The sequence below is a fragment of the Pinus tabuliformis genome, chromosome 3_2 (assembly GCF_031772625.1).
Source record: "Pinus tabuliformis cultivar Carrire ecotype Pingquan chromosome 3_2, CPIR1, whole genome shotgun sequence".
Taxonomy (NCBI): domain Eukaryota; kingdom Viridiplantae; phylum Streptophyta; class Pinopsida; order Pinales; family Pinaceae; genus Pinus; species Pinus tabuliformis.
The window spans coordinates 344,193,008-344,265,096 of NC_142302.1; the positions used below are offsets into that span (position 1 = coordinate 344,193,008).

General features: G+C 38.7%; 1 protein-coding gene across 1 annotated transcript; it reads right to left on the reverse strand.

The window, feature by feature from the left end:
• Positions 1 to 6,930: 6,930 nt before the first annotated feature.
• Positions 6,931 to 12,993, reverse strand: LOC149180892 (phospho-2-dehydro-3-deoxyheptonate aldolase 1, chloroplastic-like). Its single transcript, XM_089416356.1, is given in 7 exon segments — positions 6,931 to 7,211; positions 7,213 to 7,392; positions 7,752 to 7,997; positions 8,290 to 8,566; positions 10,902 to 10,949; positions 10,951 to 11,159; positions 12,343 to 12,993. Coding segments are annotated over 7 exon segments (1,500 nt in total). The 5' UTR covers positions 12,859 to 12,993; the 3' UTR covers positions 6,931 to 7,187.
• Positions 12,994 to 72,089: the final 59,096 nt, after the last annotated feature.

The following is a 72,089-nucleotide window of genomic DNA, read 5'->3' on the forward strand; positions in this document are numbered from 1 at the left end:
GGGACTCTTGCATCGTAGCTCTCTCTACCTCTCCATCTGCATCCGTACCTACCCACTTAGCCAGTTCTACTACTCCTTGTTGGGGCTCCCATAGCAAGGTCTAATCAAAGAGGTTGGGTACCTCAAGGATCCTGCCCTTATTTTAGCCTTCTTAGGACTATCACTTCACATCACCCCACCTCACACCTGGAGGTATGGCTGCATGTGATCCCTCTGCCCACTTAGCTCGAAATTTCCCCCTACTGGAGGTCTCTGCATGAGTGGATGCCTCCACTCGGTCTCCTCTCAGCTTCTCTAGTTGTGGCTGCTCCACAACTTCCTGAAGCTGCTTCTCCAATTGTGGCTCCTCCACAATTGTCTGAGACTTCTTCTGTGGCTGCATGTTGAGAGGTAATTTACTCTCCCTCTCAACCACCAAGTATCTAACCTTTGCCTTGCTCCTCAAGGCTTTGCATGCATCTTGTACCTCAAGTGCATACAGGTTCTTGGCTAGCACACCAATCTGTTTCATCTTTCCCGTCATCACGAAATTTTCTAGAAAAAGAGTTGATTTTAAATCAGTGATATCTCCCTCATCTGAACTCCGATCTAGCCAATTTTTTTTTTGAATTTGGGTTTTTTTCGCGAGGAATCCAGCTCTGCTATTTCAGATCTGCCCTGAAAACTCACGGCCCAAAAAAAAAATTTACTTTGATTTCTCTTCTTCGTATGCCGTTCATAGCTCTGATCACCTTTGCTCTGATACCATGTAGAATTTCTCACTGTAGATCAACAGATTATGCAATATACTAAAGCAAAATACTAGATCTACTTCTACAACAAACTTTGCGGAAGCTTAATCTATTTTGAGCAAGATCAAATAGAACACATATAACTGAGAATGAGAAAGCAATCACACATGAACACAGAAGAATACTCTGGGGAAAGCCTTAGCTAAAAACCCCGATCTCTGTAATATCATACAAGTAAAAATATGTCTGGATTACACAAAGCTTTAGCTCACAAGCTATCCAGCTCTCAGTACAATCCCTCACTGTTGCTCATAGACAGTCAAAGGCTTCTCACAAACCTTCTCCTCTACCCTCCAAGCCTCCTATTTCCTTGTGCAGTTTCTCCTCGATCCTCAAGATGCCACCTGTGTGTAATAATCCCTCACACACTACCCTGACCTCTGAAATAACTGCACAAACCTGAAGGAGGTCAATTCCTTCTACATGGATGAGTTTCCTTTATAGGAAAATTCCTCCAACTGATAGTACATTGTCCCTTCCTTTAATCTCAACTGGGTCTTTCTCTAAACTGACATGCATGAGTTATTTATGAGAGAATATTCAGTTATCTGGAGAACACTAGTTGCATGCATGCATGCATTAACTGACTGAACTCACAATTAGTTCCTCCAACTGTTTGGAACTAATTTAACTGGACTTAACTCAGTTAACTGAGCTAACTAAATACAACTCAAAGTACAACTCATCCTGATCTCCTTAATCAAGGGATAACTTCATCAATCAAAGGGGAAACTATTGCATGTCTTCACATAGACTTCATGTTTGATTTTCTACAACTAATTAACTCAAGATGAATTAATTAATTATTTTTCAAACAGCTGCTAAGACCAAATTTGAATTTTAATTCAGGGACTAATTAAAATTGGAATCTATCCCGAAATGCTATTTATAGCAATGTTATTTTTATCATTTCTATTTTTCTCTATTTCCAACAGAGTTGGAGTATATCCTAAAATGCTATTTATAGTAACGATATTTTTAACATTTCTATTTTTAGCATTTCTTGTTGCTATTTTCAACACATGTGACACAGGATCAAAAATGTATGTGATGTGATGAGTGGTAGCATGCCAAACCAATGGAATAGGTAGATAAGGGAGCCCATATATTTGATGCAAGTGCCCAGTATGGGATGGGCTCACAATAGTGTTACTAGTCTCAAACCTTTCAATTAAATGTTGTAAAAAGAGCCATCTTGGTATAAAATGTTTCTAAAATAAAGTTTCCAAAGGTGAAATAATACGAAAATGGGTATAAGTACTTAAGGGGTGCATAATGTAGTTTTCAAGTATGATTCCAATGGTGATCAAAGAAGTTTTGATATTAAGTTTAGGTAATAGTGAAAAGGGTGTGCTCTTTAAACTCTAAGGAGGCTCAATGAATCAAAAACGGTTGAAGAGAACTTTCCAAGTGTCTCAACTAACAATGATGAAACTCACTTAGTAAGGAAAATGAGGTACAATAGAGAAATTATAGAGGCATGTCCATGGTGGTGAAATGCAAGGGATGACCACTATTCATCTTAGGTGCCATCACAATCCTACAAAATTCACTTGGTAGAAAACATGTGCTTGGTTACTAGGTTATCTCTTCATATATTGTGGAAAAGGGATTTTCGGCTTTCAACGGTGAAGAGGTGACATGTAGCTTGAAAGCATTGTGATCTTCCATTAAAACATTGACCTTAACTTAAGCATTATCATGGTGCTTGTACTAATAAAGCACATTAGCTAGAAAGGATTTCAAGTTCCCTAGGACAAGGTCTACATTTTGATGAGAGACAATCATGGTTTGTTGTTTGGATGCATAACTCTGTGGTCCTAACTTAAATTGATTTTGGTTCTCATGAGAGGATTTAATTAATTGGATTAATTTGTTGTTTTTTTAAATATTGGTTTGGAGGCATGAACTACGTGTGTTGTCTTTTAAAGAGTCCCATGGGAACTACTTCAATGTCTGAACCATTTATGTGAAAACACACTTATAACCTGATGTGGAGGGTCTCTAGGTTCTTTGTTATGTGCATAAATGATGTGATAAACTAAAAATGACAATACAAAAAGGTAAAATGTCGAATTAAAATTCTCCCCAAGAGGAATTAAATGAAAGCAACAAATACTTGAATGAAAGATTTATTTATTTAACAATAAGTTCCTTAATTTTGAGCAATTAAGTGAATTGAAAATAATGTTAAAGTAGTCATTGAACCATGGAAAACATAACATGCTACATTAACCTTGAAACAAATCAAAATATTGCTAAAAACCCAAATTTGTGTGTATCACATGGGGTACAAACACAACAGTTGCACAATCTCACAATGGAGACACATCTCTCGTGCCTAAATCTGAACCATAGAGGTTTGAAGAGAGTTCTACACCATTGTGCTAAAAAGGGGAAAACAAGTATATGTATTCATGGGAATATTATAAGATTCAATTTTTGAAAATATAGACCGCATAGCTCTATGTTAGGCTAGGGGCGGCAAATGTGAACCAATGTTTTAAAACTAGGTCGATTTGACACAGACTCGACCTAGTTGACCGAGCCATACCCCTACCCGAACTGACTAGGTCAATTATCCAGTTCGATGACCAGTGATCGAGTTGGTCACCAACTCCGATTTGATAATGGACTAGTCGAGCCCGACTTAAACCGGTCAGCCTCAACAGTGGGAAAGAAAGGCGGGTTGGGCAGACTTGAAATCAATTTTTTTTGTGTTTAAAATATTTCCTAGCCCCTCTACCCCTCTCCCATGCCTATAAAGGTGACCCAACCCCCTCATATTTCCTCACAGCTATCTCATTGCATTTTGTGTGAGCATTTGTGAGGAGTTTTTGCGCAGTTGGAGTTGGTTTTTGGAGCGGCATTGAGGAGGTTTGACTCTGATCCAGAGTCTAAGCCAGATGATGTTGCCTTGTCTAGCAATAGTGAATATTGATCACTAGATAGTATTTAGTATTAGTGACTTGTAGTCCTACGGTTTTATTGTTTTGTTGTAGAGGCCATTTAGAGCCTCCTTGGTTATGTGTTTTTGTTTTGATCTATTTATATTACATGTATTGGACAGTGCACTGGGTTCCATTTTGATATAAAAGATATATTCATGAGCATACTTTGATCATATGTTGTCTTCTCCTTATTATTCTAATGCTTTTAGTTTGGAAACATGAACGAAAATCTTTAAAAATATGTTTTTTCATCAAATAAAAAAATATTTAATGTAATTTTTACAAAGACTGAGTCATTGGAATCAACTAGTCTGAGTCATACCGAGTCGCAGTTAATCCTCGGTCGGTTCCGAGTCCGAGTCTGAGTTCTAAAACTATGATGTGAACCTATAAACAACTAAAGAATTAGAAATATCCCTAGGAACAACCAGAAACAAAATTAATGGATCAAAACCCCAATATGGTTGCCATTTTATCGTGTCATTTTGTGTATGTGCATGTGTGGGTGCACACACGAAAAATCACTCTTTGTTGATTATTAGGCACTAAGGCAAACAAATATGAATGGAAAATAAAACAATTTAACATTGTGAACCCTTATGCATGTGTACTAACTAACAGACCATTCAAAACAGGCTACGGGTAGAACAAAATAGTTCTTTATTAAGCCAATTAACTAATATCAAGGAGTGGCTTGCAAACACAATTTTCAATCCTTCTCCTTGTAACAGTCCATTATTTGCTCCAATGTGCTCCCTCTACTGAAGTAACTGTTAGGTAGCACTTCCCCTTACATAATCAACACTTTGAAGAGGAATTTGAGTAGCATGAGGCCAAGGGAAAGACAAGAAATCTAAGTGGAACCATGGAACTTCACACTCATTTACATAATTTGGGCAACATAAAGTTAGCACAACAAAAAATTGCAAAATGCATGGAAGATGCTTGTATTTATAGGCCAAACCTAAGCTTGAAGGTGAACCAATGCTAATGAAAATGTCCAAGATTCAAATATGGGCACCCGTTTGATTGAATAAACTAAAAGAAGGTCAAACACACTTCTATTAGATGTGGAAGGTCCATTGGTATGGTATTGCAATCACCAATCCAAATTCTAAAGTGATCTCTTGTGTTAATGGGATGTGGCATTGCTCAAAATACTATAAACATCATGCAGGGATCAAGACAGTTCTCACATCAATCACATAACCAGTAAAGGGAAAGTCGTGTGACCCCCTTAATGGTCAACCTCTCTGATAATCAACCTGAAGTTTGACTTGGATTTAGGGTATGCAATATGTGTAAATTGCATGTTTTTAAAGTATTAGGTGTTGCTAATGCTAATTTGGATGGCCTTTCATGAAAATCACTTGGTTGTCACAAGTGAACATAAATGGTGTGATAACAAATATCTAAAGCTATTTACGAGCAGTAAGCATCTCACTTTGTTACGCCTTCCCACAAAAAAATGTTATCATGGCCCCTATAGTAACTATCTTAAGCTCCTTGCTAGCATTCGATCTCACATTATGATTTGCATCTTCCAAAAGAATGATATCATATGCAAAAAGTTGGTGTAACAGATAAAGATTTGCATCTAAAGCTTTCAATATTGCAACTTTCATAAGCCAGCGTAAAAGTAATGCCAACCTCTAACGTAAATATAAATGATAAGATAATCAGCAAAATTGACCCACCCCTTTAGACGTACTAGAAATATAGGTGGGTTGATCATTTACCAAAATAGAAGCATTTAATGGTTCAAATGATATTGGAGGGCTAGGATGTTGTGCCAATGTATCCCTTTAACCTTAAGAATTGCCATTACTGAGTCCTGTTTTAACTTGCCATAAAATTTTGTAGCCACCATAATGCCATCTATAATTTGTTTACATATAATCTGCTTACGGAGAACAAAACATGTTCGGATTTTAAAGATCAATTCTCCCATGAAACTAGCAATACAATTAGTCAAGACATTGGCAATAATCTTCTAACAATCATTGCATAAACTGATCTCCAATCTTAATGTTTATATTACATAACAAGATTGATCTCTAATTCTTAATCAATTTGACTTTAAAAATGTAAACCATAAATTTCCAACAATGTCTTTGGAGAAAAACCATAAATTTCAAATTAATTAAGAAACAAATTAATATTTTCCTATACATTTCAAATTACTTAAAAAACATGTTAATCATTCTTATTTTTTCTGCCGGATATCCTTTGAAATCATCGTCCTTTTTATTTTCCACATAATGCTATTATGAAACCAAGTACATATTGTTATGTGGAAAAATCCTGAAAGAGATTCCAACCCCTCATCAAAAATTAACCATTTGATTGGATCCAAAGAAATTTCAAAAAAATATTCAAAACAATAACAGTAAAAAGCTATCTCCCTTCCAATGATTGTCTGTCTTGGGACGACCAGCACTCTCCTCATAATAAAAATATAATCTCTCTTCTGCAATGATCCCTAACCATCAGAATTATATCCTTGTGTCATTTCACACAACGAACTCCTGAGATGAGGTATCGTACTGTTCAACAATCTAACCTATACTCTACACCACAACGGTAGAGACGTCGAAACTTGGTGTCAATATCACAAGGACATGCTGAAACACTATATAGAAAGCAATTACACCCACCAAAACATTGTAAAATCGTAACTCTGTAAAACAAGCAAATTGAAAATAACATTTGTGTGCAAAAACAAAAATTCAAAATTTAGCTCCTTGAAGCCAATGGTTGAGTTGGATTTAATTTTCAGAAGCAACCATTAGTTTAGATAACAAAATTAAAGCATTGATCTGATATGTAGAAACTGTGCTAACATAAAACACTTGACCTATTCAAATTGTCCTGCCATTATATTTATTTTTAATGCACTTAGACATGGCATTCATAAATTAGTTATCTTATTACAGTATACAGAAGAAGAAGCACAATTTTCATGAGAAACTTGTGATGTGTGTGTGTATTTTAATCTATAATCAATCTGATAAAATTCTATGTTGTAGAATTTTCATACAATATTTGTGAGGGAATTTTCAATTTTATCAGGAAAACGATATCATGAGTAGCATAGAGACCTACTTTTTCCTTTTTAAAATGCACATTAATCATCATCTCCATGTTATCTCCCCGGAACATCTCAAATCACAACCAAAAAAAAAATCTTCAAATTAAACTGCCTTTGATATTTTATTTTCAAACTATAGTAAGCAATACACAAGCCAATTCCAATATTGACATACAGCCATAACCATAGTAATAGTCCAAGATACTGATAAGAGAAAAGACCCTTTCTCTCAGTAAAACCCATATTTCCTCCTTATTTCATTATATGACACCCTTTAGAAGGAAACAAGTCCTTTGAATTGAGAACCCAACCCTGAGAGGTCAGAACCCAATCTTCTCTTCCTCAGCCTCTCTGCTATGATGAAAGCCAATTCAAGAGCCTGGGAGGCATTCAAACGTGGATCACAATGTGTGTGGTAGCGATCACTGAGATCATCCAAGGTCACAGTCCTAGATCCACCAATGCATTCGGTCACATTTTGTCCTGTCATCTCCAAATGCACTCCACCGGGGTGGCTCCCTTCTTGGTCATGAACATCAAAGAAAGCACGTACTTCCGCCTATAAACAACATAATGAATGTTCAGATGACTAGACAGATAACAATAACTGCGACTATTTTCTAAATTATGATGATTTTATTCCCTTACAATGCATTCATTTGCCTTGCATAACTCTCCCAAATACACAACATCGTATATATGTTGCTCCCCTGTATGCCCCCTTAGTAGATCCTTATATTGGGATTTCTTTCTGCACTAATACTCTCTTATACTAACACAAGATTGTGAAATCACAACAATTCCCCCTGAGCCAAAAGCCAGCAGAACCAAGTCCTTGTAATGATGCAAGATGCTATAGAAACGGATTTACACCAACCAAAATGCAAATAATTATTTACAGGGGTCTAGATTACTTACTCTTATTGCATCAAAGGGCCGAGTCTTAAGGCCACATGGAGCTTTGATAGTGTTACCATGCATGGGATCACTAACCCAAGTGACAATAAGCCCTGCACGGCGCACTGCTCTGATGAGGTGAGGTAGCTTTACCCTAAGCTTTTCTGCCCCCATGCGAACCACTACAGTGAGCCTACCAGGTTTGTTCTCCGGATTCAAAATCTCTACCAGCTTCACCAACTCCCCTGGATCCATCTTGTCACTCACCTTCACATATTCAAAACAATTGATTAGTAACATGTATGGAATTATGTCCACAAAGTTTTATGCATTGTGAGCCCTCTTTGCTTGTGGTTGTTGTATATGTGATGTGCATAATAATTGCAAGTCTTACTAATATAATGGCATATCCCATAGTTGAGATTTAGTTCCACAATAACACTTCCTTGCTTTTCATAACTTAGTGAGTGACAATGTTCCAACGCCTCAAACAGCAGTAAGGTGAGGTGCACGAATGAAAAAGAAACACATATACAGAAAAACAATGGGAAATGAATACCTTAACACCGATGGGATTAGCCACCCCACGAAGGAACTCCACGTGAGAACCATCTAACTGGCGTGTTCTCTCACCGATCCAAAGCATGTGAGCTGAGCAGTCATAGAACTTTCCAGAGGTCGAATCCTGTCTAGTGAGTGCTTCTTCATAGGGGAGTAGGAGGCACTCATGAGAAGTGTAGAATTCAGTTGTAGTCATAATCGGGTGATCTACAGTCAATCCTGCGGCTGACATGAATCCCAGAGCCTCATCCACACGGTGTGCAAGTTCTCTATACCTGCAAGTGTTATGATACGACTGTTAATTAATGTAGTATATTGTTAAGAGAGTTTGCTATCTCAGCTCCCAACTTGACTAGGTATCTTTTGCTACAATAAAATCCAAAGGAAGACTAATAATTTGCAGATTTGGGTGTCTTCTAAATGTTGCTCAAGATGTATTTTATGACAATTATTTGAACATATTTAATTTACTTCATGAAAGTTGTGTTGCTTTAAACGAATCAAAGATGTCAGCCAGTGCAAAGGGCTCCTTGGTCAAAATTTATTTGTAGTTCTAATTCTTGCCTAAATTTGCCAGCAAAATGCACTGAAATTTCAAATACATCGATCAAATGCTTGGTAGTAGGGGGCAATTTAATAATTACCATCATTTGCAAACCTCCCAAACCAATGTGGGAACTTGGATCATAGTTATCAGAACCAGACTGGTCATTGAACTGGTAGACTCCCCCCAAGACCAGGAATCGGTCAAAAACGTATGGAAACAAGTAAAAAAACCGGGACCAAAATACCTAAAATATTCAGATTTTAAAGAAAAACACATATTCATGTCCATCCATATGAATCCAAACCATTTATACACAAATAAGCAAAATTTATCATTTATATATATAGCATGTAAGGGTGCACATAACCAAAATAGCACCAAGTGCAATCCATCTCTAAACCGAAAATACATCAGCAAACAAGCTCCACATGGCCTCTAGCATCCAAAAAAATTATGCTACGACAAATACCTACATACCATCAAAATCATTGCCTATATGGGGATCTTCATTATCAATATCACCCTCTAAGCGTTAAAATAAGATAGAAAAATCATAGCATGTCAAGTCAAGATTTTGTTTGAGTGATGGGTATTTTTTTTAGTAGGCTCATGATAAAGGAGTTCAACAACCAATGCTACTAACATCAAGGTACATAGAGGATTTGGTGCTCTTGAATAAATGTTAGTTCCATACCCTTGTATATGAGAAAATCCAATGTAGCGTTACAATTCCCCAAATCCTGAAATCCTGGCAAACTGTTAAGACCGCTGGATTTTGACTGAGATCTAAAATTCTAACTTATCCATATGAAATCCAATGAGGTCAAAACCACTCTCAAACATCCTGAGTCATGTCACGGTAATGTTTAAAATTTAAGTAAAATGATCACTTTTTTCAAGTCACCGGTTCGAATCAGTTTTTGCCTCAAAATGGTCGGACCGGTCTGAACCAGCCGGCCCGGTTCGGTCCTTCTAACACTGACTTGGATACCTAACAAACATGGAGTTATGTTTAAGTAGCTTCACAATATCGAAAATCAGAAATCGTGTCCAGAAAGCATTACTCTCAGAGTAATCATATTTTTAAGTCAACTACGCAGTTCCCATTACAAAATTTGGTATTGGGAAATTCTGGTAGAGTTGAATGTTTCACGAGCTTAGTTTTCAGCCTATTTTTACTTTTAGACAAACTACTTCCTAAAATTTGGAAGATGGGCAGGAAACTGTTAGACTCCAGCCTCACATATCCATTATTTCTGAGGTTAGGATTGGAGCTTATTCAAAAATGTTCAGGTCAATGATTTACTTTTTCTTGAGGGCTTCAGAGTGTTGGATATCAATTCAAAATTTTCAAGCAGGATCACTTTGCTTTCCAGCCAACACTGGACTTTTCAGATGTCTGCAAATTTTGGATATAAGCCTGCTAAAAGCGACAGTATGACAATTATCACCAAACTGTATCCAAAATCTCACATATCATATCTGCTTTGAGGCTGGCCATTAAAAGATGTACAATGAAAGTCAATACTAAATATTTCCAGATTTCATATTTTAGAGATTTGATTCACAGTTCACAAATGGTTAAGCTTGAAGTGTTTGATGTGCAAGGCCATGGTTTTCAGCACTTGGATGGACACTTTGTTTATCATAGTGGAAAGCTTGTTGGAGCTTAAGATATATTTCAACCCCAGAGATATATACAATAATGGGGAATATATCCTTGGGGATGAAACAGATCTAAGCTCCAACAAGCCTTCCAATATAGTAAACAAAGTGTCCATCCAAGAGCTGAAAACCATGGCCTTGAACATCAAATACCTTGGATATCTAAAGATTCTCAATAAAATTTAGCTTAAAACGCCGTAACTTTTCTCCATGGTTTTCTCCATTACCATCTGAATCACTAATCCTAAGTCTCTATATGTTGTAATAAACGCAAGAGATCAGATAATATACCAACTAAAATGAAATTCTAAATTGAACCAAAGGATTGAAACCATAGATAATAAGCTAGTAACAATAAGTCCAAAGGCTTAATGAGTTAAACAAAAAGTAGTAAATACCTATCACCCTGTTCACTATGCTCTGTGAAATCCAAATTCCATTGGTTAACCTCCTGTTGCAAAAGCACGGAGTAAATTCAGTGTCGCCGCTGACTGGCAGTAAGCTCTGATCATTCTTTCTGGATCAGGAACACGGGATTTCTCATCAAAGGTGTCCCCATTAATGTTATCTCCCCTGTAACTAGGAAGCTTTACTCCATTAACCTCCTCAAATGACTCAGATCGGGGCTTTGCAAACTGTCCAGCCATTCTGCCTACCTGATAACCATAGAAACAGGAATGTATCAAAGAAAAGAAGGGGCAAGAAGAAATACATTTAACAGAAAAGTAGAAAAGGCCCATTCTAAAAATTTGAAAGGAACTGAGATCTTTGCAGTAGTTGATCTTAAATTCCCAGTAGTTGATCTTAAAGTCCAAAGATGTGGAAATATGACGAATGCATTGGGGAAAAGCCTATATCAAGAATTGAATTTAAACAATAAAATTATCAACAGAAAAATGTAAGAATAAAACTTTTTTCCATAGACAACCTGAAGCAGACGAGAAATCTTAGAAGAATTCGGGAACTTCATCCAGAGAGGACTCGAATTGTTAACTATTAATCTGGTCCATGTTAACAGATACTTCATTATTCAAACATCTTAGTTAACAATAGAAAAAAAGTAGCAAGATAGTACAAAATAAGCCAGAAGAAGATCCTGTCAGGCTTGTAAACCAGCTCTGTTGTAAAACTTCAGCCAACCAGTGTGAACTGAAACTCCAATATTCTACGAACACTTCACGCAAAGTTTTCGGTTGGAAGAAAAAAATGAACATTAGCAAGACGAGGACCCACTGGTATAATCTACACTGCAAGGAAAGTAGATCATGCCTGTAGATGCATGGAATGAACAGATATCCAAGGTATGCAATCTAAATGTAATTAAGGAGGAAAAGCATACAATCCTCGATTGTAGTAGATACAGTGATATGAGGGAAGGACAGCAACTAGTTTCTCTACCAAACTTTTGCAACTGATGAGATCAAGAAAACTGAAAAAAATCACAATAGACAGATCCTAAACCAAACACATCTTCTGCTATGAAACTCAGAACACCTATATGGTATAGGAGAGTAACAAAACACAAGCACACTAAACATAGAGTTATTTTTTATTCCTGTGGTTGGCAAGCTCAAGATCAAAACAAATAAGAAACACAAACACACATGCCAATATAAAACTATGCTACCAGCTTCAGAGAAACCATCTAGGAACAACAAGTTGGCATATCCTATTCCTATGATCATGCCATATAAAACACACACAGATGAAAGCGTACCAACCAAAAAATATGCTACCAGAGTCAGAGGGATCATCTAAAAACACCAACTTGGCCTATCATATTACTGTGTTCATACCCCACCTACACATATAGTGAAATTGAATTGTACATGCACATACCTTGACAACCGGCATTTGACCACCAAACATGAGGACAGCACCCATCTGCAGGAGGATCCTGAAAGTGTCCCTGATGTTGTTGGCATTGAACTCCTTGAAGCTCTCTGCACAGTCTCCTCCCTGAAGAAGGAAGGCCTTGCCAAGGGCCGCTTCTGCAAGCCTGTCTTGCAAGTGCCTTGCCTCTCCGGCAAACACAAGTGGGGGGAATGCCTCTAAGGTCTTGATCACCGATTCAAGTTCTTCCTTGTTGGGGTACTCTGGCAGCTGCAATGCCTTCTTTGACTTCCAGCTTTCTATGCTCCACCCACCCGATATACTCGCAGATTCGCTGATCTTCGCTGGCTCGGTACGCACTGCCCTCACCACCATTGCATCAGAAGCCAATCTCCTATTCTGGTGCTTTGTGGGCATTGCATATAATTTGACCAAGGAGGCTGAGGATGCCGAGAATTCCTTGTGACAGAACCCATTGTGGGTTACAAGTGAGGAGCCTGCTAAGCCTGCAAGAGTCTCCATGTTGCTTGCAAGATCTTATTACAAACGAAAAAAGGCACAATAGGAAGGAGAAAGGAGGAAGCGCTTCTTGTTGTTTAGGAGCTCAGTTATTGTGGAATGCCCTCCTACAAACAAGAATCCCCTCCTACAAACATTGAGAACGGTGAGTATTTATGGGCAGAGAACCTACAAAGTCGCATGTCTTTACCCCTTGAACAAAATTATGTGTATACATACATATCTACAATGTACAAATTGGTATATACAATGAGTATATAATCTACATTGAGTATATAACCTACCAATCTGGAAATTGATTATGTACGAGCAATATAATTGTAGAATGAAGATTTGGGTTATACAAATATTATATATGAAGTTTATGCAAATTAATGTATATTTGTGTATACATCATGAGTAGATATATACATAGAAATGCAGATGGTGTTGACAACAAAGTGGTGTGGGTGTTGTTGGTAGCAGTTGGGAATGGTGAGTGGGGTAGTTGGGAGGAGGACATGATCACCCTACCCACCTTATGGTCAGACAGGAAGGAAAGAAAGGCCCAGAACCCATTCTTCTCCCTTCCCTGATAATACTGTGGGCTAAGAATTCGGGCTCTAATGTTAGTGTTAGGTGGGTAAATTACATAACAATAAAGGTCACAGTCGTGTACGGCTGCTAGGGTCGAATGAAAGGTTCCACGGTCAAAAACGTAATGGTGTGGGTATATTCGTTGGATCTCCTCGGCACCACATTCTTTGTTGACTGTGCAGAGACGAAAATGTAGGCCGCTCTTCTCTTGAATTTTCTTTTCTCGGGTGTTTCATCATGATGGAATCAACCAGGAATCCGTTATGGGTAATTTATCCGTCAAATACGGTTTAAAATTTTATAAAATCTCGATTACTGATTTAGTAGTTTGTAAACATTTAAATTAATAAATTCCTTTTAAAATGGAGTAATTTAATTATTTTACTTTAATCTTAAAATTAATGAATATACGATTATAATAAATTTAAAAAATAAAATAATTAGATAAAGACGTTTCCACTTTGCCGAAAGTTTTGAGAAAAACAAATTTATTTCCGTAACATGTTTAAAATGGTATATTGATGGAGAGATTCAAACATTTATATTTAATAAATTTGGTTTTAAGGTTTTTGTAGGTTTGTTGAAAATTTTAAATCATTTTGATTTTTTACTTGTTGATTTGCAAACATTTAAATTTAATGGGATTTTTCCAAAGCTTTTCACTTTTACACTAAATTTATTTTTAAAGGTTTCTTTTATGGTAATTAACTAGTTATTTTTGTTTTGAAAATGTTGTTAAAATAGTGTTTTTTTTGGAATAGAATTTTTAAAAATTTTATGTTGATTGGCATTTTTATTTTGAAATAGAGTTTTTAAAAAATTTAATTGGTTGGTATTTTTATTTTGGAATAAAGCTTTCAAAATTTATATATGCATAGAGGTGTTTATTTTAAAATAGAATTTCCAAAAATTTTACGGTACATTTATTTTAGAATAAAAGGTGACAAAATTTTTAGTCCAATAAATGTGTTTATTTTGGAATAAAGCTTTTAGAAATTTCAAGCAGATAAGCATATCTATTTTATGATAAGGTCTTTCATGTGGATTATCTGGACTTATATATTTTATATGTGGACTCTTATGCTTTTTATTTTCTCATGGACCAATTTTTGATGGTCCAGTTTTGATGGACAGAGTCTCCATCGATACACATGTAGAATGTATCTAGATCATTATATTTTCTTAATATAATCCATCATGATTTTCTCTCTGAAAAAAATCTATTTTATGATAAAGTTTTCAAAATTTTAATTTGATTATTAATAATTATTAGATAGATAATAAGGATTTAAGTTCCATAAAATATTATAAAATATTCATAATAATATTCACAAATCAAAGATTGAGATATATCTTAAAAGTAGTTATCTTGTTTTTATCCTTTTAATTAAATTGGTTAATTAAAAAGAAATTGTCATATGAACATGTTTCACATGAAAATAAGTTATTGGTTTTTGAGCATGTGGTATTAATATGCCATGGTATTATAACAAAATCTATTTTCATGTGAATAAATTTCTAAAGTTAAAACTTTGGTTACATATTTTTCTAAATTTATATATGTTTTACTTATATATTAATTTTTTTATAATTATTATTAATAATTAAAATTTAATTTATTTTTATAAAGTTTTTAGTCTTGGTAATGTAAATTGTTTTGGTTTTATTTTTTCTTCTTTAAAATACATTTTTGAATGCATAAATGGATTCAACGCCCTAAAATACCCTTGAGCCATTGGAATTCTATAGATTAAATAGCTTAAACTCAAGTTTTCAAAAAAACTGATCCACTGGATCTTGGATAGACAATGATCATTGTTATGTTAAGGCACTCCTTGATGTGAATTCAAGGTTTCAATTCTGCTCCCCTATCGAGGGTGATATATTGGACATGTTGAAGATGTAGTAAACATGTCACGTTATCTATTAGTTAGACTACACTCTATTTTAATATCTATGTACTAATTTGTATAGGTGTAGTCTAACCTATAAACAAAATAGTTTTTTCCACTTGTTATATAATTCCAAGCTAGAATGTGATTTTTGTTGTTTAAAATACATTTTTGGATGCATAAATGGATTCAACACCTTCAACACTTTTTGGACCACTTGAATTCTACAAATTAAACAACTTAAACTCATTTTTTTAAAATCTTTGTCCCATTTTGGTTCAAATTAACCAGAAAGAATATAGTGAAAATAAATCATTTCATTTATAAGTTAGACTATACCATTTTTATATATAAAATATTTTTAAAATGTATATTTTTTTAATAAAATAATTTAATTATTAAAAAAAATTGATTTTTTTACTTAATAATTTACAAATATTAAATTTCATAAATCTATTTTAAAATTATTTGTGTCCATAGATATTTATATGGTTGAAACAGAATAACTAAACAAAAGAGTAGTCTACTAAAATCACAAAAAAATACTAGAAATTCTTTGGAAAAAAACAACAAGAAGAAGCGAACAAACAAAAATTTCATTAAAAAAAAATCATAACGGCATAACTTTAATCTCTAACCTGTTTAACCTGAATAAACACGTGTTAAACAAAAAAAATTAATACGTAGTTTATCTCCCGAAAAGATCGTGAAAAAAAAAAAAAAAAAAATTTTAAGATGCTTAATTTTCGGGGCATGTATATTGAAAGGTTGTTTGTCCTTTTAACAAAGTAATTTAATTACTAAGGTTTTTGAATTTATATATAATTAATTTAATTAAAATTAATGAATATATATTTTAAAAAATAAATATTTTATTTATTTTTAATAAAATTTTGTTTAAAAAAATGAATGTAAAAATAAATTAAGTTTGGCAATTTATTCTATTATATATTTATGAAAAAAAATCCATCAATTTTAATTTTAATTATAACAATTTATGAATATTTAATTTAATAGATTTAATAATGTATGAGTATAAATTAGATAATAATATTTATTAAATATAGAATAATGATGAATGAATATAATGTTAAGGAATTTTTTATATGATGATAATGGATTAAAAAATTGCATATAATGGTATTATCTAATCTAGGAATTTTTTTTTCAAGGATTTAAATATTATGCTTATTTATAATATTATAGGTTTGAAAAGTCATACATATAGAATGTAGAGGCATATTTAATAAAAAAAATATGTAGTTTTATGAGAAAATTCTTCGGCATTTGTGGATGATTTGCTCTTCTATTTAACTTGTAGCCAGATTCTGGTTCTTCAACTTGTCCTGACAACGATGAATCACACTCGTTGGTTCGAAACGCGTTGACAAAAGCATACCAACGTGATTTACGCTGAAGAATCTTCTCATAAAACTTGATATGGATCACAGAAGCCTAAATTCATCAAAAAAATATGTAATTTACTAATCTTCTCATAAAACTTGATATGGATCACAAAAGCCTAAATTCAACAAAAAAATATGTAATTTATTATTAAAATTACTAAAGTTTTGGCAAATATGATCCATTTAATTATATATATATATATATATAGATGTAAAAAATAGATGAATATTTTTTTTCAAAAAGTGCCCAAATATAACCAATCAATCCCTAAAATTTTCCCAATCCAACTTTTGAAAAAAAAATAATAATCAAAATAAACCTATAACATTTCAACTTTTATTTGATATTTTAACTTTTTTAATACTTTATATTGACATAAAATTTTGACTAACATATACCTCACTATCATATTAAAAAACAATAATAAAAATAAATGAAAAGATGGCACGGAGAGCAGCGGAGGAGGATCGCGCGCAGCCCTAGCTACTGCTGCAGCCCCCCAATGCGAAGCAGCACCTGCTGCGCCTCAGTGGCCCCTGCTGCTGAGGATAGCTCGAGAGATATTGGAAGGTGAGATTGCAACTTCAGCATTCGACAGGCAACAACTACCTCCAGATTGTATTGGCCCTCAACGGCCTTCTGTTGTTGAGGCTTGAGCATGATGGATCCATCAGAGGATGAAGAATATAATTCTGATCATCAGCAAAAAAACAAAAGTAACAGAAAAAACTTTTGCCTCCCTTATCTCTGCAATGGGTCTAGCAAAGAACCGACCGTCAGTTTCATAGTTTGTTAAAAGAATGGAAGAAATAGCAGAAATATCTCTTCCTCCAGCAATCCCAAGAAAAGCAGCACTCTCCCTAGCAGAAAGAGGATTAGTAGGGCAGTTTACTGGGTTGTGGCCATCACCCAAGACTGTACAAAAGTAGGTAGAAAGAAACTAGGTTGCATCAATAAATGGGAAGATCTTAATCAGATTATGTGGTAGAGGCTATTACACCTTCCATTTTGAAACCAAAGAGGACCGCAATCTGATATTCAGGAATGACTCGTATTTTATGGATACAAGGGGATTGTATCTGAACAGATGGACACCGGACTTTGATCCAGAAATGGATGTTCCAAATGTTGTACCAGTATGGGTAAGATTGTCGCATCTTCCCCTCCACTGCTGGGGGGACGATTCAGTTAAAGCCATAGGAAACGTAGTCGGGAAATACATACACAGATGCGAGCCTAAAGAAAACATGCATGCATGCGCCCGAATTTGTGTGGAAGTGGATCTCGGGAAAGGTCTCCCAGAAGCTATCAAAATCAAAGTGGATTAGTGGATGCACATACAACAGCTGGACTACAAGCAATCCCCTTCAAATGCAAGGTATGTCGTGAATACGGTCATTTTGCAAATAGATGTACAAAAAATAAAGGAAATGAAAGTGAAAAGGTCGAGGATCTGGAAAATAAATGGGAACAGGTCAAACGAAAGAAGACAGCTAATAAACAACCAGTCCAGCCCTCATTATCTGCTGAAGCTCACCCTTCACCAAAAGCAGACTTAGCCAACCACAACCCCTTTGATCCACTGCTCCCTTCAGCCCCCCCATCCCCTGGACCCAAATCTAGATCTAGATATAGAACTCCTCGCTCCCCTAACCCCCTGCAGTCCCCTCTTTCCCCCAGAGTTTCAACTCACCTCTCTCCTCCTCCTTCAGTGGATAGGATATTAACCAGAAAACAAGCAAAATAAGCCTTCCCAAATGCAGAAAATAAAAAAAAAAGTTGGAAGAAAGACTAACAAAGAAATAAGGGATGAAGCAGCAGCAAAAGAAATGGCTCTAGGAACACAACAACCTATGGATTCTTACCTAGGGAAAAGCACAAGAAATATGGAGAAAAGCCAGCATAAGGGGAAATGAAACATGCACCACTAACAAGTAAATAATGATAATAGTCTTATGGAACTACAGAGGAATGGGGACACCTTTTAAGGAAAATGCAACAAGAGATATTCTGACAAAAGAAAACCCAGATATCCTCATGATCTAGGAGACAAAAGTAAACAATCAAGAATTGGAAAATCTTAAAAAAAGTTCCGGCAATATGAAGGGGAAGCAATTTAGGCAACAGGAGCATCAGGAGGTATATGCATAATCTAGAAAAAAGAAATATGGGAATTAATGGGAAAAAAAACAGGGCAACATTGGATTTTAACAGATCTAAGGAGGATCAGCACATAAGAGAAATACAGGGTGATAAATATATATGCCCCCAATCACTATAAGGACAAAGAACAGTGTTGGGCAACAATGAAGGAAGTATTACAAGAAACACAAGCTGGAAAAATAATTCTAGGAGGAGATTTAAATCTGGTTAGAAGTATAGAGGAAAAGTTTGGAGGAAACTATCAAGCAGATCCATCCAAAGAGTCTTTAGAAGAAATAATGGAATAGCACAGCCTTATGGATATTCCTCCAAATAATGGAAAATATACCTGAAATAACAAGAGAGTGGGTAAAAGTAACATAAAAGAAAGATTAGATAGAATTCTAATCCAAGAAAACATAGCAGCAATTTACAGCTCTATCAAATCAAAAATCATTCACACCACAACTTCTGATCATAAACCGGTTGTAATAGCATTGAGCAAAATGGAAAACCAAGGCCCACTCCCGTTCAGGTACAGCTCAATCTGGGATAGTAGCACAAAAATCAGCGAATTTGTTAAAGTAGCATGGGAACTAAGAATATTGGTTCCCATATTCTTGGTTCCCATATTTTAATAGGAAACAAAATTAAAAAATATAAGATCTAAGCTAAAGGAATGGGCAAGATTAAATGAAAAAAAAAGAGCTACAACAGAAAATGGACAGCATGCAAGCTGAAAAAGAATGTAAAGAAGAAAGCAAGAAAGACTACTTAAAAGAGAAAGAAATATTCTGGGAGATATACAGGGAAAATAGGAAAGAAGAGGAAGAGGCCAAACTGAAATCCAGAAGCCTCTGGCTCAAGGCAGGGGACAAGAATACGTCATTTTTTCACAACAATATGAAAATGAGAAGAGCTAGAAACCAGATAGAAAAAATACAAGTGGAAAATCAAGAAGTCAAAGGAGCCGAAGAAATAAAAAAAGCAGCTTACAAGCACTTCAAAAACTTACTGTCAGCAACAGAAGAAACAGCTGAATATGAAGAAATTTTGCAGCATACAAAAAGGAAAATAAAAAAATAACAAAACCAAGATATGTGCAAGGATCCCACAGAAGAAGAAATTGTGGAGGCCATTTGGAGTCTGCATCCGGATAAAGCGCCCGGGCCAGACGGATTTACAATAGCTTTCTATAGAAATCATTGGCATACAATCAGAAAGGATTTTTTAAGAATGGCAAAGAATGTTTAAAAAAAAATGGGAAGCAACACAAGATCTTCCTATCTTGCTTTGATCCCAAAGGAAGCAAACCCCTCCACCTTCAACAGGTTTCGACCCATTTCTCTGTGCAACTCCTCCTACAAGATAATAACAAAAATAGTGGCAAATAGAATCAAGAAAGTGTTGCATCTAATCATCTCAGAAAATCAAGGAGGTTTGTCCCAAACAGACAAATCATTGACAATGTCATAATAGTACAGGAAGTTGTCCACTCCAGTATTCTAAAGCAAGAAAAGGTATGATAATCAAACTAGATATGGAAAATGCTTTCGATAGAGTCAACCACCCTTATCTAATGGTTGTACTCCAAAAACTGGGCTTCTCAAAAGAAGCTAGTACTAGAAGGGAGAATATGCCGATGGTTGTTGCTATTCCAGGAATTTACTTTCAAGGTGGTCATAAAACACAGTAGACTGAATGTGGGACCAGACCACCTCTCGCGACTGGAGACAGGGGAGAATGAAGGAGCAATGGATGATCGATTTCCCGACACCGACTTATTCAGAATAGAGGCAATCCCAGATCACCTAGAAGAGATCGCCACATTATTAACAACAGGTCATTTCCCAGAAGGATATATGGCAGCACAGAGACGACACTTGGTAGTAAGGGCAACAGATTACCAGCTGATCACAGGACACCTCTATAAGATGGGCTTAGATCAAATACTAAGGTGTTATGTCCTCTAGCATGAAAGAAATGATGTGCTATGGGAATGCTACACGGGGGTCGTAGGAGGCCATGTGGGAGGTAAAGCCACCGCAAGAAAGATACTACACGCAGGACTCTGGTGGCCAACTATTCATAAAGATTCTAAAGAATTTGCTAAGAGTTGTGACGTCTGTCAAAGGGTCGGAAAGCCTTCGAAACGAGATGAGCCACCTCTGCATCCTGTCCACACAGTGAAAATATTCGATAAATGGGCAGTAGATTTCATTGGACCCATTACACAACCGGCGAGGCACTCGTAAGAGAGATATATAATAACAGCAACAGAATACCTCACCCGGTGGGCAGAAGCAGCTATTGTCAAGGACTGTATAGCGGAAACAGCTGCAAGGTTTATTTTCGAGAACATAGTCTCAAGGTTTGGATGCCCAAGGAGCCTCACAAGTGACCAAGGAATGCACTTTTTGAATGAAACCATTGAGACTCCGCTAAGGACCTTCATGATTCAACATAACAAGAGTAGCCCCTATCACCCACATGCCAACGACACAGTTGAAGCATTCAACAAAATCCTGGAGAAAGGGCTAACAAAGGTCATGTTAGCCAACAGGGACGACTGAGATGAAAGAATACCCGAAACTCTATGGGTGTACAAGACAACAGTAAAGAGACTTCATAAGCAAACTCTGTTTCAGCTAGTCTATGGAAGGGAAGTTGTGGTTCCAACAGAATTTATATTACCAAGTATGTTCATATCTGAAGCCACAAGAATGACGAACAACATAGCCTTGCGGGACAGACTGGGTCAGTTGTTGGAACTTGATAAAACCTAGTTCTTGGCCGAGTTTCATCAGTCAGTGGAGCAGAGAAGGCAAAAATCTTGGCATGATAGGCATATCAGGAAGAAGTCTTTTGAAATAGGGGAACAGGTACTCCTATATGATAGCAAGTTCCAAAAGTTCCCAGGGAAACTGCAGATGCACTGGTTAGGCCCATTTATAGTCACAGAAATCAGATATTTGGGAGCAGTAAGGCTCGCGCAACTGGATGGAGTCCTACTACATGGATGGGTGAATGGCGCACGCCTAAAGCCCTTCCACAACACATAACTCAATATATATATATATATATATATATATATATATATATATATATATAGATAAGCCACTAGGTCAAGTCTAGTCTTGTCATAAAAATAAGTAGAAGGATAATAAGGTTGCGGCAACAACTTCAGCACGCCGCAACCCATTTGTGGTCGTGGGGGGGGGAGAAGAGGTAGATTTAGTAGTCACACATGTAATCCCAGTCAGCAAGGTACACGTGGGCATGCACTTTTTCCAGACTTTATGATCACATGCTGTACCTGTCCTTTCTGCCGTACCGATAGTCATTTCCATATTAAGTAACTAATAATGCAACTGTCAAAGTAGGAGCCGCAAAATATTTTCCCATTAAGCACAAAATTAGTTAATAAATAACCCCATCACGGCAAAATAAATACGCCATGCATCCCACTCTGTACTTTCCTAGTCCACATCATGGTTGTCACGTCCAGGTCGGCCGACGACGGTAAGGTATAGCTAGAACACATGGGAAAGTTGCCGGAGTAATTAGTTGCTAAGGTCCAGTCAGTCAGGAAACATCGTGTCAGGTCTGGCTACTTAACTCATGGGATAATGAAGGGCATTCCAAAACTTCAATCGTAGATAGCAGAAGAATTACAGGGCCGCTCTGAAGAACAGTTGCAGAGACAGAGAAGTAGGAAACCTCGGGTGCAGATTGTTTATCACAGGCGAAAGAAGATGGAGAAAGGAATTGTATCCATCCCGCAGGACATTAGATGAAAGAATTGCAATGGTCGATAATTTGTATGGCAAATATGACAAGGTGAATTTGGTCGACAATGATTTTATAGACTGTTTCTAGTTCCCAGCCATGAAAAGAGAAGTTTATGCAGAGGAATTCCAGAAGGAGGATGGCACCAAGACCTCCAGGATCAGGGAGGAGTTTAAAGGGATACAAATATCGACATTACTCCATTTGAGGAATTTACCTGTGTTCGACACTCAATTCGCCACAATGTAGTGTACCAAACTTTTGGCGAGAAGGATGCACAGAGGAACACTGTGGTTGGGCAAGGAGTATCCCATCCATGTGGAGGATATTAGTCATCTAGCAGGACTGTCCGTGGGAGGGAATGCAGTTAGCACAACATTCTAGACAGGGGCTAAGAGATCTAAGAAGAAGACTGAGGATAATATCTATGCTAGATATGGGACTGAGCGGGGGGGGGTAGGAGTGAAGCTGGATATGATCAACAAGGTCGACATCAGGTTTTCCTGCTACATCATAACGGTCAAAACAATGCGACACTTTACGAAGAACAAATTCACGTCAGATGCAATTTTGGTGGCGGAAAATTGTTGCCGTGGAGAGGTACTTAATTGGTCCGCATTTGTTCTCAACGAGCTATTTGAAGCTTGTGAAGATGTGTACAAGCAGGGTACCAGTTTCGTGTTTTGGTACATTTTGATGTCGTTGGCAATGTGGAAGTGGAGGCCGCCGAAGGAGAGGGAAATGGCGACCATCATCGAAGGCCAACCAATAGCACTCCATTACGACCCATGGAGGGCATCAGGAGACCCTAGTACGAAGGAGATAAATGAAATAGATTTTAAGGATTGGTACGAGCAGATGCTGGCCACCATAAGGTCAACGAAGAGGATACCAAAGGCTCTATTGGATGAATTCTCAGAAGAGCTCTGGTTCGGAGCCTCACATGCGCACACCTACCTGAGACCGCGGTGTGTCCACCCAGAGACATTTAAGATGAGGCCGCAGAGGTTTGTACTAACGGCAGAAGCGCTGCACAAAGAGGTGGGATCATGGCCGGGAGTGGCTTGTGAAATCACAGAAGGGAAATAAAACTATCTTTTCGGAGCCTTGAAGCAGTAGGCACAAGTGGGAGATGTGGCAGAGAGCAGTAGGAAGTGGTTACTCGACGATGAACTCCAACCAATGGTGCTTCAGATGGAGGAGAAGATGTTCAAACTCAGATGAACAATTGCTAGTTTCGAATCAGGTGAGAGCAATTATCCTGCCCAATTTCAAGGCTCTACCATGTTTTCTCCTATTATAACAACCCCGTTGGCCATGAAACTCCCCACCAGAGTAGCCCAGGCTCCCTCCCAGCCAATAGTCCCCAAGCCAAAGAAAAAATGAGTTGTCCGCAGTCCAGCTGCCAAAAATCCGAAAACTGTTCCACGAGCCTTGATTGTCGACCTTACTGACGAGACCGAGCATTCAGTCTTCGTAGCCCCCATAGTTGAAGAGATTCCCACCATTTCCACCACTTTACATCAGTCGCGGGAGTCTTCCCTGCACACAGCCTCCACCTCCACAACCCTGTCAAAGACCCTCTTGCCAGGCCAACGAAAGACGACTGTGGAAATGGAAGTTCAGTTAGCCGGGCAGGCAGAGGGCACCACTCCTGCCAATGGAACACAACCAACATCACTTGCATCACCGATGCTTGGGTCGGACCCACCACAAGGGGGAAGCCTAGATGCTATTCTGTAGGAAGCAAGGATTGAACCGTACCTGCCACCTTTCCCTATAAATCTCACAGTCCCAAACCATAGCATCATTCCACCCACTCCACAATTCACTCCAAAGTCACAACAAGCTCATTCGCCTGCCTCCCACTTCGAAAAATCCATCGCCAGCAGCCTACCCATCCAACAGTAGTTCCCTAAACCCAATACAATGCAAGCCGACACACTCTAGCACTAGTCATTGGTCCAATTATTTACATTTATACAACAAGCAGCGCACAGGGCTGAAAGGATCCATGAGGATCTGGCCAATGAACATGAACAACAAGCAAGGCGATTGCAAGAAGTAACAGAAGAGCATGATCACCTTCGACTAGCAAATTCAGATTTGCAAGCCTAGGCTGATCAAATCATGCAGTGATTCTGGACATTATGAAAAACAAACATTGAGGGAAACAAAGAGGCACCGGTGGACATCACAACATGCATGCTGGTAAAATGTTGTAACCACATCCAGACGCATGCTCGAACCTGGTAGCCACCAATGTCGACATGAAGAAGAAGCTAGAGATGGTGAGGTTCACACTTCTAGACCCAGTGGAGATCTACACGAGGATAGTCGAGGGAAAAATCACCGAAGGGGAAGCAAAGAAACAAGCCTTAGCAGACGTCCACATCAACGACTACGCTCTCATGAACAAAGTCCATGACGAGCTAGGAAGCCTGGTGCTGAAGAATCACTCGGTCTATCCGATGAGAGAGCAAATACAAACCCTATTCGCCAGCACAAAGGACTGTACAGACCCTGCCCAACTGCAGCAGATCAACGACCAGATTGACGCCATCTAGGCCCAAGTTGATCATATTGAGGAGGAGTCTGCAAAGATGAAGAAGGTAATCAAAGATCTACAACCACCAGTTCGGATGCAGGTTTTGACTCTGAAGGAGGTGTGTGACTCCAGCGGACAGCAATGGAGCGACCTGCAAAGCCAGCGGCCAATAGAGCTAATGTCAAATTCGGCCGAGGCATTCACTCAACGTGTTGACGCAATCCTCGCTCGATGGGACATTGCCATTCAAAGATACATAGAGTTCAGGCAGCAGACCACGACCACTGTTTCGGAGTTGGAGCCTTCGTTTGGAACGGGGGACCCTCAGAGGTAGGAAAGTGTAGTAGAGACAAATGCCACTTCACGAGCAATGACCGAGGCAAAAGAAGCACCAGCCCAGCTGTTAGTAGAACCAGCGTAGTTGACAGTAAAACCACCACCCGTAGAGCCAATGGAAATACCAGCAGGAACGATCGAGGTCGAAATGAATTGACTCGGGGACAAGTCAAAGGATTGTGGTCAGGGCTTGTTGGGGCCTTCGTTTAATTTTGAAAAGGTTTTGATCAATTTTGGCTGACCGAAGGATGAGAAGGAAGCGGGTGGTAGCAACAGTTAGCTTGCAAAGGAGTCAGCTGGACAAAAAGGTAGGAATAGGCAGTTGTGCAAGAGTTGTGGCAAGGTGGTAGCAGAAGACAAAGGTAGCCGAGTGGGTGGGAAGGTGCAAGAGCAGCCGAGCAGGAACTGTCAGTCCAGGTGGTAGAAAGGAATATAAAAGGAGAGGGCCAGAAAAGAAGAGGGGTTGGCTGGTTAATGGGATAGTTGGCAAGGTTGTTGGAGTTGGCGAGCAGACATCTAGTTGCGGTAGACGGATAGCAGAACACAGGAGTCCAGGCGAACTAGGCCCTTGAGGCTAAGACCGAACCCATGGATCTGAACCAGGTATTCCTTGTAGTTTCTTGCAGCGAATGCCGAAGTTATGTTGTACTGTTTTATTGTTAAGTTAATAGAAAGAAGGCTAGACTGGTTGCGAATCATGATATGTATGGGTCCCTTGGTGTGATGAGTTTCTAAAAAAATTAAATGTCCCATCAAATGCATGTATTTAGTAGTTCTTGTGTAATCATTGTTATGTTGTTATCTCTGTTTCATGTGTAATGAATATATATTTGTTATTGGATGATGCCTCGGTTGGTGCTCCCTTGATCCCATGCTGAACCTTTCTTACTTCCAGTTGCGGCACGCCTTGGGTGAGACTCCTTACCCTTTGGGTAAGGTGAAAAAGTCGGTGTTGTCCTAGACTACAACGGACCATTGTTGGCCCGTTGTGCCTGAACCCAGGGTCTTTTCTCCCTGATGACTCTTTCGTGCCAACATTTTCCAAGATGTTACTATGAATTTTCAGATAGGTTTTTTTATCTTGGATGTTGTTCTGCCACTCCAATCTTGGGGTTAATCTACTTTCTCTCCCTAGTTAATGTTAGAGGTATATACCATTATGTGTCAGGTTAAATGGTGTAGTTTCTCACTGAATTAGTCCCATCTTGGTTGCAATTGCGTAGTATAGACGAATTGACACTAGTTCATAGGACATTGATCCATGGTATTTTCTTAAAGTGTTTACTGGTTAAGGGTTATGTGTCTCAAACTCTAGGAATTTTTTTTTGTGTGCTTTCTCCATAATAATTCCTCAGGGCCATCGTTTGAGCTTGTCGATGTCTTACCCTTAGTGGATATCCAATCCCTCTAGTCGTCTGGTATTCCATTTAATTGCCCGGTGTTGGTGGTGTGTGTATGGTATAGAGAGTCTTTGTTAATTTTGTTATGACCTCATCCTCAATCAGTTTTCTTGGACGATTCAAGTTGTTAATTCTGGGTATTCAAGTCTCAAATATGTAGAAATTTTGAATAATTAATCACTTATTCATAGAGATTATCCCGATTATGCACTATTGTGGAATACATGCACAACTATAGTCACAACTGATAGCAATCTCAACCTCTAACACCTGTCTCCACTGAATTGTCCATGCACTGAGTTAATTGATGTATTCTTTAGTTGCTTTATGAGTTAATAATTAGTGAATTAATAAATAATTAATTCACATCACTCATCACTAGTGTATTCTGCAGTTAGACTAAATACAACTAATTCAACCAAGTCAAACTAAACACAAGTCCATCAACTCCTCAATCAACTCCACCAAACTCAATCACTTGAGTTCTAACTGAAGTCCACCATGCAATAGCTCAACTGACTCATAAGAAAATCGTATTTCCTTCTGACAGTTACATGTGCCACATCTATAGCTCAAACTGAAGTGCTCCAAGAGGATAGGATAATGTTTATAGTCCAAATATTATTATGAGCTAATAATATTCGACTGTTCTATTTTTAGCCTGGCAGTCTAAAAATAGAAGTCCATCTATTTTTACCAACATGACCAATCATCCACAAATAGCATCCTGCAACTCATAGACCATGATCCATATGTCTAAAAATAGACATAGTCTAAAAATAGACTTTGCGCCAAAAATAGCCTGCGGGCCCACTTAGTGAAGGCGACTTCTTTTCACTAAGCTCCATCATCTTGTTGCATTTTCAACACTCCCTCTCAACAAGATATGGATTATCTGCAACCCCTATCCTGCAACTTTGGAATGTTCTGCATGCAACACATTTGCCCGATCCACTTGCTCCAACAACACTTGGAACAAAAAACACTCCCAATTGACCACTCTATTGGGCTAGGAACATACTCTAATGTTGAATCTCTACCTGCTGCTGACAAGTGCTCCCTCTCTGACATCTGTGCTACTGCAACATCTCCATGCATCTCGCACCATTGCACACTTCTTTGTGCCACCTAGCACTGTGCAAAACACTTGTGCCTCTCGCATTGCTGCAGCCTGCTAGCTATGCGCTGTCCTGGGATTCCCTGCACTGTCGCTCTCTCTGCCGCTCCATCCGCATCTGTCTCTACCCAATCAGTCAATTCCTGCTACTCCACATCGGGGCTCCCATAGCAAGGTCTCATCCAAGAGGTTGGGTACCTCAAGGATCCTGCCCCTCCTCCTTGGGATGATCAATCCACATCACCCCACCTCCTGCCTGGAGGTATGGCTGCATGCGATCCCTCAGCCCACCTGACTCGAAGTTTCCCCCTACTGGAGGTCTCTGCATGAGTAGATGTCTCTACTCGATCTCCTCTTAGCTTCCCTTGTTGTGGCTGCTCCACAACCTCCTGAAGCTGCTGCACCAATCGTGGCTCCTCCATAATCTTTTGAGACTTCTTCTGGCTCTGCATGTTGAGAGGTAATATACGCTCCCTCTCAACCACCAAGTCTCCATCAATTGCCTCGCTTCTCAAGGATTTGCATGCATCTTGAACCTCAAGAGCATACAGGTTCTTGACCTGTGAACCAATCTGCTTCACCTGTCTAGTGATGATGTGTCTAAGGAAAACCTTTCCCTTACTAAAGACTACATTATAGCCTATGTCTTCCAGCATTGCGATCGACACCAAGTTTCTCTTCAGTCCTGGTACATACTTGACATCGGTCAAGGTAAGGTGAGCTCCATGCTCCCTCTGAAAAATAACCGTGCCTACACCTGAGACACTATACTTCTCATCATTACCCATCGCTATGAGTATTTGTAGATCTTTCTCCTCCAAAGTACTGAACAAACTCTTGTCACCGGTCATGTGGAAAGAAGCTCCACTGTCAAGAAACCAACCACTTCCCACCATGGATGAAACCATGCATGCGAAGAGTGTGAAATCCAACTCGAACTGTGAAGCAAGTGCCTCACCTTTAGATCCTTCCCCAGATCCCTTCTTGGATTTCTTCTTTGCGCAATTAGTAGCATAATGGCCCAAATCATGATAACGAAAGCATCTCACCTTCGACTTGTCAACCTTCTTCCCATCATTGGAAGAACTGGATTCGGAAAGAGAACCCTTCCCCTTCCCCTTCTTCACCTTACTCGCTAAGGCACAGTTCTCCTCATCATGCATGGATGAAGAACTGTCTCTGCTGCTCCGTCTGATCTCCTCTTGCACAAGATCCGACCAAAGTCTCTCCCATCCTGGCAATTTCTCCCGACCATTGATAGAGTCCTGATAGGAATGCCAACTCTTCAGAAGACCAAGGAGAGCCAAGCTCACCAAGTCCTCATCATCAACAGTCACCCCCACACTTCCCAGCTCATCCCGGCACTGGGTGAACTTCGTGAGATATCGGGGCATACTGTCTCCATTCTCACACTTAATGTTTCTGAGTTTATCCTTGAGCGCCAACTTCCTTTGGTCGCTCTTGCTTTGGAATAAATCTGTCAACGCTTTCCACATCAAGTATGGAGAAGCCTTTCCATGCAGGCTGGATACAATGTGATCCTTCACGCCCTCCAACAGAATCCTTCGACACTTTGCTGTCTTCTTTTGCCAAGCCACAGCTTCAGCAGCATCAGTAGGTTTTGGGACTTCAGCCTCTATGAACTCCTTCAACCCATTGTCATCTAACACCGCCTCCATCCTGTCCTTCCATGCAATATAGTTCGAGCTGCCCTCAAGAGCATACTCCAATCGCAATCCGTTGAAAGACATTTCAACTTTGACACCAAGAAAACACTGCTGCAAATTCGAATTCCACCAGCTCAAAACTCAACCGCTTCTGATCTAAAATTCGTGAGAACAAAGTATTTCTCGTACAGAGATTGACTGTATGGGCTTTTATCGGATATCTCACCTTCCAAAGGAAGGATGAATCCAAAGGCTACCTAGCCCGATTATAGACTCTGCCTGAAGAAATAAAATGTAAACACTTTCTAAATAATAGATCTGATGATCAACAGCTCTGATACCATGTAGAAATTTTGAATAATTAATCACTTATTCACAGAGATTATCCCGTTTATGCACTATTGTGGAATACATGCACAACTATAGTCACAAATGATAGCAATCTCAACCTCTAACACCTGTCTCCACTGAACTGTCCATGCACTGAGTTAACTGATGTATTCTTTAGTTGCTTTATGAGTTAATAATTAGTGAGTTAATTAATAATTAATTCACATCACTCATCACTAGTGTATTCTGCAGTTAGACTAAATACAACTAGTTCAACCAAGTCAAACTGAACACAAGTCCATCAACTCCTCAATCAACTCCCGAAACTCAATCACTTGAGTTCTAACTGAAGTCCACCATGCAATAGCTCAACTCACTCATAAGAAAAGCATATTTCCTTCTGATAGTTGCATGTGCCACATCTGTAGCTCAAACTGAAGTGCTCCAAGAGGATAAGATAATGTTTATAGTCCAAATATTATTATGAGCTAATAATATTCGATTGTTCTATTTTTAGCTTGGTAGTCTAAAAATAGAAACCGCCCATATGTCTAAAAATAGAAGTCCATCTATTTTTACCAACATGACCAATCATCCACAAATAGCATCCTGCAACTCATAGACCATGATCCATATGTCTAAAATAGACTTTGCGCCAAAAATACCAATTTCCATTAGATACATTCACAGTTATATTTTAATTAATTTGAGAAATAAAAAGGAAAAATTATATGCATAATTATATTTTGATTATTTTTAAAAAATAATAAATAATAAAATTTATTAATTTACATTTGTTTATTAGAGAAATTCTAAGTATATGTAAGTATGGTTTACTAAGCATATATGGTTGAGGAGGTGGCATTCTTCCCTCCTAAAGGCCATTATCAAACCTTAATATCACGTGCATTATGGATAGTGGTATCTCACTTGGCTTTGATGTAGTCCATAATGCATACAAGTTTAATAATGATGATTAATTGGAGATATATCATAGTAATCATGTGGGGCTTGGATTTTTGAAGTTGCTAGAGATTCCATTCCCAATGTGCTCTCCCATGCATTATATTCATCATGGATAAGGGTGGCCATTCAATCTGAGCAGTGGATGATCTCTACAAGGAGGAGAAGTAATATCTGAGTACCAGGCCTTGCAAGGTGGCACATTATCATGGAGTTCTACCATTCCATGTTCTTTTCCTGAGGTAAATTCCAATTTTCACTCTACTTTGTTGTTTTCTTTACTTTTGGTTCTTTTCCCCTGTGCACCTCCTGGGACTTCATGACTTTGTTTCCCATCTTCCTGACTGACATGCCTCTCCTTGGATGTCTTATTCAATGTTGATGGTATAGCCACCCTATTGTGGGATTACTTCTTATTGGTCAATTTCCTTTGCCAAGGTCTTCTCGATGTCAATCCCTTTCTATCACTAGCCTAAGATCTTTTAATTCAACCCCTTAGTGCCCTACATCAACCTTCATTCCTTCCCCTCGTGTTGCTATGCCCTTCTTGGAAAATTTGATTTATCCCTTGCACTAGCTCTCAATGGCTCGCCAATGAACCATGGGTTGATGTGGTGTGGCATATTTTATAGAATAGGGGCTCTTAAGCCCAAAAAAGAGCATAAATTTATGTGTGACAATATCAGATCAATACCCCACAAGAAATACAAGATGAAACCACCTAGGTGGAACATGACATAGCTGGTGAACGAGGATATTTAAATGAATCCAAAGTACTTGGGGAAATAGTTGATTGGGTGCTCGATATGAGGCATACTAGAGGTTGCTAGTACATGTACATGTACATGATTGACATATATTGGTATTTTTTGCTAAGTTGCATCTTGTTGGATCAAAATGAGGCCAAGGAGTATTTCCTTCTTATGTTGGACAAGTTATAGCTCTCTATGCAGAACTTGGGCAAGCATCTAGGTTGTATTGAAAACCATCTTGTCCTTCCCCTGATCTAGAATGTTCTCCAAGTAGCAACAATGAGCCAATTATTATGGATGCTCCAAACTCCTCCAAATATAAATGACATGTCATAATTATTTTGGTTTTTTAAATTCCTTATGTCAATTTTTTATTTATGTGTTAGATGATGGATCAAGCTCTTCAGTCTTAAACATAGTGTTTAAGATTTTTGTTAGACCTTAAAAGACATCATACTTAAATGCTAAAAAAATCTTTGATTTTTCCACTAATTTGATTTCTCAAATAATAAACCAAAACAAACCAAAACCTATTATGATATTTCTCTTTAAAAAATAAATAATTTTTTACCTTACACAATAAATAAATAAACTATACAAAAATAATTATTTTACAAATATTACCATCATTTTAACCAAAGTGTAATAATACACCTTACAATTATATTAACTAAATTAATTTTGCTCATTCCTCAATTTTTTTTTGCTCTTAAGCTATTTGCATGGAAACACCCCACCCCAACCTGTAAACCAGATTTTAATTTAATAATAATTTGCTAAAGTTAATTTTTATATAACCATTTTTTTCATAATGATTATACATTAATCTTACCCAAAACATTAATAACATATTTTTGCTCTTAGGCTATCTGCATCGAAACGCCCCTTCTCCACCTATAAACCAGATTTTAATTTAACAATAATTTGTTAAAGTTATTTTTTTTCAAACCATTTTTTTCAATTCTTGATGATAAGGAGGTGTCAAACCATTTACTTTTAATCATAATTTTCAAATCATTATAAGGACGTGTCTTTATAATATAATATAAAATAAATTTATAAATATTAATGATAACATTAAAAAAATTAAATAAAAAATTAATAAATATTATAATTTTTTAAAATAAAAAATTAATAATTATTATAAATAAAATATTTTAATATATATTATAAATAAAATATATATTTAGTATTTATTATTGTATGGAGAGATTCTTTAATTTAGTATAGTGGAGATGTTGTAATGTAATGTTTAATATTTTTACTAATTCAAATAAGATAAAAATAAAAATTGAATTAAATTAAATAAAAAGGCTAATGTAATATAACATTTTAACTAGATCAAAATAAAATAAAATAAAAAATAAAATAAAGATAACAAATTAAAAATAACCCTATAAAAATGAAATAATAATGAAAATAAAAATAGCTTATTGTGTTGACCCATGGTATTCAAAACCTATGGTATTAGTGTGGAATATAGCCTATTTAAAGAGGAAATTAAACCAACCTAATCCGGTTTAACTCAGGATCTATGAAAAAGATATTTTAATTTTTCCTATATATAATTTCAATCCATCTTTTTAATTAAAAAAAACTTTATATTTTAAAAAAATATAATACTTTCAATATAATAATAATTCTAAAATTAAAATAAATTTATATCTATTACTATATTTCACTATTAAAAAACAATTTCTAAAATAAAAACTCTTTATTAAAAATAATTAAAAATAAATATATATGTATGCTTATACAATTTGTACACATTCACTGCAAATTAATTTTTAATTTTTTTAATAATTAATTTTTTGGTTCAAAATTCATTAGCTTAAAATTTCTTATGTAATGTTTACCAAAAGACTTTTCATAATTTAATATATATTTTAATAATTGATTTTTAATTTATTAACATAATATATAAATGAATATATATAATTTTAATTTTTAAAAAAATTATTAATTGATTAATAACTTCGCCTAATTCTTCGTCTCATTTAAGTCAATATTATACATCAGTGATGAGACTGAAAATGGGTAAATAGGCTGCCTAACCACAACCTGGGTTATTTTTCTTGGTCTCAATTAAGTCAATATTGTACTTCTGTGATGAGACTGAAAATGGGTCAGGGTGGGTATAAGTTCAGAATCTTGTGTAGGTGAGTGATAGGATCTCATAACTAACTTTAGGCAGTTAACCCCAACTAGGGGTCAAACCCTAACGAGGGGAGGGAGACTTTGTCTTACCTTGACAGGTTTAAACGTGCAAGCATGATGTAAGGCCTCTGAAACATTGATTTGACATGGTCATGTTATTATTTCTGTCAGGTGGCCGTAAGGCACATGCTCACTAATTTGGTGTGTCACCATAAAATCTAAAATGTAAGGATGCAGAGGGTCCATTTTGTCAGTCAGAATTTACAGTAATGATGTTCTTGTTTTGTATTGTGTAAATGCAGGAATCCATTCACATGCTTTCTAATAATTAATTTCAATTGCATACTTGAGTTTTAGTTTAAATTATTTTTTCCTAGTTTAATGATGATTTTTTTAATTATTATTTATAAAATTCTAAATAGGATTCAATTGTCCAAAGTTTAACTAATTTTTAAATAAAGCCAACCAAAAAATATATCTCAAAAAATCACTTTAACTACTACCATTATTCATGGCAATCTTCAGTCAATCTCTGCAACTACTGCTCAATTATTGTTTGATAAGTTTATTTTAAGACATGTTGGGAATAAATGTGGAGCAGGTCCATGTATTGAAACTCGCAATTGTTATAAAGTATTAAATGTCAATCTCAAATTTATAAATTATAAACTGAGCAATCTTGAGATAATCTACACTTTGTATTATATGTGAAGAACAAACATGTGATTTGTATCTTGAGATAATCTACACTTTGTATTATATGTGCAGAACTAACATATGATTTGTATGTAAAGGAATAATTAAAAGGTGTTGTTTTGTGTCAACACACTCTTTAATGGTTGGAGTATATTATTTACATAATTCAAAATCAAATTTGTTTAAAATAAATATTAAAAAAATGATTGTATATTGATATATTAAAAAAACCAACCTAACCCAATGGTTGGGTTAAAGGCTAACTTTCTTTGACCGGTAGTTGTTGTGTATGTGTGCGTTAGATTATAATTTCATATAAAATAAAGAAAAGGGTCGGTTGAATATTAATTAATGAAAATATTTTATAATGGAAACACGTGACCAATCATTTAGCATTCCTCTTTTCCGTATTAAAAAAATTGAAAAATGAAAAATTGTGCAAAAAAGGATACGTGGAAACGGTGTGAAATAATTATGGAAAAAAAGGAGAGTATGTGGCAAATTGAGAGAACGATTGAGAATTAATAATTAATTGAACGTTTCCCTCGGGTGGGGAGTTGGGAAGCATCACTGACTTTTGTTATTCGTGATTGTGATATCACACCTTGAGATTGATAAGTTTTTGTGACTTGAGGGTGAGGGTGAGGGTGTTGTTGAGATTGTGACATATACGCATACAGATTTTGACTTGAGTAAATAGTGTTATTGATTTTTTATTTTTGCAAGGGAGGGTGGTTGGTCTTGGTGTATAAGTAATATTAGAATTTTTAATTATGGATTTGATTTATGATGGATTATAATTTTTATTTTGAGAGGAATTTTTTTATTTTTAATTTTAAGACAAACGGTGTTAATGTTAATTCTAAACCAAAAAAACCCTTAAAAAAATTCTAAACCAAAAAAACCCTTAAAAAAATAGAATCTTGGTTAATTTATCCCAACTTTGACATCATGATTTAGTGTAATAAAACGCAAGCCACAACAAAAAGAGTATATATAAAATTCTTACACACATATTGTGGGGGAACATGTTTGTGGTCCATTCATTTTTCTTAAAAGTGTTTTTTTTAAGAAATTCATACTATGAATTTTAGTTGGATATTGATTAAACGAAGAATTTGGATATGAATTTTTAACTTTTATAATTATGGTATAGTTATTGTTTAACTTGGAAATGAAAAAGAAAGAAAATTAATATAATATAAAATAAAATAAAAAGAGAGAGTCACTTGATTGCTATATGTCAGTGTTATGTAGTTTATGTTTTTATAGGATTTGTATGTTTAATTCACTGTTTTAGGTTGTTTATAATAATTTTGGTTGATGAGCTTCTTGTTGAGATTTAAAAAAAGTTGTAGTTTTGTAAATTTGCTTTGAAAATCATGGAAATTTTGGTATGAATTTTTATAAATGTAAGTTATAATTGTCAAATTTTAAGGTTTTGGTTGCCTTAATTATGAGTGGTATTTATTTAAAACATGTAGGAGGGGTCTTGAATTTGAGTCTTTGTATTTCCACACGTTTAATCATCTATTTTAGTTTTGCCAACACATATATTAATTAATTATTTAAGTAAAAGAAAAATAAAATAAAATATAATCATATATTTACTATTGTGTTGAGAGGCGCTTTATAACTAGAATGAAAGAAATGTGTCATGTAACATTATATTTAAAAACGATAGAAACTCTTCAACACTTTTGTAATCAAAGTTGATAATAATATTTTTGTTACAATAGTTTTTTTTTTGTTATATATTTATCAATGATAAATACAAATGCAACTTTCATCTATATCAACCACATGAATACTTTTAACGTGGTTGTACTAGTCATATATTTACTATTGTGTTGAGAGACACTCTACAATCTAGTATGAAAGAGATATTGTCATGTAACATTATTATTAAAAATAATAAACTAAAATTAAATTAACCTAGATTGAATTAAATTGCTACAATTGAAATTAACTCAACCTAGGCTAAATTTAGGAATTAACTCATGCAAACTAAACTTCAACTCATTAACTCGAATTGAGTGTTCTTAACTGAGTGACAAGAGCCATGTTACCTCAGTTAACTCCTCCAAGTTGTCTATTGATGTGGAATTTTGGATTTCCTCAATCTAATTAAGGCAAATATCAAATTGAGACTTTTCTTACTGCATTTTCAACACTCCCTCTCAACAAGAAAGGGATTATCCACCACCCTTATCCTGCACTTGTGGAATATACTACATGCAACACATCTCACTTTTGTTGCTGCTACTGCAACATCTGCAATTGAGAAGCATCCAAAAAACCAAACAAAATCAACTGTGTCTGCAACTATCTACAGGGAAAATTGTGTTGCTGTTGACTCTGCTACTAAGCCTCCTACTCTGATATCGACACTTCTCCGCACTCCTCAATATTTGACTGAAACTGATCCTTCAACTACTGAATACTGTGGCCCCTATAGCAAGGTAATGATCCATGAGGAGAACACCTCAATGGACCCTGCCCAAATTTATGCAATTATGAGACTAGGGCTTCACATCACTCCACCTTGCACCTGGAGGTATGGCTGAATGTACTCCCTCTACTGTAACACCCTCATCCCACATCTACCCAAGTAACTGGTCAACTCAGGTAAGTATACAATGAGAGGCCACTATAATGGGATTCAACCTCCTATGTGACCTTAAGGAAGTGGAATCGATGGGGAAATGCCACACAGACCTTCCACATTAGCAAAAAAACTCCCAAGAGCCATCCCAACCACTCAAGTAACCAACCCCTAAGACCAATTGAACTTTTAGACCATTAAACCCCTAAACGTGCCCTTGATATGGACATGCATGTGTCCAGGAGGCTCTAGACACTCCCACAACATGGGTATGCATGCATCTACGGAATTTTCTCCTTAGACCCGTGCCTGCGACTCTGAGATGTGTGCCACTTTTTCAGGCCTAGAGCCCAGGTCAATGCCCAGAACTCAATGCCACTTCATAGCAGAAAGATAACAACAAAATAAGGATACAAATGCAAATACTTGAACAATGAATTGACTGGACCCCCACTAGCCATGACAAGCATTTCGTTAAACATGTCACAAATATGTAATCTACAGGTTTAAGCAACATATTTGAGCATAAGGGTCTCATACTTATTTGAGAATCGCTAAGAAGCGTTGTCCCCTTATATCATTAGCTGCGCTATCATTTATTAGGTCATAGATACATTGTTCATTCATTTACAAATAAAAACATGAGGAGAGCCATACATCGTCACTGTCATAATACATGCTTATAACCAACATAATAACAAAAAAAAATATGAATGATACACAACCATAGAATCCACATATAAACCAGTACATTTACACATAATATGTCAAGGAAATAACCTCTTATTAATGAATGCAAAAGCCAACCTGGGATGGGACTACCATGTTCCACCCGACCATAGATTGGCTGAGCCAAATCTCTCTTCAGCCAATCACTTTCGTTCCATATTCCAAGCATGAATATGGGACTCAAACCAAAAGAATCAACCAGGTCATCCTGAGACCACCTCACCCTCATCAATAGAACCAGGCTTTACCCCAATCCACACTGAATCACTAGGCCAAAGAAATAAACATGTAATAACATGCTTTACCATGATCTCCACCAGATCACTAGGCCAAAACAAGCATGGATGCCACCAGATTTCTCCACCTACACCGTGAGGAATTTTTCCCGTCTCTTAGTCTGTTAGTCTTTATCGTAATCCATAGTCTGATCTAGGGATTACTAGGCCCTAAACCGAGACTCCATCCTCTAGGCTTTACCATATATCCTGCTATTCACCGAAAAGGATTCCTAAGCCTAATTAAGGTCAACCACCTCTAGGCTTTACCGTATATCCTGCCATTAACCGGTCAAGGATTCATAGGCCCATCGAGGCACACAATACCTATATTTATCGCAATCCACAGTTTGATTCAAGGGTCACATGGACAATGGCTTTACTGCAATCTACAGTTTGGTTTAGGGATCACTAGACCATGTGTTCTTTCTTTCGGAGATCCATCTCACTTAGCTTCGAATCCATCTGTCAATTCGACTCAACCAAAACATGAGAACCCCATCACATCATGGCTATCCAGAAATGTAAAGGCTAGGTTGAAAACACTGTCACACCTGGAAAATCCCATGCCATAATAGCAAAGAACCACATGCAACACGATGCATGCCAAATCTAGAAAGGAAAACACACATGAAAATTGATACTTGCAAAGAATCCTACTGTAGCTACTTGATCTTTCTCTTCCTTGCGTGCTCCTTCCTTCCTCTTGCCTTCTTTTCCTTTCTTGATCCAATGCTAAAGTGCTCTAAGAAAACTTTGTGTGTCCAAGAGTGAGAGAGAGAGAGTAATGAGACAACTCCAAAACTAAACTGACAAAAGGTTATAAAATGATCCTCAAAAGCCTTTTTATCAATTAGGCCTCTATTTTCTTCATTTTCCATTATTTTCCGCTTTTTTCCTCCTCACATGCAACCTGTGACCTTTCACCTTCATTTTCTCCTAATTTCCATTATTTTCATAAATAAAATGTCAATTAATGCCACTTTTCCTTTCCAAAGCCTTAGCCATTGCCTTTTTTTATTTCCTTAGCCATAATAAACCTATGAACACCCACACTAGGATGTCTTTCCCAACATACAACTTGGAATAAGTGTCCCATCAACTATGGTTATTATTTTCCTTTATTAACTTTTACTACATGGAATTTTCACCAGGGCTGTTACAGAACCCTCCCCCTTGGGGGAAACCATCCTTGGTGTTCAACCATACCTATACCTCAACAAAACCACTGAAAAGAAAACATACTGCCCATGGAGCTTTATAACATAGCTCGATGCAGTGTTTACAATGATCACCCTGTTGAGAGGCAAACCAACATGACAACATAACATCATAATAACATGACACTGATACTGCTTATTGGAGCTTTATAACTTATCTCATGGTAGTATTTACATCCACATACATATGTACATATATCAAAACATTACACCAAAACATATGCCAAAACATGTATCAAACATCATACTAAAATTGCCTTGCCTCAACCGGCAAACATTGAAGGATACATAGCCCGCATTTGATCTGCCATCTCCCATGTAGCTTCATCGAGCCCAAAGTGTTTCCACTGCACTTTAACCTGCTCAATTTCTCAGTTATGGAGCATCAACACATTTATCTGCAATATACATGAAGGTTTCGACTATAATTATCCATCTGGATCCACTTGCAATACACACCAGTCAATCACATGATCAACATCTTTAACATACTTCTTAAGCAATGACACAAGTAAAACATCATGGAATTTCACTATTAGAGGCGATGCAAGTTGATAGGCTACTGGTCCGATCCTCTTAATAATACTGAAAGGTCCACAAAACCGTGGTGCTAACTTGACACATGATCCAATCTGCAAGGAGATATTCTTTGGTTTGATGCATAAGTACATATGTTCCCCAACCTAGAATCCTTGAAAAACCTATTCTGATCTGCATAGTTCTTCTGCCTATCCTATGTTGCTTTCAAATTCTTCTTAATTACCTACATTTCTCGCTCCATGTCTACCAACATGTCCGGTCTAATGAACACCCTCTGCAACACTCTGTAACACCCTGTTAACTGGATAACTCCAATTGATGGGAGTATTAAAACTCCACCCATACAATGCCTAAAACAGACTCATCTTCAAAGATTCCTAATACCCATTGTTGTAAGTGCACTCTACCAGTGGAATGTACTCTTCCCACTTTTGTTGCTGATGCATCACGTACATCCTTAGCATATCCTCCAAGATCCTATTGACCCTCTCTATCTGTCCATCTATTTGCAGATGATAAGTTGTACTGAAGGCCAACTTTGTACCCAAACCTGCAAAAAACTACTTCCAAAACTAGGAAGTGAACTTTGCATCCCTGTCTAACAAAATCTTCTTTGGAACACCATGAAATCTTATCACATCTATGATGAACACCTATGCCACATCACTAGCTGAATATGCAGTCTTCACTAGAATGAAGTGTGCAACCTTTGTCAACCTATCCACAACAACCATGATGGAATCATGTTGTCTAGATGTCTTGGGAAAACATGTGATGAAATCCATGGAAATGACCTCCCATTTCCACTCTAAAATCGCAATCGGCTATAGTAGTCCACCGAGATGCTTACATTTTTCCTTCACCTGCTGACAATCCAAACACCTAGCCACAAAATCTACTACATCCTTCTTCAAATGCGACCAATAATATAATTTTTTCACTACTGTCAGCGTCTTCTGATAGCCTGGGTGACCTGAATATGGTTTCGCATGAAACTCCCTCAATATCACCTTCTTGAGCTCACTGCTATCTAAGACATATATCTTGTCCCTAAATCTGATCAATCCATCTACCCTGACATAATAGTCCACATCATGTGCACCTATACCTGCACCTATACTTGTACCACTAATTATGCCTATACCTGCACCTGCACTCTGCAGTAACCTGTGCATAATCTCTCTATTCCTGTCATCATGCTGGCCTACCTGCAAGATCCTATCATGTAGATCTATCCCATAGGAACTCATAGCTACTATATGATTTACCTGTATCTGCCTACTAAGAGCATATGTGACCCTTTTCTTCTTTCCTTTGATATATCTGACCTCAAAATCAAACTCATTGATCGTGGCCAGCCATCTAGCTTGTTTGGAATTCAGATTCGGCTGGTCAAATAGATACCTCAATCCACTGTGATCACTCATTAATACAAACATCCTACCAAGAATATAGTACCTCCACATATTCAATGCATGTATGATCACTGCCAACTCAAGATCATGTGTTAGATAGTTCTTCTCATTCTCATTCAATTTACGTGACTCATAGAACACTATATGTCCTTCTTGCATAAGGACTCCACCAAATCCTCCCTTGCAAACATTTGCACATACTACAAATTATTTGTCTAGATCTGCAATATTTAACACTGGATCATGTGTCAACAACTGCTTAAGCTGCTCAAAACTGGCCTCACACTCCTCTATCCATTCAAACTTCTTACCTTTCCTCCGCAATGATGTAATAGGATAAGAAATCTGTAATAAGTTCTTGATGAACCTCCTGTAATAACTTGCCAATCCCCTGAAGGATCTCACCTCATCTATATTCCTAGGAGCTTCCCACTCCATGATAGCTCTTATATTCTCTAGATCCACTACTATGCCCTCATTGGAGACAACATGTCCCAAGTAATGTACCATAGTCTGAAATAAACTGCACTTGTTGAGCTTAGAATATAATTGATTCTCTCTCAACAACCTCAACACTACTGCCAAATGCTCAACATGCTCTTCCTCATTTTTAGAATATACCAATATGTCATTAATGAACACAATAACAAACTTTTACAAATAGGGACACAACACATTATTCATCAAACACATAAAGGTAGTTGGAGCATTAGTCAAACCGAATGGAACTACAACAAACTCATAATGCCCATACCTAGTCCGGAAAGCTATATTGTAAATGTCCTCCTCTTTAATGCGTACCTGATGATATCCGGATCTCAAATCAATCTTCGAGAATGCTTTTGATCCCTTCAGTTGATTAAACAAGTCATCAATCCTTAGCAATGGATATCTGTTCTTGATGGTCACTTTGTTCAAATTCCTGTAGTCAATGCATAACTTGAGAGTACCATCCTTCTTCTTCACAAATAATACTAGTGCGCCCCAAGGTGATACACTTGGATTAATGTATCCCTTGTCAATCATCTATTTCAGCTGCAACTTTAACTCTACAAACTTAGGTGTGCTCATCTTGTAAGGTACTTTTGATGTTGGAGCTACCCTTGGCACCAACTCAATAGAAAAGTCTACTTCCATGTGAGGTGGCAACTCTGAAAGCCTTGTGGGAAACACATCCTGAAACTACTGTAGGACTGGGTACCTACTCAAAACATCCACATCCTCAACTTACTTACCTTTGTCTCTAGAAATACACACAACAAATATCACACACCCTTTCCTGCGACTATGCTTGGCCTCCATAGCTGTCACCATCCTAACTTATGCAGATTTTTTCTTTCCCTATAAGACTCTTGGTTCCCCATTTTCATCAAAGCCCTCAATGGCTTTGTCATAAAAATCCACCTTTTTCTTGTGAAGGTATAACCATTCCATACAAAATAGCATCGTATGTGATCCCAACGAGAATATGTTCAAGTGTGCTGCTATAGATACACCATTCAACTCAAATGCACAAGCTCTTACCCAATGATGAACTCTTTTCTTTGTACCCATAGCCAACTTCACTAACCAAGATTCTTCATGCACTTCTTTATTCAAACCACACTTATCTACCAAGTCAAGACTAACATAACTATAATTAGATCTCGGGCCAATGAAAATAGAAACAACTTGATCACAAAGATCATTGATGGTCTACCTATGTGTTATCTAGTGCTACATAGGTCCTAGGAATACTTTATACAACATCCCCAACATTATATGCCTCCTGTGCACTATAGATCTGAGGCCTACCACCCTGATTCTATGGACAATATCTCTTAAGGTGTTCCTTACCGTATGCCCAACACTCCAACCATCCAGTACCATCACCTCTATGTTGCTGCTATGATCCATGTCCCTGTCTAGCTGCATTGAAATTCGTTTGTGGTGCCACATTTTCTTTCTCTTCTACATTCTGAGGCCTTTCTCTTTTCGTTTTCCATTTACCCTTACCTCTATCCTTATCCTTCCCTTTCCATCCTTGCTGAGATTCATTCTTACACTTTGACTATTCATAGCAATGTTTCAATTTTCCAATAACCTCCTCAAGTGACCAAGGCTCATCATACTCAATATGATCTCTAAATTCTAATGGAAAGCCATTGACAAATCATTGAACTTTAGCCTTATCATATTTAAGATACGGTACATACCTCAATAGCTCTAGGAATTTAGTCATGTACTCTTCATCTGTCATCGATTCCATATTTAGCTCATAGAATTATTTGGCCTTAATGTCATATTACCTCTCTAACAAGTACTTCTTCCTTAAAATCCTCTTGAACTCATGCCAACTCAAGTCCTTTGTCCTGATGTCTTTGACCCACTTTACATCTTCCCACCAGATATTTGCTTTACCTTTCAGGCTAAAGATAATAATTCTGGCCTTCATGTTTTCTGTGCACTCATGCAACTCAAGGAACTTGTTCATCCCAAGTATCCAAGCCTATGCATCTTCTGGTTTCTTCAGGTCTCCATCAAATGTAGGTGGCTTTGCTTTCTTAAACTCATATGGCAAGTATCCCCTATCACTCCTCATGCAAGGCTGATAACGATGATGATCATGATGCCCATCGGAACCAGAACTAGAATAATACATGTGTCCATCACCTCTCCTACCCAGAGTATCCAACAACCTTCAATCTCTCACCGTGTCATCTCTATTTGACTTGTGACCACCATGAGACCTACTACCATATGCCCCATTAGTTTTGTCCTCCTGCCCATCGCTGATATGAAGTGGCCGCTGTCACTGCAATTCTGACAAACCCTGAAGGAGTATTCCATTAACCTCTGGTTGTTTCTCTTGTGCTTGCATGATTTTGTCATTTTCCTCCTTACAACTCCTTATTTCTTCCTTCAAGCTTCTGAATGTGTCTATTAAGTCAGAAGAGTGACCAACACCACGACGCTCATCTGATTCATAGGGAGAATCTCCATAGTCTACCATCTTGCTAGTCATTTTGATATCTTTCCTGCAAGGCATACTATGTTAGCTAAACCAAATCACAATAAACCAACATATCTTAGCAAAATTTGGGGAGGATATCTCATCTGAAATATCAACCAATCATCATAGTACATGTATAACATAATCATGACAACATATATACATATAACAAATAGGTGTATCAACACATTAACATCATTCTATCTAGAGTCCAATCATCAATGCATGACCATATCAACTACACATACCATGATCTCATGCATGAAAACAACAACCATACCAATGTACACTGACAATACACAAGAATAAATAACATGTAACCAATCATAAACTCATGCTGCCACACTTCACAACAACGACATCCTCTTTCACATGGCGACATCACTACAACCATGACCGACACCATGCATATGCAACAAGCATATAGACCACAAGGACCATTAACACATGGGAAAGTGACATGAATGCATGACCAACACACACCGCCCATCTAGTCCAAGTAGTGAAAAATGCTTTGATACCACTCTGTAACACCCTCATCCCACATCTACCCAAGTAATTAGCCAACCTGCGTAAATATGAGACGAGAGGTCACTATAATGGGATTCAGCCTCCTAGGTGACCTTAAGGAAGTGGAACCAACTGAAGCACACCACAGAGACCTTCCACATCAGCAAAAGAACTCCCAGGAGCCATCCCAACCACTCATGTAGCCAACCCCTGAGACCAACTGAAGTTTTATACCATTAGACCCCCAGACGCTCCCTTGTTATGGACATGCATGCATCCAGGAGGCTCCAAACACTCCCACAACATGGGTATGCATGTGTCTGGGGAATTTTCTCCTCAGACCTATGCCTGCAACTCTGGGATTTGTGATACTTTTTTAGGTCCAAAGTCTATGTCATTGCCCAGAACTCATTGACACTTTCATAACTGAAAGATAACAACAAAGTAAGGATACAAATGCAATTACTTGAACGAGGACTTGACTAGACCCCCACTAGCCATTTCATCAAACATGTCACAAATATGTAATTGATAGGTTTAAACAATAGATTTGGGCATAGGGGTCTCATACTAGAATCACTAAGAAGCATTGTCCCCTTATATCATTTGCTGTGTTATCATCTATTAGTCATAGATACATTGTTCATTCATTTATAAATCAAAACATGAGGAGAGACATACATCATCACTATCATAATACATGCTTATAACCAACATAATAACAACAGAAATAAAAAGGATACATTGGTTATAGAATCCACATATAAAGAAGTACATTTACACATAATATGTCAAGGAAATAACCTCTTATTAATGAATGCAAAAGTAGACCTGGGATGGGACTACCACGTTCCACTCGACCATAGATTGGCTGAGCCAAATCTCTCTTTAGCCAATCACCCCCATGCCATATTCCAAGCATGAACGTGGGAATCAAACCAAAATAACCAACTAAGGCACCCTGAGGCTAAACCATCTCACCCTCATCAATAGAAACCAGGCTTTATCGCAATCCACACTGGATCACTAGGCCAAAGAAATAAGAATGTAATAACAAGATTTACCATGATTTCCACCAGATCACTAGGCCAAAACAAGCATGGATGCCACCAAATTTCTCCACCTACATCATGAGGAATTTTTCCTGTATCCTAGTCTCTCAGGCTTTACCACAATCCATAGTCTGATCCAAGAATTACTAGGCCTTAAATTGAGACTCCACCCTCTAGGGTTTACTGTATATGCCATCATTCACCGACAAGGATTTCTAGGCCTAATCAAGGGTATCCACCTCTAGTATTGATCATGTATCCCACCATTAATTGGTTGAGTATTCCTAGGCCCACCGAGGCACACAATACCTAACTTTACCACAACCCTCAGTCCAGTTCAGGGGTCACTAGGCTAATGGGTTTACCACAATCCACAATCCGATTCATGGATCACTAGGCCATGTGTTCTTTCTTTCAGCTTCAAATCCATATGAAAATCCAACTCAACCAAAACATGAGAACCCCATCACATCATAGCTATTCGGAAATGACAAGGCTAGGCTGAAAACATTGTCACACCTAGAAAAACCCATTCCATAACAGTAAAGAACCACATGCAACACCATGCATTGCAAATATAGCAAGGAAAACACACATGCAAATCGATATGTGCAAAGAATCCTATTGTAGCTACTTGATCCTACTCTTCCTTGCTTGTTCCTTCCTTCCTCTTGCCTTCTTAGAAACTATTACAAAATATGCAATGCAACAATGATATATAAAATGAGAAAAAAGGATAAGTTAAGAAGGACCAACATGTGGAGGCCCGTCCATAAAGGGTTTGTGAAAAAACTGGAAATGGTTTGAACCCTGGAACTTGGTCTCCTACCATAATCTCAGATCCAAGAACATGTCTTCTTTATAAAGTCTGTCAGCTTCCCCATTCCTCTTGATGTATACATGGCAACATGTAAATGATGTGAATGAGTTTTTTAATCTCTAAATGTCCTCCCCAACATGAACAAGTAAAAAACTTATGCATCTCTGAGACATATTAACCCAGTTGATAGTTAACAGAGAGTCACCAAAGCACTGGAAATGTACGCATCCTTTTTTCAATAGAAAAAAAATAAGAGATTTGCAAGCATTGACATCAACCCAATTATTTGTCCCCACCTAAACCCATTTTAACATGAAAGTAATGAACCTCTGATAAATGAAGAACAAAGCCACCCTCGCATATAAAGGCATCCCCCTATGACGCCCCATCAAAATAGCCCCAAGGAATGGATATATTTGGATATTCAATGAACACATATCTGCCACCCATCGAAATCTTGGATTGTGGATAGTGTGAAATAATTTCCAAACCTTCAGTTGCGACCTTCTTAGGATAGGACGAAGAGTTCTCAAAAATTTCTTTGTTCCATGCAAGCCAAATGCACCAACATTGGATAAGGAGGAGGGCATGAAAAGATTTTGTAGCCTTGTTCTTAGACCATCTTTTCTAAAAATTTTCAAAGGAAACATTTTCCCAATTAAAATGTAGACCCAACAAAGAACAACATGTATCCCATACCCACTTAGTGAAAGGAAAATGAACAAAAAGGTGATCTATGGATTCCTCATTGTCCTTGCACAAAGCACACCAACCAAGCCTGATTTTATATCTTCGCTGCATTATGTCATCCCATGTGGGGAATTTTCTCATCATGATACACTAGACCAATAAATGGTATTTTCATGGACATTTAGATTTCTAGAAGACTCGCCACCACCAAGCCACAACCACATTTTGAGCAACAACATTTAGGTGAAGATAACCCAGCCTTGGAGTATATCAGCCATGAGGTTCATAAGCTCATACCAACTCGTCATCTCTGTCAATTAATTTGACGTGTGCTAAAGACAAAGAATCAATGAAATGACTCCACTCCTCCTAGAAGTTAGCATAAATGTTTAGTTCAACCACATTCATCTGACCTTGTTGCCAAATGAACAAGCGAGCCAGACAATTAATATGTGCCAAATGGGAGATGCTTTTATCCCGCAAAAAATCAATAAGTGCTTGGGAGAGATGATGACTATGTCTAATACTAGGCTACGGGTCATATCCTAGATGAAACCAGGAGCCATCCCCTATCTTCCATGCCAGGTTGGATGCCACCAAGTCAAAGGAATTTATAACTGCCTGCCAAACCACTGTTAAGTTTTGTTTGGACTTGACCTGTAGTCTCACCCAATATTGAAAAGAGTATGGATACATATACTTATGATAAACCACCTTATTCCAGAGGATATGTGTAGAAATAAGCCTCAAACCATATTTGGTAGTGAGGGCTTTTTAGAACATAAATATGTTTTTGAGACCGCACCCACCCAATAGCTTTGGGACAACCAAGCGACTCCACCTAACCCATGGGAGGATGAAATGGTCCTAAGATATTTCCCATAAAAACTTAAAACATATTCTTCTAACTTTCTCTAGGAATCCCTTAGTAATCCAAGCTAAAGAAATCCAATAAATTGGTATAGCTTTAAGAACATGTTTGACCAGTACCAACCTTCCAACACTAGACAACCACCTAAAGCTCCAACATGAGAGTCTTTTTCCCAGATTTGGAAACAATCACAACCAATCTTCTTTTTTTATAGCAATTAGGTTTCAGGCGGAAACCCAAATATTTAAAGCCTGAATCCATCACCGAAATCTAAAAAATAAAGATAGAACAAATATATCTAATCTCCTTCTCTTCCAAGTTATGAACAACAATGGAATATTTTATTCGATTTATCACTAGACCTGTCGTTGACCTGAATAAATCTAAAGTCAATGACAATTTTTTCAAATCTCTATCCAAGCCATTGTAGAGCACAATAATATCATCTATGAATAACAAATGTGTGATCACCAATAACTGTGCAAGCACAATGCCTTGAAATTCCCTCCTTCTCTTGTCTTCTTTTATCATAGGACTCATGCCTTCAAGCAACAAGAAAAAAGAGGAGGGGAGATAAATGACAACCTTGATGTAATCCTTGCTAAGCATGAAAAAATCATGAAGTTGAACCATTTATCAAAACAACAAAAGAAACATATGTCAAACAACTCATAATCCAATTAATGAAATGGAAATCAAAGTCAACATGTGTGACAAGAAGTCTGATGAAAAACCAATCCACACAGTCGTAAATCTTTGAGAGGTCTATTTTGAACACAACACCCTTGAGCTTCAAAGTTTTAAAATTGTGTAAAACCTCTTGAGCAATCTTGATGGCCTCATGAATTTGTCTCTTGGTAAGAAAACCAAATTTCTTTTGAGAAATTACCTTAGAGAGGATTAGTTTGATTCTATGAGAAATCACCTTTGTTATGACCTTATATACACAATTGCAAAGGGAGATAGGACAAAATTCCTCAAAAGAAGCCAAATTATCAACCTTTGGAATGAGGGCAATAAATGCCAAGTTTAAAGTAGGGAGAACCTAACCTTCGCTGTGTGATTCATTCACGACCCTTAACAAATCTTTGCCAATAGGTTCCATTGTATAATTTTATTTTCCAAAGGATCCAATGAAAAGGCTTTGACATTTTCCGATTGGTTTCCTGGCTAGAATTTTGGGAATTTGCAATTTTTTTATAAATTTTAACAATTTTGTGCAAAATTTTCATTTTTGCAAGGTTATGTGTGGTCTCGGGTTGAAATGCAGGGTTATTGTTCTTTTTATTAAAAAAAATTAGGGCTCGAAAGCCCAATCTTCAATCTTATTTCATGTCACATATACCATCAAAGTCCACCAAGTATTTACGAACATTGACCAAGCCAAGTTAGTGCTCAATACACAAGCACCAAGCCAAAGGGAGGAGTGAAGGTAAATCAACAATAATAAGATAAACCTTGGAATTTAAGAGCATGAAGGTTAATTTTCAAATTGACACGTGACTCAGTTTCATTGGTTACACAACAAATTTGGGAAAGCTTCCAAGTTCCTTCTCAAACTTTCGTAGAACCGTCAATTAGCTGTTACTATCACCGTTATAATGGTCACATGGAGTTGCAAGGAATGCTTGTGTGTCAACATGCTAAACACAAAAATGCTAAGATTCCAAGTCAATAATAGATGTCAAATTCATAAAGAATTTTCAATGCTAAGAGCCACATAGAAAAAACATTCCTATCAAAGTGAAAAATGTTTACACATGTAACACCAAAATTTCTTTGCCTAATCAACTAGAGGTAGAACCTTTTATGGATGTATCATCTCTTTCTTCTGATGTAGTTGCAAGAAATATTGCAGAAGATAAGATCCAAGTTCTTGTTAATTTGAATGGATACACTAAAGGTGCCACATGAAGATAGGCTAAGTTTTCTATATAATATGTGTCAAGCTCAAAATGAAGTGCTTTATCCCCGTCTTCTATTTTTATCATCAATTTCAAGATCCAATTGTAGATTTCTAGAGGTTTTGTCAAGCAAACTAGTGAAGTAGGATATTGGAAATGCTCAACCAAACGAAAGGGGTTGCTCTGTTCCTTCATCACTACCTCAAATTTGATAAGGTTCATGGTTTTGGTTTAAGGGGGAATCATGGATTTAGTAAGAATATGCATCCGATCCTTCACAAAGCTGTAAAATGTGATGGTTGTGGGATATATCCAATTATTTGTTCCCGCTACAAGTCTCTAATGAAAAATCACTATGACTTGTATCAAAGTTGTTTCTCTAGTGTTAGCAATGAAGAAGTGTAAATGAAACCTTGTTGTGATTCATACAACAAAACCATATTTTTTGTAGAAATTAATGTGTAGATTCAATATTGCTCATGAAATTTACTAAATCACAAGACTTGAAGCTACTCTACTAATCTGCAGAAGTTAATTCACCATATAAAACACAAATCATAGACATGCAAAAGGAAACATCACACATGCACATATATTTATCTAGAGGAAAGAAACTACTCAAAACCCCTTACTATCTATATTGCATTAATTAGAGAATAGAGATGAAATACATATGCTTTCTCAAACTTGAGCACACCCTGCAAGTGTGTAGTTTATCCCCCTGCCTGACTGACTTACTCTGGCCAACACTTAGCCAATTTTCAAGCCCTCTAAGCTCCTAATTCCTTGAATAATTAGGCCGCTATTAATTAGAAAATTCTCTCATCTGGATTACACAATTCTTCTAGGTCCTTCCTTTGACTGTGTTGGCTTGAGGGGGCTTGACCCAGGTTCAGAGTTAATTATCCAAACAAATCACTACACTACTAGCCCTTTCGGCATCAGCCCGCGCTCAAGTCTCACCCTAAGTAGTATGGGGGGATGTTGGAACCAAGTTTCTACACCCTTGAGATCACTGTGATGTTGGTTTAGTACAACTGTACTTGGCTTCGCGCAGGTGGCTTCGCACTCTATTCCACGCTTCGGTACCCTTGTGAAGTGTTACAATCAGCCTTCGCATAGTCCTAACCAGGGGCTGAGATGCTTTAACACTGCTAAGGTAGCGAATTGCAATATCTTCTAAACTACGCCAAGTATCTTGCTTATCTTACTATCAGATCTTAGTTATCTTGGTGTGATAGATATTATGAATTGCGTTCACTTAAACAATACAATTATACACATTTGCGCATCATATTAGAAGTGAAATTCATACCCAATATAACAAATGCATAAAACAGGAAATAAAGACGCAGAATTGATAAAAACTTCTCTTTATTAATATTTCCAGATAATTACAGACTTGACTCGCCCTACACACTCAGTTGTAGGGGTTTGCGTACTCAGCTGTGGACTTCTAGGCCTCTCCGCACTTAGCTGCAGAGCCTCTACCTACACTACGACCCAAAACTTAGACTTACACTTCAGATATGACTCAACTCTTCCTCATTGTCCTATTGATTCTTCCATTTTATTGATGCCTTAAATACTTAGAGCTTCACTCTATTTATACAATCCCATGGTCCGCGGACCATGGGTGTATCTTCTACAACTGACATTATATTAACAAAATAAGGGCAGACAACCCTATGACTCTTTAACAACAACGCGCTCCGCGCCCACAAAATGCAGAGTATTTACATTGGAATTACAAACTTAGACCCAAATCCGGGCTCTAAGCCCCAAAATTTCCCTTTGGGGATCCTGCGCCCAACAGGCCCCCAACACAAACATCGTGACTCACCCTCAAGTTACTTTGTAGGTGCGGAGATCTTAGCGCAAAGACCTCCCAGCTTGGTTTGGATCACTGCAAGTTCGGCAACGCACTGAGCGGCTGCTTGCTGGACTTCCTCCACGCGCTGTTCGGTGACCACTGTTGTTACACTACGGCCCTGAATCCGCTCCTGAGTTGCTTGCAATTGCGTGAGCTTCACTTCAATGGAGGCTGTAATTATATAAGCCTCATCGATCCATGGTTGTAGGCGCGCTTTCAAAACTGCCTCTTTATGCCGGGCGTCATACACCTGCTCCTTGAGCGCCTTTTCCTGCTGCATTCTTGCAAGCCTCTATGTAAGGGAAACCATCTGCGCAGTCCCTTTTACCTCATGATATCTCTGTTGCAGGTTGCGTGCCTCTGTCTCTAGGCACTCTATGTTTGGGTCCTCCTACAGGGTGGTGAGGACCTCGAATGATTGCTCGAACAGATTCATGTAATCTATCACTGCACTGTTAACTGTCGCCATTGCTTTTGTGATCACGGTGGTACATTGTTCTTTGACCTCTGGCAAAGTTGAAGGCTAAGCCTTTAAATGTAATTCTGCTATCTGAAGGTTCAGCTCTAACTGAACCCTAGCCATTTTTGCCCTTGCGTCGCGTACCCTTGTGGTTAACTTACGTACGTGTGCCTCCACCGGTTCCTCTACTTAGATGGCCAACTCCGGGACCATCTGGCAGGCTTCCTCCACAACCTGCATTATCTCTTTGTTCTGCGTCACTGCCTCGTTGTGTTGCAGGCTCAACTTCTCAATGTTAATGCACTGCTCTCTTATTACTTGTACAGCGCGACTCTCCCTGGCCCGAAGTTCTGCGGTGACTCCATCCTGTAAGAGATAGAGTGTCTCCTGAGGGAGCACAACCATGTTTAACTTGACCTCTTTCAAGCTACTGACCATAGGCCTATTGGCCTCATTCTCTATAATGAGTTCTCCATATGGTAGCACTGTTGTGTTGGTCACCTTGGTGTGTAGCATTTCCTCGGCAGCTGAAGTGCCAAATGCGAGGTTGGTGGACACTGTGCCAGCCTGTGGAGTGCACACCTGCAACTCTTGTATTTGTGTTCAGAGAGTCCCCAATACCAACTGGTGTTGCTCCTCAAACTGCTAGAGGGCCTCTACAGTGAAATCCCTCATTGTTTCACCGATATCATGTAAGTCCCCTTCAGTGAGGTTGATAGGGTCGAAAGAGGTATTTGAGGCCTTTGTTTTCTTTCGTGCCCTTCCTGCTCTTGTGGTCACAGACGTTTGAGCTAAGTGGACGTTGTCTGCAGGTCCATGCCACCTTGTTCTGTATCGCTCTCTGGTTCGGGTGAAGGTGACTTCTGGCCTTCGCGCTCTTCTTTTGATGTTTTCTGCTGCTCTGCCAACTGCACAGTGTCGCGCACCACCTGGGCCTTAGCCACTGCTTCTTCTTTCCTGTGCTTTTCCACCAGCTGTGCCATATGTAGTTTTGTCTCCTCCTTTCGCTGTGCGGTGGACTTCTATGCTTCCACCACGGAGTCAGTTGGAGCGCGCCACTCCGCCGGCCAAGACTCAAGGACTGTGAAAATTACATCGTCGGTCTCCAAGTATGGTAACTCATGCCATGTCTTCATAGGATCCTTTCGCACCCTAATGAATACATAGTGAAAGTTAGCTTTGAAATCTGCAAAGCTCTGCAAACTGTTGTACACAGTGGGCGATAACCGCAGTTTGTGATTGATCCCCATCCTGATGTTCATCTCCATGAGCACCCAAAATATCTTTCTCTCCCTTATCCTCTGTGTGTCCCTGGTTTCCCATAGCGAAGTGTACTTCCCTGCCTCTTAAAGGTCATGTTCAATCGATGGGAACTGGATATCTTCGGGCAACTCCCATGCCACCAGTACTATCGACAACAAGAGCCATGCACAATGAAACATTTTTCCTTGCTCCTGTGCCTCGTGGTAGTTCACAAGGAACTCACCGCATAGATAGTTTTCCCAGTTGAACTAGACCCCTTCTACGCATTGCGCTGCTAGTGGAACCACTGGTGCGGGCACCTCATCCGCGCGGTACTTCCGCATCACCTTCCCTACCAATATCTACATTGCGACCTTGACTATAGGGTTTTTGATGTTGGAGATGGTGTACCCTCACTTCTTATTCTCCAACTTAAACTTCTTTTTCATTGCCTCCGCGATGGCCAAGTCATCAATTTTATTCCTCTGAAATATTTGTTGGGTCCTCCCCTGTGCAAGGGAGTTGTGTAATCTGGTGAATCAGATGGTCTGTGATGGGGATGGAATTTTCTAGCTATAAGAACCCATCATGCACCAAGCAGAGCAGTTGCCTGATGACAAAAATGGTCACTGGGGCACGGTGGTAATGTGGCACCCAGAGCAGGTTTAGCAACCTTGCTTTCTCTATGCCTCTAAGCCATTTGCATAGCTCTAATTCAATCATCCAAGCCAGCGTGTCCATCTTTTGGCACATTAGCTTTGCAGTTGCTAAAGCGGGAACTTCTCGTGGTCCACGAGGTCCCAATATTTGAATTTCAATACAGGAACTCGTCCCAAGTGCGCTCCCTCAAACACAATATCATATGGGAGCAACAAAGTTTGAAGAGAGCTCTTTCTCTCATCTATATCCTTGGGCACCTTGTCTTTACCCTTTCATGGAGGAAAATATTCCGATAGCCTGGTGATAGGGTCCGCACCCTGGGTTTCGACTTCCATCTCTACATCCTCCTCTTCCACCAAGATTTCCTCAAACTCTTCCTCCTCATCGGCCTCCAAATTAATGGCCTTCCCATTTTCCTCCATTGTGAGCTTGGTCCTCAGTGGATTTTTGGGCGAGACACGCACCGGTATCATGGCCTGCTTATCCTTCTTAGGTCTCGGTGTGCGCGGTGATTTAGGGATCTCAACGACTATTTCAGTGCTCTCTGGGGCTTCCACTTCCACAATTTCTTGCGCGGTTCACTCGGATATCACTACTCCTATGTCCATGGCTTCTTCGGTTGCTGACATAGTGCTATTCCACAGTTCTCTCAATGTCTCTGGTAGTTGCTCAAACAACGAATTCGCTTTCTGAATATTGAATAAGTCTCGGTTCATGAATACCTGAGCGTGCAATAACTTAGTTCTCAAATTTCCAAGTGTTGTTTGCTGGATAGCCACTTGTAATTTATAGCACCTTTTGAATTTGAATTCGACCGTTCCCCCCACATTCGGTCCATTAATGCTAGATTGGTGGAAGATTTTCAAGAATCTAGCCCATAAAGTTCGCCTTAAATGCCTGCCGCCCGCTCCGTTTGGTCTCAAACCAAGCATCAAATCGTGAATAGTGAATGTAACGATCACTTTCTGGAAAACCTATGTGCTAGTGCAACTGCATTTGCGCTGTCGCGGACCCTGTGACAATTCGCAACTGCGCGCAGTCCCCGAGCAGAGTAGTTTATAGTCCCGCGCCTCGTTTCAACTGCCTAGAGTGCTAAGACTGTGCTTCTGTTGGTTAGTTAGATGGCCAGGCCACTTGTGTATGGCTTCAGATGATGGCCATTCACTTTTCCTGGGAAGGGATCTCCATTTAACTTAACCAATTGGACCGCGCCACCATCGGTAATCTCCTTAATAACATACGGCCCTAGCTAATGCATTCTAAGTTTCCCTGGAAATTTATCAAACTTACTATCATACAACAACACCAAATCATTCACCTTAAAGGTGCACAACTTAATATGCCAGTTGTGCCATGCCCTTTCGCACTGCTTTTGGACCTGCTGGTGAAATCCAACCAAAAATATTTCTTCTTTGAGCTCATCCAACTGCGCGAGCCTCTCCTCCAGGGCTCCACGATCCATCATACCTGTGAGCACTGTTATGCGTAGACTAGACACGATGTATTCCATAGGCATTACGACTTCCACTCCATAGACTAGCCTAAAAGGTGTCTGTCTCGTTAGCTTCTTACATGTATTCTGATAAGCCCATAATAATGCAGGTATGCGTAGGTCCTAATCACTTTGCTGCGCATTGCATACCTTGATCAACATAGTTTCCAGTACTTTGTTGAACGCTTCTACGCTTAAAATTTTCTGCGCGGTTGCTCTTCCTGCATAATGTCTTTCTAACATTAAGAGCCATCTGCAAATTTCCCCCCCACAACACATGCTTATTGACCAGGTATTTCAGCGTGGAGTACATGTGCATCCACGCAGGTTGGGGCTCTTGTCCATAGGCCTATGTCCACTTGGACAGATGTGTGCGCAGATCATCTTGCCCATCATACTTGTCTGTCAGTCACATCTTAGGCTTCCCAAATCATACTCTCATCATTCTCCTACATTTGCGCCAATCATCAAAACTTCCTTTGTGCGTACCTCACCATCTCATGGGTGTAGCGCGCAGCACCCAGTCCAAGGCCTGGAAGCGTTGCTTTTCTGGCACCTCCCTTTCAAATGCATCAAAGAAGGAATCTAACTCATTAGACCATCATAAGTAGGCAGATCTCTTATTTCTGTCGACACGCAGCGCAACGACCTAGTCATCATATTGTAATTCAACATAGTTACCTCATGTAACCAATTCTACCATTGTTCTATTTCTTCGTCGGAATCCGAAGTGCAGGAGCTCTTGTGCACCCATGTAATCTGCCCATTCGCTGTGGGATTCACCCAGTCTTGGTCTCGCGCTGTTATCTTGTAGATGTAGTCCAGATCATCATCACTTTCATAGTCGCGGACTAGCTTCGTATAGTGCAATCCTTCAGCAGGGTCCAGGGGTATAATTACACGCAATGATTTCTTCTCAAAAATCATCTTTCACTTCTTCAGATTAAGTACCCCATTCATATCAGTGGCCCAATCAATTCCCAAGAGTGTGGCGTAGGGATTGCTGTCATCAAAACTCTCTATCACTTCGAAATTTGCCAGCGCGCTCGCTCCCTCAATATCCACAATGATTCCCTACAATCACCCCATGGGTATTATTTTCTATTGTTTCACCATCCTTAGCTGAATTGGAGACAATTGCAGCACAGGTCTTCCCATTCTCTCCCATGTCTGTTTCGGTAGAACATTCGCATCTGATCCCAAATCCAGAATGACTTGATCCATTTCGTATTCTCTGATCTACGCGGTTAGTCTCATTTCACGTCCTGTCCTTGTCTTATGCTTTCCAATTTTGCGGACTACGCGTGGTTCGCTTGGCGCGGTCCCAACACACCTATTGATAAGTTCCTGTAACCCTTTCACAACCTTACTCTCATGCAATAACTTCATACAAGTTTCCAAGAAAGTCATGAGCATAGATGGGTCCATTTCCGGCTTCGGTTTATCTTTGCTTCTTGAAGTGGAGGCATCAGCGAAGCTCTTCTTAGCTTCCATGAAGGTTTCCTGAGTGCACTCCAAATCAAACTCAACTTCTTTCGTCGGAGCTTTGCGAACCCAAGTACTATCTTCTGGTTGTTTTCCTTTGTCATCTCCTATCGTGATTCCACTTCGGAGCACAATGTTTATGTTCAGGTCTTCCTCGCGCGGCTCAAACCTCATCATTTGTAGGTTCTAAGTCGGGGGAGGCAGTAGTGCTCCTTTGTCGCGTATCCTAGCTATCAGTGTAGGAAAATCTTCTATCTCATGATCAAACAATGTGCAATACTTGCATGACAGGCGCATTGGATTTTTGCAATTGTGGGCATAGTGTCCTAGCCCTCCTCTGCCTCGGCCTCATCTGCGACCCTAAAATCCTGTCCCCACCATCCCTTCATTCTGGTCAAGGGGTTGTGTTTTAGCTTGAAATCTGTAGGTGGGAGTTCTATCCATCATCAACTCATAACTTCTGCAAGTATGCTCGTCATGCCCCACCGACCTACAAAAGTTGCAGAACAATTGTTGCGAATTTTGCTTATACTTTTGTAACAGGTGGTAGTTATCTGTGGCATGCTTTCCTGCTATTTGACAGATAGCGCACCACAAAGCAGGTGCCGCGCTAGGTCTTGCTTGAGCTTCTGGCCTTAAAGGCATCGGTCCTCCTCCTGCAAGGTAATTTGTAAAAACCGGGTAGTGGTCTTTGTCATGACCCTGGCCCTTGCATTTCATGCACCACACTTCTTCACGCACTTCTGATCGAACCATCCTGTCCTGTTTCAGACTTTACATCACAAGGCACAGAGTCTTCAACTGCGTGTGGATCTGTTGAACTCCTAGGTTAGGATCTTGCATCGGGGTCTCATGTAGCCTCATAGAAATCTCCAAGGCCTCTACCTGAGTTGTTATCTTCTGCTGCGATAACGCACTTCTTAAATGTGGTAGTAGCGAAGCTACAAACCACTCGCGATGCTATCCATCTGTCAGATTCATATTGGCTTCATGAATTGTACATTTCAACCTCTGATCTAGTTCCCAAGGTGTCTCACCTGGTAGCATCATGATCTCTTTAAATCCCACAATCAACTGTGCTTCAGATTTAGGCCTGCTAAATTCTCTATTTAGCGCTGTTTGGATATCTGCGACTCTCACATTCGGGTTATCGTTGGAGTAATTAATATACCAGGTTAGCGCACGATCCTGTAGGGTGCTAAGCAACGTTGCTTTCTTTATATGGTCATCTGTAACACCTTGCGCTTCCCATATAGCCCTTACAACGAACCAAAATTGGTCCAGATCCTCATTTCCCAAACCTTTGAACACAGGCAACTTCACTGTGTCTGCCATGCTGAATCACAGTGGTGGTAGAGATGGTACAGGTGAAGATGGAGGTGATGGCAGTGAAGCCGGTGGTGGTGTGGGTGGAGGTGGGATTTGCAGAATTATTTGTCTTATCAGATGAATAACACTTCACGGAGAGACCTTTGCGAGCTCTTCCTCATCCCTTCGTGGAGGTGAAATCAAGGGGCTATTTTCTGGACCCTTATTTCTTTCGTTCCTATAAACCTTTCCATTTCGCGTAGCTCCGAACATCAAGGTAACTGCATAACCCTCTTTTCACACAACAACATTTTAATCCAGGTATTCAAAGACTTTACGTACTTACCTCATGGTCCTTTGAGAAAGCGTCGCTCTACCTCGCTGTAGCTGACTAAGGTGTCAACTGCGAACTCAGTAACAAATCCACCTATAAGCGATCGAGCCAACGATCGATGGCATGCACGATCTTATCCTTCAATGCTTCCAACCTTCGCACTAGCTCTAGGGTCCACACAATAGGACTATAAAGCTTCCACCTTCCTTGGTTATCTGCTAGCTTCGCGATCCACTCATATAGCTCAGTAGGGAAGGACGCGAAAAAGATTTCATGGATATTTGTATACAGGTAGTTTTCTAGCCACTCTTCTTTTGACAGTCGCGAGTTTCTGTTCTCTTGCGTTGCGAACTCATGAATTCTTCTGTCCAACCAGCCTTCAATTTCTTTCTTAGTTGGATTCCAATGATTATACACAATCACACATCTCTTATGTAGATTCTGGTCCTAACAACAGAACCATTTGTTGGCTTGAGGGGGCCTGACCTAGGTTCAGAGTTAATTAGCCAAACAAATCCCTACACTACTGGCCCTTTCGGCATCAGACCCAGAGCGCAGATTGAAGTCTCACCCGAAGCAATATGGGGGGATGCTGGAACCAAGTTTCTGCACCCTTGAGATGGATGTGATGTCGGTTTAGTCCAACTGTACCTGCCTTCGTACAGGTGGCTTCGTGCTCTATTCCACCCTTCGGTACCCTCGCAAAGTGTTACAATCGGCCTTCGCACAGCCCTAACCAGGGGTTGAGATGCTTTCGCGCTGCTAAGGCAATGAACTGCGATATCTCCTAAACTACGCCAAGGATCTTGCTTATGTTACTATCAGATCTTAATTATCTTCGCATGACAGTATTTTAACTTGCGTTCACTTAACCGATATAATTATACACATTCGTGCATCATATTATAAGTGAAATTCATACCCAATATAACAGATGCATAAAACAAGAAATAAAGACGTAGAATTGATAGAAACTTCTCTTTATTAATACTTCCAAAAAATTACAGACTCGACTTGCCCTGCGCACTCAGCTACAGGGGTCTGCGCACTCAGCTGCAGGGGTCCGCGCACTCAGCTGTGGACTTCTAGGCCTCTGCGCACTCAGTTGCAGAGCCTCTGCCTACGCTACGACCCAAAATTTAGACTTATACTTTAGATATGACTCAACTCTTCCTCATTTTCCTATTGATTCTTCCATTTTATTGATGCCTTAACTACTTAGATCTTCGCTCTATTCATACAATCCCATGGTCCGCAGACCATGGGTGGGTTTTCTACAACCGCCATTACATTAACAAAATAAAGGCGGACAACCCTATGACTCTTTAACAACTACACGCTCTACGCCCACAAAATGCAGAGTCTTTACTTTGGAATTACAAACTTGGACCCAAATCTGGGCTCTAAGTCCTAAAACTTCCCTTGGGGGATTTCACGCCAAACAGACTGCATGCACCATCTAATACACATTATAATATGCTACAACTAATAGTACACTGCCTTGGAATATCTATCTCAATTGGGTAACTCAAATTCTCTGCATGCATGAACTAATATAGGCTAATTTATTATTTATCTAGATGATCACTGAGTGTGGTTGAAGTTCCACTTCCACAACTTGACCTTGCACTAGTTCCTCCAATAGTTAGAACTAGTTTAACTGACTAGAACTCAATTTAATTGAATTAAATTGTTACAACTAAAATTAACTCAACATTGGCTCCTAAATTTAGGAATCAACTCACGCACATTGAAATTCAACCCATTAAATAGAATTGAGTGTTCTTAACTAAGTGACAAGAGCCATGTCACCTCAGTTAACTCCTCCAATTTGTCCACTGATGTGGAATTTGGGATTTCTTCAATTTAATTAAGGAAAAAAATTAAATTGAGACTTTTCTTGTTGCATTTTCAACACTCCCTCTTAGCAGGAAAGTGATTATCAATCACCATTATCCTGCACTTGTGGAATGTACTACATGAAACGCCTCTCGCTGTTGTTTCTGCGATTGCAACATCTACAACTGAGAAGCATCCAAAAAAAACCAAACTAAATCAATTGTGTCTGCAACTGTCTACGGGGAGAATTGTGTTGCTACTGACTCTGTTGCTAAGCCTCCTTCTCTACTATGAACATTGCTCTATACTCCTCAATATTTGACTAACACTGATCCTTTTGCTACTAAATATTCTGGGCCCCTATAGTAAGGCAATGATCCATGAGGAGAACGCCTTAATGGACCCTGCTTAAATTTCTGCAATTCTGAGACTAGGGCTTCACATTGTCCCACCTTACACCTTAAGGTATGGCTGAATGTTCTCCCTCTGCCCACCTCCCTCAAACTCTCCCCCTACTAGAGGTCTATGCTTCTGTGGATGTCTCCATTATGCATCGTGTCTGCTTCTCCATTTGTGGTTGTTCCACAACTTCCTAAGGCTGCTTTTGAGGCTGCATGTTGAGAGGTCTAACATGTTCCCTCTCAACCACCATATCTCTAGTCTATGCCTTGCTCCTCAAGGATTTGCATGCATCTTCTACCTCATGTACATACAGGTTCTTGACTTGAACCTGAATTTGCTTCACCTGTCCTGTGGCTATGTGTCTCAAGAATTCTTTTCCTTTGCTGATGATCACATCATAACCACAATCTTCCAAAAATGCAATGGAGACAAGATTCTTCTTTAGACTTAGAATAAACATCACATACTTGAGTCTGAAAGGGGAGTATGAATCCCTATGAAAGGTGAATGTACCCATCCTGTTCACACTGCACCTTCCGTCATCTCCAAACTCAATGTTCATGTGGAGATCTTTCTCCTCCAAGTCCCTGAAAAATTATATATACCCTGTCATGTGGAACGAGGCACTACTGTCCAAGTACCACATGATCCCCATCATCGTGATCACCATGCATGTGATGAGAGTGAAGTCAAGCTCAAACTGTGAAGCCAAACCTTCACGTGCTATTGCTATTGCAGGATCCTTCTTGCTTTCCTTCTTGTGTGGACACTTCGTGGCATAGTGCCCGAATTCATGACAGTGAAAGCACTTGAATTTGGAAAAGTCTTTCTTCTTTCCCTCTTGGCTAGAATTAGCCTCACCTTGGGACTTATTCCCCTTGGAATTCCTTCCTTTGCTAACTAATGTAAAGTCCTCTTCCTCTTCTTTGGATGAGGCCCCACCTTTGGTATTCCTCCTTATTTCCTCTTGCAATGACAACTTTGAAATGTTTACTCTATATTGATTCCAGCTTCGATACCCTGTAGCAATTAATGTGTAGATTCAATAATACTCATGAAATTTACTATATCAAAAGACCTGAAGTTACTCTAATGATCTATGGAATTTAATTCACCATCTAGAACACAAATCATAAACATGCAAAAGGAAACATCACACATGCACAAAGATTTATCTAGGGGAAAGCAACTGCTCCAAACCCCTTACTATCTATATTGCATTAATTAGAGAATAGAGATGAAATACATATGATCTCTCAAGCTTGAGCACACCCTGCAAGTGTATAGTCTATCCCTCTGCTCGACTATCTGAATTTGAAAAACACTTAGTCAATTTCAAACCCTCCAAGCTCCTCATTCCTTGCGATATTCCTTGAGGAATTAGGTCCCTATTAATTAGGAAATTCACTCATATGGATTGTGCAATTATTTTAGGTCCTTCCTTTGACTACATGCACCATATGCACACATTGGAATATGCTACAACTGATAGTACGCTACCTTGGAATCTCCATCTCAACAGGGTAACTCGAATTCTCTCCATGCATGACCTAATTTAGGTTGATTGATTAGTTATCTAGATGATCACTGAGTGTGGTTGAATTTCCACTTCCACAACTTGACCTTCCACTAGTTCCCCCAAAAATTAGAACTAGTTTAACTGACCATAACTCAATTTAACTGAATTAAATTGCTACAAATGAAATTAACTCAACCTAGGCTCCTAAAATTTAGGAATCAACTCAAGAAAATTGAACTCGACCCAGGGGATTAGTTTAGTGCTCAAAATTGAAAGTGTTCAAAAGATATTGAAACCTGTACAGTTCGATATATCTCAGAGATATGAATCCAACGCAACTTGTTTCACTCAAAACCGATATCGTATGCTCCCGATATCGTGTTCTGATCGAAATCTCAAACAGGCAAAAAATCACACAATTGACAAAGTGACTGTACATTTTGGGCCAATGGCAGGTTGCCACTTGACCACTCTTGATTGGTAAAAGAAAATTCGAATTTTGATTGGCTTAGAATTTTTTTTAGGGGTTATGTTTCAAATTTTTTATTCATTATGGGTTGTTGACTGTGTAAATTGGACCAATGAGGGAGGGCCATGTGGGCCAATGAGAGGCAGTCACGTGGCCTCCAAAGGTTGGTCTAAAATTTATTAAGGAGACGAAGCACCCCACAGGAGTCGAACTCGAGACCTCTACCAAGCAACATAAGGCCATAACCACTATGCCATACCATGTTTCTTATTAACATATGGTTTCAGATGGTATTTGAATTTGAATACATGGAATATTTGGAATGGGGCTGGGGCTAAGCCCCAACCCTAATCACCATGCCAAAGAGAACCAAGGGGAAGGACCGTGGGCTAGGGCTTAGTCCTAGCCCCGTGGTCATCGGTCTCCACTCAATGCAACAGAGCAGAACCATAGGTGGATTGAAAAGGGGGCCAACCCCTAAGGGCCATATGCATGTTCATACAACCTTCGATGGAGTTAAAAGAGGGAAAGTCCTAAAGAGCCAACCTCGGGGTTACATAACCTGCCATACAACTGGGAGCGCGGAGACAAGGGCACTTGGCAATAGGTTCTAGCAGCGGGGGCTAGCCCCAGGGCCTATGGCCCATGATATGAGCACACACTGATACCTGGAAGAAGCGCGAAATATTTGGCCCCAAATGTGGTCCTATGCACATCCAAATGACCATTCAACAATCATTGGGGGCCTGCCCTGCGGGGGTGGGCAGTTAGCCCCAACACTTGGGCACGTCGCCCCCATGTGACCCTAATTTTTCGAAACTAGGCTTTAGATGATAGTTTAACTGTCCTACAATTTTTCCTGTTGGGCTAGATTGTAGGCCATATCTGCACGCCGGTTCCAGTTTTGGGGTGCTCAAGCCAGATTTGGGTTGAATTGTAGGATGACTAACTATGGAATTTGGGAAAAAATGGAAATAGGCATAAATTTCTCAATTTTTGGCTAAATGAGGTGCATAAAGAACCCAGATGGGGGTTTTTGATAGCTCTGGATCCATTGGGGACATTTGTTTTTTATTCTGAGCACTAAAAATTCATGTATACACATATTTTTGAGCATAATGAAAGAGGCCCTGCATTGGAAGCTAGACTAGGAGATGTAGCCCAAGAGAGGGGTGAACTACTTTATCATGTTTTGTTATGATGTGTTTCTGAAATGGTTTATTGTCTCTTTTTGGTTGTTAATTATATTTAAAAGTCACTTGTTTATGTGTTTAGTAACTTGACCCATTACCCAAAACACATATAAAATTGTATATCACCTTCAGTTTCAATATCGTATCATTTTGGTACCAGAGGCATCAGGTTATTGTGAAGGTTTGATTTTGTTTGCAAGTGTTTCTCTGATGCTTACAAGGTTGAAGCTTAAAAGAGGAGAAGGAGAACTTGTGGAGCTAAGGTCTCAAATTGTTTTAAGGAGAAAAAACACACCTCAAGCTTCAATAGTCATGGCACATGAAGAAGGTCCTGAAGGGATGTCTGAAGATGAAAGAATTTTCAAAAAAGCATTCTTTGAGATGTTTGAAAAGGTAAAGGTTATTTATGAAGAGAGGAATGTAAGGTTGTATGGAGCGAGTTCCAAGCCTCCAAAAGGAGATGGAGGAAAAGGAGACGAGCCTCCAAAAGTGAATGGAGGGAATGATGACAAACCACCACCTTCACCTCCATCCTCATCCTCATCTTCATCCTCATCTTCTACTTCTTCTACCCTTTCACAAACACCTCCAAATTCTCCAAAAGGACATGGTAAAACTCTTTTGCTTAAGCTTGATATTAAGTTTTAATTACCTACGTATGATGGAGAGATAGATGCTGAGAAATTAGATAATTGGGTTCGTCAAATTGAAGTGTATTTCATGATACAAAGAATCAATGATGATGAGACCAAGATTCAACTTGTTTCTCTTAGATTCGAAGGTGCAACACTTATTTGGTGGGTAGCCAAAACTCAAGAGGACATGAAGAAACGTGGTAAGGTTTTATCCTCTTAGAATGATTTTGTTGTTGCAATAAAAGGAAATTTTATCCATTAGCATACATGCAAAAAGCTATCATGGATTGGCAAAAATTTAGGCAAGCTAAGGGGAAAAATGTGCAAAGTTATACTCAAGAATTTAGGAAAAGGGCTTTGCTTTTGTGTATAGATTTGTCCTCTCAAGAAAATTTTCTCAAATACATTGGAGGATTACATAGCTATTTGAGACATACCATTCTCATGTTTAACCCTACAAAACTAGATGAAGTTTGTGTACAGGCAACTCATTTAGAGGCAAGAAGGAAAAATGTTTCTGAAGAAACTAGTGAGAAGTCATTCAAGTCTGGAGAAAAAGAAAAAGGGAAGTTTAAAGGTAAAGATAAGAAGAATGCTTCAGTCAAGAAAGAAGGAGAAAAACTCACATGTAAACATTGTTCTAAAGAAGGCCATGATGAAGACCACTATTGGAAATTTCATCTTGAGATGAGACCCAAAAAGTTTAATAACAAGGAGAAAGAAAAGATTGCTACAACTACACAACAAGATCTAGGATCTAATTCCAGAGATGAAACAAAAATCATATCCATGGGATTGAAAGGTAAGAATTCAATTCCAAGTATTATTTCTTCTAGCAAACCCATTGAAACTCAAAATGAAAGAGAAAGAATAGAGCCATTCCCTATTAGAATCATCACAAAACATAACAAGGTAGATACTTTGTTTGATAGTGGTCCACAAGAAAACCTCTTTTCAGAAGACATTGTTAAGAAACTAAATTTTGAAACCATTACTCATCCTAAACCTTATCCTTTAGGTTGGGTATGTGACAATGCCAAGTTGCAAGTGACAAGAAAATGCATAGTTAGCTTTGCCATCACTGCAAATTTTATTGATGAAGTAGAACTTGATGTGGTACCACTTGACATTGTGGTATTGTTTTGGGAATCCCATACTTTTATGGCAAGAAATCCATCTTTCATCGCCATGAAAACAAGTATCACTTGTTTAAATATGGGATTGAGTACATTGTTACATAACATAGAAAGAAGTTGAATTTATCTCTTGTGAATGGTGGACAAATGAAGAGGTTTGTGAATGTTAGTCAGAATTTTCAATTGTTGATGATTAAACATAAAAATATTGAAGAATCTGAAGCTTTTCAAGGATATGAATCAAGTTTGAAATCTTATTTCATTGAGGTCGCAAATCCATGTGATAAGATGTTTCAAGAGTCTAGTATGTTGCGTTCTAAAAGAGGAAAACAATGTGAAGTTCATTTGCAGCAAGATGCATCGTTGTTGAATATTGGTATGAACAAGAAGCGAGTGTTAAAGAATGCAAGGGTTAAAAAGAAATTGCAAAAGCTATTTTACAAAGAGGACATTGGTTCTAAAATATATTCTTGTGGGTTTCATAATGTTTTGGCTTTGAGGAAGTATGGTGCATGGCGATGAAGATCACATTTTGGTAAAGAATCAAGCCACGTGCAAGGCTATGCATGCTAAGCATTGTCATGACTACAATGTTCAAGGTGACATGAACTTGAAATTAAATAAGTCTTGTTTGATTTAAGATCGAGGAGAGAATTGTAGATTTATTTAACAAAAGTTTTCTCATCTAAACATCTTAAGGAAACACAACAAGGTTCTATTTCTGACAGAAAGACAAAGACTTCAAAATAAAAGTACCTTCACGAGGAGCTCAAAGTGACAAAAACAAGCAAAGCCAAATGGATTAAGGTTGGAAGGGTGAGGGAAGTATACCCTCATCTATTTGTTGACTGAAAAAGAGCTTTGGAGGTCCAAAAGCTTCCAATGGGGAGGAGTGATCCAGGGGATCAATTTAGTGTTCAAAATTCAAAGTGTTCAAAAGAGCTCAAAATTGTATGATTGGATATATCTCAGATATTTGAATCCAATGCAACTCGTTTCACTCAAAACTGATATCGTATGCTCCCGATATCATGTTCTGATCGAAATCTCATACAGACAACTTGGCAAAATTGACAGGGTGACTATACATTTGGGCCAAGTGGTAGGCTGCCACTTGGCCACTCCTAATTAGTAAAAAGAAAAGAAATCAAATTTTGATTGGCTCAATTTTTTTTTTAGTGGTTATGGTTCAAATTTTTTATTCATTATGGGTTGTTGACTGTGTAAATTGGACCAATGATGGAGGGCCACATGGGCAAATGAGAGGCAACCACGTGGCCTCCAAAGATTGGTCTAAAATTTGTTAAGGGGCCAAAGCACCCTACAGGAGTCGAATCGAGACCTCTACTAAGCAACACAAGGCCATAATCACTGCGCCATACCATGTTTCTTATTAACATATCGTTTCAGGTGGTATTTCAATTTGAATACATGGAAAATTTGGAATGGGGCCAGGATTAGGCCCTATCCTTGGTCATTGTGTTGAAGAGAACCAAGGGGTGGGACTGTGGGCCAAGGCTTAGCCCCAACCCCGTGGTCACCACCCTCCACTTAATGCAATGGAGCAGAACTGTGAGCAAATTGAAATGGGGGCCAACCTCGGGCCATATGCACATTCATACAACCTTCTGCAGAGTTAAAAGGGGGCCAACCTCAAAGAGCCAGCCCTGGGGTCACGTGACCCGCCATACAACTGGGAGCGTGGAGGCAAGGGTGCTTGGCACTAGGTGTTAGAAGCGAGGTCCATCCCTAGGGCCTATGGCCCGTGATATGACCACACACTGACAGTTGGAAGGAGCGCATAATATTTGGCACCAAATGTGGTCCTGTGTGCATCCAAATGATGACACGACAATTTTTGGCAGCCTAACCGACGGGGGCAGGCGGTTAGCCCCAACCTCTGGGCTCGTGGCCCCCATGCGACCCTAATTTTTTTATAACTGGGTATTATAGGATAGTTTAGCTATCCTACAATTTTGCCCATCAGGTGGGATTGTAGGCCAGATTTTCACATTGGTTCCAGGTTTGGGGTGCTCAAGCCAAATTTGGGTCAAATTGTAGGATGACTGTTATACAACAAACTGACCCCCTCATCAGCTCAGAGGGGAAAGACATGATAGCTGAAGCAAAGACCAAGATCACATGCCTTGTTTCCACAATAACGCTGGCTATATACTGACAACTTGCTTTATAAAGCTTCTCAATAAGCCTAAGGGTGCATTAGTGACCCTACTAACTCTAGTTGGTAGTTCGGGAACAACGTTAGTGGATCCTAATGAAGTTCTAAGGGTCAAAGTAGCGAATTGACTCATAAATATCTAGATATTTGCTCTTAAATCTACTCAAGAAAAGCAAGGAAACATCTCATGTTCGACCTATTTGAGGGATTTCTAATCCTAATGAAGGAGGCAAATGGGAAAGAGCTGAAAAGCATGGCAACTTCATTGCTTTTACCCTAAGGAACTCATGGAGGAACTTGGCAACCCTAACTCAACTGCTACGTAAGCAAAGCTAGGGCTATGGTGATAGAGGTTAGATCATTTGAAAGGATAACATACTTGATTGTTGAACATTGTTTCAAATCAGAAGAAGTTGGTAAGAAGGGAGAGAGAGAGAGAAGCTAGAGGGGTAAGGGAATGCTGATGCAATAGATGGTTGTAATCACTCTTCTGACATTAATATACAACTGCAGTTGTATTGTCTACTCCGTGGTGTTGGGACTATCATTCATTAACTTGTTTGTCTAATACCTTTTAGCATGAGTAGCTTAGTTATGTGTAAATAGATGTTCTTTTATGTATTCATGTACTAGTTATCAAGGTTGTATGTTGTGATTATGCTTGTCTCTTCTATGTGCAGGACTTGATCTGGAGTTGGCTTAGGGGACTTCCACCTAGCTACATTGTGCTCTCCAACAAATCTACAGGGAGGCTTGAGGTAATCTATTTGTCCTACTTTGATAGTTAGTTATTGTTTATGAACATACATGTAACTTTGTGACAGTTGCAGATAATCTTACAGTTTGCCAAAGGTATTGAGAAGACCTTTGAGGGTATCTCCATTCTCCATACACTGTGCATTTTATCCTATAGCAGAATTAGTGACTCCGCTGGGGACTATACATCTAGTTCCCGGTTTACCCAAACAGTTCTTAGTTTCCTCCTCCTTTTAAGACCTCCCTATACTTCTGCATTCCCTTTCTGACCCACCAAAACCTTGCTGCATTCTGCCTTCACATATTCAACCTTGAATCTAATCCAAAAGGCCTTGTTTTGAGCTATTTTCCCACACTAACGCAAGTTAGCAAACTACACAGTGCTTTATAAAGCTCTGTGTCTGCATACACAGAGCGTTAGTGGACCCAGTAACTCTCTGTGGCCACTGCTACAGAGCGTTAGTCCCTTAAAATCTTGATATACAACTGTGTCTGCAAACTCAAGGGGATAGGAAGCTTGCTCATGGACTGAAAGAGGGTCTGCAATTGCATTTTGTTAGCAAGATCGGTGTCCTGAAAGAATTTTTTTTTTTAGGAAATAAGTTTTTTTTTCTTTCTTAAAAACATTTTTTATGAAAGAAAGATCCACATTTTTTATTCATTCTTCTGTTTAGCTGGTTAAAAGCTGCTTTATTTTGGTTTCAAATAGTTGTTAGGAAAGCATTGGAAATATTTCTATTGGTTATGCATGTGTTATAATGACTAAGATGCATGGAACAAATATGAATATGTGAAAGACTCTCACCTGTAGAATACAACTTGTTTTCATCGAATTGAATATTTTTTAAAAAGCATTGTCTTGTGCATGATTTTTGAGTTAGAGTCCCATCACATTTCATACGTCAACTCCCCTACCGAAGACACTAAAAAAGTACACATAAAATTTACCTAAAATCAATCAGTAACTCTTTATTGAACAAACAAACATTATTTCAGGCTAGGATCTTGGGATAGGCAGTGTGAGTAAACTGCCCAAGATCGGAAACCAAAATTAGTGTCATTAAAAGAGAGAAAATTCCTTCTGCACTCATACTACTGGGACCACTCCAGTCAAAGCAGAGCTAAATACGAGACAACATTGGACTGTAAGTGAAGGTAGCCCGCTTTCGCTTGCAAATCCTTTGGGTATTCTGTGTATTGGGGATCCCTTTGGGGATTTCGGAGCCGAGTCAGGGACTCAGGTATCCTGCCCACACAGTGTACTATCTGTGACTATGCCCCCCCCGGTAGTGTCTGTGATCTGAGGTATCCTTAGTGGCCAAACTTTTAGGTACTTAAACAAGGTGACTAGGGCGGGCTGGCCTAGTACTTGACACAGATAGACCTACTATGTCTTCAATTTTTGGGAGGGTGGTCGTCTTCATAAGAGTACTTGGCCCCTCAATCTAAGGTTCGGGTGAAGCTCTAGAGTAATCGTAACTGTACATTTGGCCAGCCCTCTCTGTTATTCATTGTGATACTGTTATAGACATTTTTGTGCCTTACAGCTTTAAGCATGAAATGTCCATAATCCAAGGGATCCAAAGTCCCTAAAGATGTTGTTACAGCTCCTAAAGAAACAAGGTCAACCAATGACAGCTTCTCCCAGAAGTTCTCCACCAAAAACCACTCAGAACTAGTCAAATCAGGATCAATTCAGAAGCTCCACTAGCTGCCTGCGTTGCAAAGCCCCCAAATACACTGGCTAGGTGCATTGCAATGCACTTGAATGCACTACCCAGGTGCGTTGAGCGGGAAATGACAAGTGGCAGTCATTCAACGAGGTGGAAAGACCATGGAAGTTTCCAGAATCTTCTCCAATGACACTTGCCTCACTGAATTCGACCAAGTGATGAGTAAGAGGCTCTCAGTCTCCAAGTGGAAGCAAGAACTGACAGAGAGAAGCCACAAGTCAAAACATAAGCTGACTCATCCTCTCTGCTTACATCTATATATGGATCCCTCATCCCAGAGATCCGGAGGCTGGAATTTTGTACTTTGCAGAGAATTGCTGTTGGTTTGAGATTGAGATTAGTACATTGGGTGATTTATTCTTTGTTGGAGGAGAGGAAGGGATTCCTTTTCTGGGAGGTAGATGCTGGATCGGGACTCACTTGGTTGTATCTCCTCTTAGACTTTCTTATCATATCAATAAAATTATTTGAGTTTCTCCTACATGCTGTGTATCAATGATGTTTTGTTATATTTGCATGTTTAGCTTAATCTGATCCTGAGCTTTTTATGAATGTATATCTATATCTTCGTGTAGTTTCTCTCTCTTGTGATCTTGCAGGAATTCGGTGAAGCTGGGCCGGTAAGGGAGCAGGGAGCTGGGAGCTATTGAAGAGAGGAGCGATTGGATCAACAAACTAGCGAAAGACATAGGTTAGTTACATCCTTTCTCCTCATTTACATCTCATAAAGAAGAATACTCAAGTAGTTTTCCTTGTTTGTTGCTAAGGCACTATCACACCTTAGAGTGGGATAGGGGCGTTTTGAATAGATACTTTTCCCAACAAACAAACAACAAACAAGGAAAACTACTTGAGTATTCTTCTTTATGAAATGTAAATGAGGAGAAAGGATGTAACTAACCTGTGTCTTCCGCTAGTTTGTTGATCCAAATCGCTCCTCTCTTCAGTAGCTCCCAGCTCCCAGCTCCCTTACCGGCCCAGCTTCACCGAATTCCTGCAAGATCACAAGAGCGAGAAACTACACGAAGATATAGATATACATTCATAAAAAGCTCAAGATCAGATTAAGCTAAACATGCAAATATAACAAAGCATCACTGATATACAAGCATGTAGGAGAAACT